The sequence below is a fragment of the Dryas octopetala genome, chromosome 7 (assembly GCF_963921425.1).
Source record: "Dryas octopetala chromosome 7, drDryOcto1.1, whole genome shotgun sequence".
NCBI classification, from domain to species: Eukaryota; Viridiplantae; Streptophyta; class Magnoliopsida; order Rosales; family Rosaceae; genus Dryas; species Dryas octopetala.
The window spans coordinates 14,040,564-14,112,652 of NC_141372.1; the positions used below are offsets into that span (position 1 = coordinate 14,040,564).

A 72,089-nucleotide genomic window follows, 5' to 3' on the forward strand; every position below is an offset into this window, starting at 1 on the left:
AGTGAAATAGACCCAATCACTGACCATCCCTTACAGGTAGTGTAAAATGAGCTACATTGGCATTAGGCCGAATTGTGATTCGTGCTGTTCCAGACACAACACGATTCTTAACCGTGCCCATACTGTGCATCGATTGGACTTGTTCTGTGCTTTGACATGAGCCCATGCGGAGGCTTTATATTTTTATTTTGTTAATTTTGTGCTTAGTTAAAATTACTAAAGTAGTGACTAGTAAGGTTAATGAAAATTGGGTTTTGTTTGAGGAATTGAGATTATTAACCATTGATATTTAGAAAAAATAATAACCACCCAATGGTTTTAACAAGCGTTGGCTTGAACAACAATCAATTGAACTTGACTGATTGTAGAGTTATTCTTTATTCAGAAATAATGCTAAATGGATCATGTTTGGCACAAACCATTTTGTTTCTTGTTCCATGCCTAATGGACAAGATATCTTGGCCCTATTCCAATCCTCTCTCACAAATGTCCTAAATTATTTAAAAATAAGAGAAATAGAAAAAAAAGGAAAAAGATCTGGTTATTACCTTGACCAGGAGAACTCAATAAACTATTTATCAAAATGGTATCATATCCAACAAATCTGTTAATGAGTAGTTGCTGCCACCTGGTAATTTTAAATAAATACACAAAACAATGAAACACATATTACTATACGACTCTCATATGAATATAAACAAAACCACGATGCTTCTCACAAATAATTCTTTTTATAAAGAAAAGATAATGAAAAGAAAAAGTTGCCTCTTTTTTTTTTATATATAGGAAATAAGACTTTATTAAACAAAAAGAAAATGTACAATACAGAGGACAAGGTGTCCTTTAAAAGAGAAGCAAATCAACTACAAACACATCCAAGACAAAAAAAGAAAAAGTTGCACCTCAAATTTGTCCATAACAAAGTATTAGCACATATCAGCCATATATTTATCGATATCCTAAATTATTGAGCTTTATTTGATCTCAACCAGGCTCAAATAAAATTTGGACAGGAAATGAGAAACTTGAATTAAAAGAAAAACAGAATACAATCAAAAGTGGACAAGCAGTCCAGAAGAGAGAAAACCCTCAACCAACATAATCAAGGACAATGAAACTAACAACCAAGGAGAAAGACCTTACAGCCACAAGAAAACAGAAACAGGACTACCAAGACTTAACAAGATCACAAAAGATAATTCAATACACCACTCCACTCCATTCAAGTAGGAGAACACTAACTGTGGGCATCAGTAGTTGCAGAATTTAGGTAAATAAGTAGCGGCGGAATTTAGGCATAATAAGTAGTGGCAGAATTTAGAGATATCCCATCTTTTATTCTTCATGCAGCATGGGGAGCTGCAGTATGTTGATATTTCTGCTGGCTTGTTGTTCTTTAGAGAGTATTTTTTTACTTTGTTTAGATGGTGGACTTCTTGTCCACTTCTGAAGGGACATTATTTTTGTACTCCCTTGACTTGTTTAAATAAAGTCACTGCTGTTTCTTATAATAAGAAAAAAGAAAGTATCATATTCTCCAAGTGCTCATTGTCTTTCAATGTATCCCAACCCTTAAAAACACAGTGAACAATGGAAAAACCATGTTTTCAATTGTTTTTTCTTTCATTTTCCCTTTCTAGGGAATGAATGACATGATGTAGTTTTGGTGGAATTTCAAACTATTTTTGGTGAAATCATTACGTCCTTAATATTTCAAATTGTACGACAAATATATTTGGAATACATCAAATATTAAATCCATTAAGATATTTTAATCTCATGGGTTATGACAAGAAAAATGTATGTAAAAATACAAATTGTAGAAGTTAATAAAATTGGAAAGAAAAACGGATAAACATACAAATGCTTTGAATCCTTACTAAAATTAGTTCAAAAACTTAGGGTCACATGATAATATAAGTAAGAAGCATTTCTTACAAAATTTCAAGTAAATTGTGTTTTTATTAATATCATAGGTTATAGCGTGACAAAGAAGAGGTGTACGAGTTTAGTGTTTAATTGATTAGAAATATTCACAAAATGACTGATCACAAAAGAAAAATAATAATAATAATACTCCTACATATAACAGGTAGCAGGTGAGATGCTTAATTCTCAAGGATACAGCAGAACATTTTATTTCTTTTCTGAAAAGAAAGAAACTTTTACAATCATAAAGTCAAACTGGTTGGAATTATGGTTGGAAAGAAACAAAATGAAATCAGATCAGTCTTAAAACTAGGATACAGCAAAACATGCAACAAAGTGATTGTAAAAAATTGAAACTGCTATGAAGCTTCAGTTTTCATGCTACAATCACTTGGGTAAATCAAGTTTGAATTGTGAACACTGGGTTGCATTTGAATTCTGAACTAATGCAATATCAACAAAACAACTTAGAACATAAATGACAAAACTTTTCTGAATGTATGGGTTTTAGACAAAATTGGGACCACCCAAACCGTGATATATAGCTATTTTCAGGAGAAATTACCTGTTCCCAAAACAGGAATGTCGGGCTGATATGCTAATGTTTACAGTACGAATATTATGCTGAGACCTGGCACCTTCTGGTAGTAAGAAATAACCCTGCAGAACAAATTTTTGTTAAAGAAACCACCAAAATAATACAAAACAAACTCCAAAACCATGACATTATCATTAGGCATAAGCTCTGGTTACCAAAATCTAAGCAGTCTGACTCAGATAAAGTTCAGAAGATAAAAGTGGAAGTAAACAAACAAGGGGACAACTTACCTTCTCCATAGTGTATAAAAAAGTTGGTTCAAAAGTTTTGCTTCTGTTCTCAAGCCACTGCACTGAGATATTCAAAACAAATTATCAAAAATAATGACATTCAGTTCTCATAGGTTCATGAAGAGCTGTTCAAAAACCTGATTATACTGAACAAACAAACCCAGTACAATCCTTACTGCTGAATTTGATAATTTTTTTCACAGTAACTTGGCTAAAATGTTTATATAGTTACAATAACTGAAAACCTTGGTTCAGCTATCAATTTTAATGGAAAACAATAACCTTATAGAAAAAAAAATACATATATATTATGTGTTCCTTTAATCATTACACAACAAGACACATAGGGCATTGAAAGTATGAGTCTACAAAATGATGATAGGAAATGAATAATGAAATAGATAGTAACCTGCATAATGGTTAAGCCTGTCCAGATGAAGTATACGCAACCACTTGGGAATATCAAGATCTAAATGTATACCTGCAATGTTCTGCACTTCAAGATAAAAATTCAGCAAAGAGAACTTTAAACTAAAGCACATAAAATGATATAATGTTTGCACTGAACACGTTCATATAATCCATTTAAAAGTGCAAAATCTGTAAATACTGAGAGAGAGAGAAACTGTATGCAGCAACTATGTCAATATTAAAGGAGTCAGCAGGTTGGACGAAATTACATAGCAAAATCAGCAGGGGGGAAAAGGCTTATTCAAATTCCTTCAAACATCAAGTAATACTTGTAGGAAGGAGGGAAATATAGCCATATAGGACAAGCAGATGCCAATTTCAGTAATCACTAATGATAATTTTCCAATTAAACCAAAGTGCCACAAGTGCAGTGTCCATATATCAATTAGACCTAGGAATTAAATGTGAGAAAATTTGAACAAATCCTTTCTTCAAGGCTAGGGATAAAGAATACTCTTTTCTTGTCGAGAAAAATAACGAGACGGGTGGAGATATATTTATGTCCTACTATGTCATATAAAATCACATCTACATGTATTGACATGCACATAGAAGCACCCTAGCACTAGAGGTGAGCAAATTTATAACAGTAAATTGAGATAAAGATAGCTACGAAGTAAAGAATCCACAATTCAAACATGCTCACTGGCCAATTCCAATGGTTTTGGTAATCAGAAAATGGGGTCAAGATTTTTAATATGTGATGGGAATGTCCATAATCCAGCTATTAAATTTCATTTGCCTCAATTACTCACCCACAAACCTCCAATGATACGTGTTGCATGCTTCCAAAGGAATGACAGACGCCTGTGCCACTTTTTGTTAAAGTGAATAAGTGCTGCTTTAAATGTCTCTTTCGCTGATAAAGGAAAACTACTACGTGGCTCCTCTATTTCATTTTTGATAACTGCATCATCAACTGTTGGCATAAATTGTGGACTATTAGTAGAGCTATCTTCAGGATTATCCAGCATTTCAGTATCAGTCTTCAATGCCAGTTTACCCCTCCTAGCACCAGAACCAATCCAATTCAACCAAAATTTTGCAGCGAAAGATGTCAATCCATCTCCATTGACGTTAGAAAATTCTAATTTGTCCATTACAATTTTCGTGTCAGGGACATCATCTACCACATTGGTGAATTCTGACTCATTCCGTGACCACAAGCCTGCACTAGTTATCTAAATGATAATGACAAAAGTCAGTGTTTTAGACATGACAGCTAGCCAAGATAAGAAACTAACTTAATTTGCCTGTAACGTGCAACTCAATCCAGCAAAGAAAGGCAGATCAATAGAGTTTAAAAGAAATTAAAAATAGGTACACCTGAATTTTTTTTTTTTTTTTTAAGAATTTGATCATAAATGCATGACTGAAATTATAATATTCATCTTTTGGACCTATATTCATAAAACAAATTACTAAATTAAAACAAGATAAATCAAGGGACTTCAGAAAATACAGCAGCTTTCTAACAAATTTCTGAAAGCTTTTCTTTTGTTGTTAGAAAATGGAAGCAAAGGCATCATAATGATTTATAAGCAGCTCTGTGAACGAGACACAAAAGTGCAAGTATAAAAATGTTTCAGAAAGATGACAAGATATACCTTAATTTGAATAATTTGTGCTTCTGTTGTTTCAACTCCAGAAAGCTCAGTTGAACAGCCAGGCTTCCAGTGGAAGGGAATCAGTGTTAATTCAAGGGCTCAAAAGATATTAAGGAAAAAAAGAAGTGAAATAAACAAAGACAGATTATGTAACCCAGCATGCATACAACATGTGTGGTGCACACCTGAACGAATTATTTAACAACATTTCCTTGAAAAAGTAATCATGTGAACTTGCAACAGGGGGAGCAAAGACATCCAATGATGACAATTATATCTTCAACAAGTAAAAGCATCAGAATTTCTATATGGAGGGAGATAGTTTAAATGGAATTGTGATTAGCAGAGATACAAGTTTTTTCCACACTCAGATCACTCTGCACCATGATATCAAATTTCTACACTACAGATTTCCTATTTCAATTTGGTATGAAACCTTACTACTCCATAACATCATGACTATCTAAAAAAAAACTCAGCCACACAACTGATCATCTAGTAGTTTTAACTTTCAAAGACACTTGCAATCTCAAGAAGAACCAAACAGTACGAACTCAGAGGTGCTACTATGACATATGAACTTACAAAGTAAAAGCATATTTGCAAAAGTAAGAGACTAAACAGTGAAGGAATTGTGAATTCCGTTCACATCCCAACTCTAGTCAGAGCAGCATATACATGACGTAGCAATAGTCACAATATTAAACCATAGCATTCAGTAACTTATCATCTCTTATGAATGCCAAACCAAACCAAACTCAATCACAAACACCGGCATCATAAAAATTCAAAAATTCATACAATTGTTCAAGAGTACCGAGCTCCAATTGATCAAAACCCTAACACTAAAAAACTACTGATGCAAATTCAACCAAAAATTGCGATTCTATAGCTGAATTGAAATTGCAAAACCCTAAAACAAGCATAAAGTTACTACACTATAAAGTTGAACAGAGCGTGTACGTAGGAAGTAGGGAAAAACCTGTTGAACGTAATTGGCGTGCATAACAACGAGAATGCAGAACAAGGTGATGGCTATGAAAAGGTATACATACTCCAAAGTAGCTCTCACTTTCGGCGTCAGGATCTGCGAGAAGCGCTCTTGAACTCGTATGAACGTTTGCTCCGGATCCATGTCTTAGCTATCTAATTCGTTTTCCCTCTCTGTAGATTCTACATATGCGCGTATTAGATAGACAGGATTAAGAAAATAAGGAATTTCCCGAGAAAGTGATGGAAATCGAAAATGATTACGTCATCGTTGAATGGGGTTTGGCTTCTGACCGGTTGTTTTATTACGTTCTCAGTCCAATAAAAGAAAAAAACACCTCCAAGAGAGTTCACACCAAGGCTCTAAAAGTTGAATGGTGTAAGACCATTAAAAGGCTGAGTTGACCACTCTATAATTTTTTTTTTTTTTTCCTATTTTGTTCATAAATTTAAAAAAAAAAACTCAATTTTTCAGATTTGGCCGGCCACCCATCCCACCGCCTGCACCACGCCACCCCTCTTCATCACCGGTCGACCCCACCCTTCCCCATTGCCGGTGCAACCCCACCTACCCTCCCTCCCTCTCTCGATCTCCCTTATCTCTCTCTTCCTTTATCTCTATCGGGGGTTGCGTCGGCCACCCATGGTGATCCGGTGAAGGAGGGAGGCAGAGATAAGAAAGAGAAAGAGAGAGAAAAGAGATCGGGGGTGGGGCAATGGGGGGGTGGGGTCGCGCCGGCAGTGGGGATGTGTGGCCGGCCAAATTGGAAAAATGAGTTTTTTTTAATGTAGGGGCAAGATAGAAAAAAAAAAAAAAAAAAAAAAAATGAGAGGGTGGTCAACTCAGTCCTTTTGGGTGGTCTGAATAGTCCCCCCCAAGTTGAAAATCACGCGAAGGGAATGCGTCTAGCCGTTTTGCTACGTCCAGCATTCGGTCGAAGGTCTGTGACTCGTCCATTATTCGGCCTGATTCTATACCCGGCCCAGTTCCACAACTTGACCCAGCACGCTCTCATTTAATCGTTGATTAGAGCATGTGCAATTGTGATTTGTGAGTGTCAATTGGCAATTCAATACTGGTTTATTGACTCTTATTTTCTAATTTTGTCAAATGTTCAATGGTGGGTGTTAATTAGGGATGGCAACAGAGCGGGTCGAGGTTGGGGGTGCCACTCACATCCCCTGCCCCTGAAATTTGTTTATTCCCTGAATCCACCCCAATTCCCTAGGTACTTAAACGAGGATTCCTTGCAGAAGAGTGGCTCCCTGAACCTGCCCTGAATCCCTGACCTTGCCTTCTATTTTTTTCAACAAACCTTACAAAACCCCAATTTGAATCAACCGAAGCCATTTTCCAAAACAAATTGAACCAATTTGGAAAAAAAAAATCCCAAAGAAGGAAGAAAGCCTCAATTGTGGTACTAATATAAGAACTCAGTCAATCCTCTCATTTTCATTCGTTTCTCACCTCAATTCAAATTTGGAGCATTGGGCTTTGGGGTTTTCTTCAAGCTGCAATTCTCAAGCGAAATGTGATAAAATAAAAAATATAAGCATAGAGAATGAGGGTTGTCATTGTCCTTGTTGAATTGTCATTGTTGTCAGCGAAGATGAGAGGAAGGGGTGGAGTTTGGCGAAGTCTATAAGACTGGAGGAAGTAGTTTGGGAAGAGACGAAGTTAGGGTTTCACTAGAAGTCTAAGTGTCGGGGAAAGGAGTTTTCTTTGTAGGTAAAAACTGAAAAATGCTTCAAAAATTTCAATTAAAATAATATATATTATAATATTAAAATAAAAAATAATATATATATAATCGCAACGGGTTCGAGGTCAAGGGAACCAATACCATACCCGCCCCGCCTTGTTTAACTTCCTCATTTATGCTTTAATCGGACCGAGACCCAGATCCGCAGAGGATTTTGTCATCCCTAGTGTCAATTGACCATTCAATACAAGTTTATTGACTCCCATTTTCCAACTTTGTTAATTATTGACTGTTATGTTCATATTTATGCATGTTTTACATGATTTTGACCTCTCATTTCTTGGTTAGTTCTTAACATTTTCTTAGTTTTTTACTTTATTTTTGTGTTTTGTATGTCAAAGGCAAGTAAGGAGTGGAAAAGTAGCATAATGGGACAAATTGGAGCTAAATATGAAAAAAAAGAATTTTGAGAGAATCTTCTAGAAGAATCTGAAATCTTGAACTGAATCTTTGGAAAAATCTTTTTTGTGAAAGTCAATAGTCAACCATGCCACCTCATCAAGTCACATGGACCTCACATGAGAGCCAAACACCATAGGCCATGCTCAAGTTACCCTAGTCTTAGAAGGAAGAGGAATCCCGAAGCATTAAGGAACCTTGGAGTTTTCTATATATGCTGCAAATCTACTTTCCTTATGAACTAAAGAGAGTGTCTCCAAGTCATCCAAGGAATCCCCAATGTGCAAGGAAGATCTTATAAGATTCAGTTCAAGTTGATTAAGGAAAGATTTTATCTTAGTTTAGAAGGAAGAGGAAATTCCAAAGCAACAAGGAAACCCTGGGAAAATGAAGCAGCAACTTCGACTTCAAGTCTGTACTTCTCCAGAACGTTCTAGTTGCTGAGACTTATATCATTGGAAAGATAAATTTAGTACCTTCGCATGAAATTTTACGGATCTCGATTCTGATATGCCCAACTCTAGATATGGTCGTTTTAGTGAAGGTAGTGCAACAGTTCCGTGCCGAGAAATTCTTGTCGCAAGTTTCTAGAGTTTTCCTATTCTATTTGTGCAAGGACTTATCCACCTTCTCAAGTCTCTATATAAGGAGTCTATGCCTCAAGCATTCAGCACCCCTTTGCTCCTTCACGCATAAGCACAAGACCGTACTATCTTATTCCTCGTTCTCTTCTATTTTCAATTTTTCTTAGTTTAGATTTGGATTTTTTTTATATTTTCTTTAATTATGTGCAACTAAACTTCTTAATTAGGGCTTAGGATGAAGCCCTAGCTATGACATCTTTACATTCATGGATGTTTTAAGTTTATAATTTAAGGAATAAAGTTAATATATGAATTCTTAATCTCTGTTTTAATTCAAACATCTAGTTGTTTGCTATTTTTATTAGCTACTTTAGGTTGCTTGCATCTAGTTTATGTTGTGAAATTGTGTAGGCGATAATCAAGTCCATAATTTTTGTTTGCAACAAGTGAATAAATCTTTTCTAAGAGAAGTTCATGAGGTTAGGTTTCATAGAAGTCATGAGTTACAATAATCACATTCTTAGGCTCTATGTGTTTGTCATATTCTCATTGATCTTAATGAGCCTTTGTATGTTAGTTTAATAGAATAATCAAGTTTAGGTTGCATATTTACGTAACTGATTATTGAGTGATAATCAAACCTTTAGTTTCATGCCTTAGGAGAATCATTGTCATAAGTGACCGATAATCAAGGCCTTATGTATAGACAAACTTCGTTAACTTGTTTTGAAAATTATATGTTTTATCCATGAATGTTTAGATTGCTAAGTTAGTGGTGGATTCTGAACCCTAGTTTCTTAAAATCATTGTTTTATCTCTTTAAAATTAAATTTTACATCACCTCTTGTTTAATTCGTGCTTTTACTTTTCTTCCATAATAGTTATTAGTTGAAATTAATCAAAAAGCCCTATGTTGATGCTCAAAAATGATAGAACACTCAACGTCGAGTCAGACCATGCAGACCCGTTAACCTCTTACTGAGAAGCTGACACGTCGACGTGGGGTAGGACCTAGTGGATCGATCTGACAAGTTAATGAAGGTTGGACACGTGATGTCTGGAGTACCCTGTGCAAACACACAAAAGTGAGCGGGAGAGGAACCGATGTGGTACCGCCCAAACCACCTCCGATGCTCAAATCAATGTCAAAAGAATATTTGAGCATAGTGGGAGTGAATATTAAAATAACGATTCATTCTCCTTCACTGACAAAGAAAGTACTCATTTTATTATATTTTGGAAAGGACGTCGCCCAAACTAGTGGTTACACGTGTTCCTTGTGACAATTTGTATTGTGGGAGTGCCATGTGTCGCCCATATTGGGGACATCGTACACGTGGCCTGGTTGGTTACTAGTGGTCAGAATTTAGGAGACTGGAGCCTTATAAGGGCTTAGGCCTTAGGCCTTATAGAACCTTGCTTAGGCCTTAGGCCTTGTAGAATCTTGTTTAGGCCCAAACGGCAGGACGCTAAGTCTATGCGACTTGTCGTTATGTTCAGAGGAGAGTTCGTACGGACAGAAGTCCCCCAAGTTTTCGAGCAAAAGGTACTTCTTGGTTAGGAACTTTGTACAAAAATAAGTATAAGCAGAATGACAAGTGACCGCATACTTGTTCCCGCTTAGGGTACTGTCCAAGAGTCTCTCAAGTTCCCTAGCAAAAAAAGTTGGGCCATAGGAAAGCTTGGGGGGTGAAGCATAAACGATCAGAAATTTTTTTTTTTTAATTTGGACCACTCCGTACTCCAAGCCAAGGACACTTGGCGAAATCTAAGTAAGTCCTGCCCATTTTAACGGTGGGATGTTGCCTTTGTAATTCAAAATGTGATTTTAAGTGGAAAGCCCCAAGAGAGATTTATAAAGGGCCTAACCTACCATTAGTTGTGTTTTGAACTAGAAAGAGAGAGAGAGAGATATAGACTTAATTGATTGAGCGATAGAGCATTTGTGAGATTGAAAGAGTTGGTGGGTAGAAGCTAGTTTGAAGGGAGGCGAGGCTGGGCACGGAATGGTCAGGTCAGAAGTTGCTTAGAGGGTCGAAAGCTCATATGTGCTGCTCGGTGGATCGGAACCAAAGTCGAAGGGAGGCTGGGCTAGGCTCGGGAAGCTTCGTCTGGGCTCAGGTGAGTCGAAAGCTTTGCTGATGGTTCGGAAAACCTGGGCTCGGTGGATCGAATCAGAAGGTCTAGGCTTCGGTGGCTCAGGTAAGTCAGAACCGTGTCTTGGAGCTAGGATGGGTGGATCGAAATTCAAACCCGAAGCTTGGAAACTTCGCCGGTGGTTCGGAAGACCTGGGCTCGGTGGATCAGGTTGAAAGATCTGGGCTCGGGTGGGTCGGAACCGTGTCTTGGTGCTAGGCTCGGTAGATCATAATTTAAACCTGAAGCTTGGAAGCTTCGTTGGTGGTTTGGAAGACTTGGGCTCGGTAGATTGGGTCGGAAGGTCTGGGCTTGGGTGGCTCGAAACCTTGCCTTAGAGTTAGGTTTGGTGGATCATAATTCAAACCTGAAGCTTAGAAGCTTCATAAGGTGATCATATGGGTCTTCCTCCCTAGCTAGTATATAGGGATAGCTCAGAGGGTGGGACATCTCCAACTGAAGGAATATATAGGATTTGAATGGTGAAAGGTCCAAATAGCTCTCTCGTCTTCAAAGATGGGAGTCTACCACGGCCTCCACCTTTTGTTGTTGGCGGTGATGATTTGGAAATCTTGCAACCGTCGGTGACCAATACCGAACTGACACCTCTTTTTTTTCTCCTCTTTTTCTTCTTTTATGGTTTATGGTTGCAGTTCAACTAGTTCTTCTTCTTCTTTTCTTCGATCTGATTTCTGGGTCTTTGTCTTGTGTTTTTTTTTTTGTAGCCAACTCAAGCCCAAAGTCTGGCACCAACAATTAACTAATACCCAGCCAACCTTCCATTTCATTTCAATCCCAGCAATCAATTCATTCCCACCATCTTATCTCTCTCTCTTTGTAATCCCAACCACCACCATCATCTCTGACGCCCTTTACAATCCTGACCGCCACCATCTAGACTCTCACCACTACCACGAACTTCACCATTAAACCATCATCACCTCCGTCTTTTTGTCTCATTGATTTGGTGAACTTAGTTGAAGAAGGAGGGTGATGCTCGAGGTTGGGTGGGTTGTTGGGTTCCTTTAAATCTTTGTGGGATTTTGATCTGGTTGTTCTCATTTTGAGGTTTTGATTTTGGTTGTTCTGATTTTGGGTTTTTGGTTGTTCTGATTTTTTGGTTTTTTTGTTGTTGTTGTTCTGATTTTGGTGTGTTTTCCAAAACTGACTTCCACCGACCGAAACAGTTCAAAACTGACAACCGGCGATACAGTGGTAGTGATGTTTTGTGCGATTCTGCTGGGGGCGGTTCAGTGGTCGAGTTAGACCACTCTTATCAAATACATTCAGATCGTTGTTAGTCTTAGGCATACCAAAAAACACATGCTATATATCCAAAGGTCATACGAAGCCACGACCTCTAAAATTATGGTAGCTAGGTTTATGCCAATGTCCCTTAAAGCGCCCATGCATACCAGTCAGACAATTCCTCCAAATCTAATACATGCAATCGATACTCCCGATCATGCCTAGAAAGTCACGCTTTTGCCCTTTTCTTAGTAGTCTTTCAAGCTCAGTAGCAGTTGGTAACGTCCTCCAAAGATGACCATGACAACTTTGCAGAATTTCCTCAAGCACATTAATTTCATGGATGCGCCCATTTAGAATTTATCATCCAGATAATTTCTGAATGCGACCCCATAAGTGGGTTAATTCACGGCTTCACTAGTCTTTTGCTTCCTAGATAATCTGTCGTGTCCAGCAGCATCGGCCTTTGAATGAAGAAATTTTTGTACGAACTGACTCTGTATTAGATTCGATTAAACAATTTCGGGTATATTCTATAATGCCTTCGAAACATGTATCGTGTGTAGGTTGGATTAAGGCTAAAGTAATCCAACCTAAAGTCTAGAGTATCTTGTGGACCTCGATTGTAAATGTACTGCCGACCTAAAATCGAAACCGCGATGGGGTTGGGCATTCGTTTTGCTTTGTATCTCCTAGTTGACATATACTGCAACAAAATTCATGATGAGTGAATAATCTTCATCCTAATCTTGAACAGTATTAGAATTTATTCTCCAGGCGGTGCAGGCAAAGATATAGTGGTGTTGAAGGGATAGTGGTGATGAGTGGGCAGTGTGATGGAGGGTTTGGATATATAATGACTAAATAAGATTTGGTTAGCCTTGTTTCCATTGGATAAAGCAAACTAGTCTTATATTCATTGGACTAAGCAAGGTTAGTCTTGTTTTTATTGGATAAAGCAAGCTAGTCTTATATCCATTGGACTAAGCAAACATGCATTACAAACTTGTGGGAATCTATGTTGTACACACGTGCTAATTTTTTCATGATAAGTTGCATGGAGTTATATATTGCATGAATAAAGCAAGCTAGCATTGTTTCCATTCGACAAAGCAAACATGCATTATAAACCTGTAAGAATCTAGGTTGTACACTTGTGCGAATCTTTTCATGATAAGTTTCATGGATTGATTGCATAAAATCTTTGCTACCCAAATATTAATATTATGAAAACAATGAACAAGCTAGCCAATTCATTCACGCATAATATTGCATTGCTTTCATGCATATAATGTTGCATAATATTGCATGGTTTTCATGTAAATAATAATTTTCTTACGTTACATGACTAATATTCCTCAAAATGTTATTTCTTATTGCAAGAGGAAAAAACATGTACTGATTCTCTATATGACTCCAACAGTACTTGCTGCAGGTATGAATATATAATGGTGTTAGCTTATCCTTTGTGTGATTTCACGTCCATTTGTATGGAAAATGAAGTGTATTATATCATATATTTGTAATTATCCAATAATTAGTCTAATCTTGATAAGTGTATGCCTAATGCCTGAGTCTGTTCTGCTTGCTTTCCCACAATCACAAAGCAAGATTTTATCATGCATAAGTAACTCTCAAACAAAAAAATTAATCTATATATAAAACAAAATTGATTGTAATTTTAAAAAGGTAAAACAAATACATACTTAGTTCAGATATTTAGATGACGATGATGAACTCATTTTGATCTGCAAAATAAAACACAAAAATTATAACAAGAAAAAGGAAACTCAACCGAAAAAAAATAAAGAAAAAAAATTATTTCAACAAAAAGCTAGGAAAACCAACGAAAAAAAAAAACTTGAATTTTGAAGTAGTTTAAATGCCAATGACTGGGTTTGGGCTCACTCAAAAGAGTTAGAGCATTAAATATTTTAATTGGTGAAGATTCTGAAATAAAATCCATACTAATAAAGTAGAAACAGACACCGAAAGAAAACTCAATCGATAAAAAGGAAAAGTCAAATACCGACAACAACAAAGACGACAACACACTGGCGAATAACGACAGCAGAATAAAATATAAATTTTTAGATAAAATCTCGAAAACCAAGAACAATAGAAACTCAACATAGTAGACATAATAATTTTTATTACGGACGTAATAATTTTTTATTCCACCTGTAATAACTGTGAAGAAGCAGCAACAGAAAACACAAGAATCCACCATTTGATTGTAATAGGTCGTGAACTAATTACAGTTGTTGAGTTGGATTTCTTGTTATAAATTGTGAACAAAAATCAATATAATCCCAATGCATAAATGAATGACAATGAAAGCAAGATCCAAGAGCCAGTTCAATAAAAAGGCAATGATGAAATAGAAATATGATAATAAACTGAAACATAATAAGTTCATGAAGACTGACATAAAAAAACATAATAAGTTTGGTTGGATAATAAGTTTATGAAGACTCAAGTTTGGCTGGGCAAATAATCTTAAAATATAATAATAAGACCCATTTAATTTCATGCCAAAAAATATTCTTCTCCATCACGTAAAGTGATGAATGCTTAACCGGGATCTACGTCAAAGACATACACCCCGGTCAGCAAACTAAGAAATACATCTTACTCTATGTTCAATTTCAGCTCTCTCTATACGTACGTTATTTGTCAGCTGTGCATCATAAATTAGTCTGTTTCCAGGTAAAAGATTGGGAAAAGGTGTGAGGTGGGATACACTACCACTTGTCCATCTATTTAGCAAACTCCTTGTTTCTCTCTGTAGATCATCAAATGATCCACAGAGGTGTGGTATAATACGTTCTAATATGTTAGGTGTTTCATCATTTTCTCGTCTTCTCTCAATTCTTAACAATCATCCTAGATCTTCTTCACGTACATATTACCAGTGATCCATTTCCCACATTTTAACACAAACAATTCCTCTTAGAGCTACTCTTAAATCTGCCATGTGAGTGCTAGCATATGCTAGTCTTATCGAAATGTTAATGCTCAGTTAACATCTTTTTTATTGAAATAACCTTTTAGTCACAACAACCACTCCCCATTGGTTTTAGGGTATACTTCAAACACTTAATCTTAATAACAATAGCTTAAAATACTTGTGTTCGTCATAGTTGGGTATCATTGGAGAATCATTTTACATCGTATCCTCAAGATCGAATTTTTCAACTACATGGTGATTTGTTATGAACTTATAGAGGTGATTCGTCTGTCATAGAATTTCTTGATCGTATTAATACTTAAACATATAACTCTGTGCTCGCTATAATTGAGTATCATGGGATAATCATTTTCCCTTTCTCAATTGCAGGGTGGTCGAGGCTTCATTGAAGGTCGTGGTTCTCAAAATGGTAGTTCTATTTTTTTTTTACAGTAAGCATTAAATTTTGTTGCGGCAGATCTGGCTTTTTTGGTAGTTTCAAGCTAAATACTTCTAGTATTCTTGGGCCATTACCGTCTTCTCACAGCAACATTAGCTACTTTTTATGTATTACTGGCTGAATTGTGTATTAAATGTTTCTACTTTAAGCATTATCTGCATGATTATTATAATTATATGAATGAGGTTTATAAGTTCGTATTCTTAAAGTAATGAATGTTTGACTGAGATCTACGTCAAAGATGTACACCCCGGTCAACAGACTAAGGAATATGTCCCACTCCATGTTCAATTTTAGCTCTCTTTCTACGTTGTTTGTCAGCCAAGTGTATTACTTTGTATCCAAGTAGTATATCAAGAAAGAATATTAGGCGGAATACACTACTGTTTGAGCAAACTCCTCATTTCCCTCTATAGATCATCAAATGATCCACATAGCTTTGTTATAATCTATCTAAATATTTTTGGTGTTTCATCATCAAACAAGTTAGATACTTCATCATTCTCCTACATTCTCTCAATTCTTAACAATATTCCTCGATCTTCTTCACCTACATATTACTAGTGATCTTTTTCCAACATTTTAACACAGTCGATTCCCCTTATAGTTACTATTAAGTCTTCCATTCCCTCATCAATGTGGTAAAAAAGATGTTTGTGATCCTAATTAAAGTGTTTCCATGTATGGCATATGATGTCCTAGCAATGTATGTGGTGCTCTTCTCTTCTTACTTCTTCTTTCAAATCCGATCACAAAAATAGTATTACATGTTCACGAATGTTATCAAGTGTATGTAACACTCTATGTTTGATCTCTGAGTGGTCAAGTTCAGTGAATATATGTTCCAGCACGCACTCACAGTGAATATATCTTCATAGTGTTAATTGATAAGAAAAAAACAATTAATATGAGATATAAGTAGAACTGAAAATTGGAACCAACACTTGCAGTAGCAATAATATATATCAGAAACAAACAAAAGCTAATATATATTAAAATATATTACATAAGTAGTCAACACGTTATTATCAAATCTTAACACTAATAATAAAGTATAATGATTCAACTACCAACTATAATATAAGAATCGTAAAAGCAACTACAATATATATATATATATATAATGTAATCACACACAGGCTGCAACCTTTACAATATTATAGTATATCTATCTATATCAATGATGTAATCAAGCATAAGCAACAAGATAAGCAATATATATCTATATCAATGATGTAATCAAGCAATAGGAGTGTGATTGGAAATCACTAACTTGTTTAGGATTGATAGAGGCTTGCAAATGCAATCTCCTAAGACAGAAAATTCACCCTCTACACCTTGTGCAATAGATTCTTGGATGTCTATCTTGCAAGATACAACTATCAATTCGAGTCTTTGCACAGACTCAAATTCTAACAAACTTTACTTTATGTTTCTCTAAGAAAGAAAGGAGGGAAGAGAGTTGGAGAAAAAAAAAATTTAATTTTCATTTCTTGGTTTGGTTATGTTGTCGTGTTTATAAAGAGATGATCTGAACAGTTGTGTCTGATCATTTTAACAAACCGTTATAACTAGTGTCTGATCATTTGAACAAACAGTTGAAACTAATTGTTTGAATTTAAACTATCAGTCTCATCTCTTCATTGTAACTAACTTGTCTTATCCTATCCGATAATACCACAAAACCAAAAGATGCAATTTTGTTTTGCTTCTTTTGTAAGTCATCAGACCAAGACTCACCTACTAATTACAAAGGTGACTAAAATATATTTTCGATGTAGGAATTAATCCCACAAGTTCCAACAATTAGAAGTCATACACTTGTGTGGCTTTGAGAACCAACCAACGGGTGGACAAGACTTGGATCTACACGTTGATTGGATTCAACGCATGCCAAAGGTATATGTTAATTGTTAGAATTAATCGTGTATCATGTATCAAGCTGATAAAAGACCTTATAAATTTTAATTTCCGCTGCATTTAATATGATCAAAGTCTAACAATATATATGTGTATTTTCAATTATACATGTATCACTATTGTATTAAACACATATTTTTTATATATATAAAGTCTAAAAGTCTTATGTTTAAACTTTCAAAAACTAAATGTGTCCTTGGATAGCTAAAATTCATAAAGAAACAAGTTTAATTAGGGTGAAGAATAAAATAGAAAAATCATAATATGTTAAATCAAAAAAATTAAAAATAAAAACAATCATAATAAGTAGTTAGTGGGGAAGAGGGGAGACCAGTTTTAACTCAATTTCTATTTGCCTTTTTATATTTTTTTTAATGTCTGCTATATTGTTTCATTAAATTATTTAATTTTAATAAAGGTAATAGGCTAATTCTCATATATATTATCACATATTATTTTGTATTATTCAGATTTTTCTAATGAAATTTTAAATTTAGAAAACAAAAGTATATTATAGCCAAAATTTTCACTGTACTTTTAAAGAAAAAAATTAAGTTTTCTTAGTTTATCGAGTCTTTCTCTTAATCATGGGCTAGTTATTAGTTTGTCGAGTAACTCTCTTGATCGAGGGTTAATTTAGATTGGTTTTGTCGTGTCCCCTTTCTTATTTTTAGAGTGGGCTTGTCTAGGGTTTTTCTTTGACTTTTTGTCAATAGAGATGAACTGTGGTAAGTTTATTGTTAGTTTTTTTTCACTTGATTTTTAGGTTTGATGGTGCTTTCGATCTTATTTTGGGGGTGGGTGGTGCAGGTACGATTGCTCGTGATCACACAGAGAGGTTGTGGTAGTTATGGATCAACCTTTTGATCGTATTGCTTCCTTCCAACAAGTAGAGATATGAACGCTTTTGCACGGGATCCGGTTTGTCTTGGGTGCTAGGTAATCTTCTATTATTTTGGAGTCTAATGCTCAAACTATCATCTCTTGATTTCTGAAGATGGATAAGGATGTAGCCCGTAATGGGCAGCTTTTGGAAGAAGCTAAGAACGTTTGGATTCAATCTTCCAAGGCTAGCTATAGTTGTGTCCAAAATTGTAATGGGACAGCTCATTCTCTTGCCCATTTTGCTTTTCATTGTGAGGATCTTACTAGTTGGGTGCAGAAAATTCCTGTATAAATTCAACAACACCTTTTATCTGATTGTAACTCTTTTTAGTTTTCTTCAATAAATATCTTTCACTTAAAAAAAAAAATCCTAAAATACATTTGCATATTTGTATCCTATATATAACAAACTACAATGATAGTCAACAAGTCCGAAGTATCTTTATATTACTATATATACGTACCTCGACCTTTTATATCACCATAAGGCTTAAGTCTTGTTAATGAAGCAAATTATATTGATTTAAGGCTAAGATTGCCCATCTATATTTACTCATACAGTTCCGAGAGGACCGAGACCTACTATTTCAAGGGATGAGATGGATCAATCATGAAATGGACTATTTATTTCTAAGTTCATAATTGGTTACTCTCATTCCCTTCATATCTATTTTGTGTCCACATCAAGAACTAAATAGTGTAGTTTGGCTGTTGCTTCCATTGATTGTTCATCAACAACGGCCCTAATCATAACCCATCGGTCCACCCACCCTAACCGCTTGGGCTGCTCTTGGAATTTGTTTCCATGGAAAACATAAAGGCCAATGCTATTCAGACCACCCTAAATTGCTAAGTTGACCACCCTATTTCAAATTTCCAACTTTACCCTTAAAACAAAAAAATTTCAATTTTGTTCGTTGGGTCATTCGACAGTTATCTACCGAAATATTTATAGTTATTCGACAGTTATCTGCTGAATATTGGTGGATTATTCGGTGGATAACTACCGAATGGAAATGAAAAAGGCATTCGACAGTTATCTACCGAAATATTTGCATTTATTCGACACTTATCTGCCGAACATTGGTGGATATTTCGGTAGATGACCACCGAATGGATCTGGGTGATTTTATCATGTTTTTGCAATAAAGGGTAAAATAGGAAAAAAGTTGAAAAAAATTTATTAGGGTGGTCAACTCAGCACAAAAGGATGGTTTGCATAGCCTCCCTCAAACATAAATTATCTAACTAAATTTCCTATTCACATGTCCAACTGAAAAAGTAAAACTGCAATGGGACCTCTAAGAAAATTTAATAAAATGAAACTACAAGAAACCTTGTTAGGTTCAACTTCGTGTCAACATACAAAAAGCACCTAGTACTATTGAAGTTTTGAAATAGCAAGCAATAACTTGATGATAAAAGCTCTTGTACATGACAATAACAGAATACATCACCACTAATGTACGAAAGCCCACAGCAGCGCAACCTTAATACTCTTTTTAAACAAAAAATTGAAGAATGCGCATGATTGCTGCATTAAATAAAAAAACACATAAAAAATATAAAAGAATGCACATGATCGCCGAAAGCAGATACATCGAACAGAGGGAACAGAAAGTTTGGGGAATAAATGAATAGCATAAGATAAAAGGAATAGAAGGAAAAATAGTATCTCCAGCCTTGAAAAATGGAGGTGGTACTGGTAAGGAGGATCAAGACCTGTAAGAATGAGCAAGAATATGTGAAGTAAGGTTAATCCAATTCAGACAACTAAGGATGCACGAAAATAGCATTGATAAATGGGAGCAGTACCAAAAAGGCATATCTAAAATAGGCCTAAAAGCATTCCACAAATCTAATATGAATTGAGTTTCTTCCAAGTAAATGAAACAACTAATGAATGACATGTATAAGAACTCAGAGATCCTAAAACCAATTTAAAAATTATCCCAATCATGCAATGTAACTTCAATATTTCTTGCTTTGCATTTTTTACCCATTGCACTGTTCAATATTAAATCAAGAAACTTTGATTACTGTTCAGTTTTAGTGACCACATCATATTAAGTATATTATGCTCTATGTTTCTTTATGGCGCACCTATTTGGTAGTTTTCTCACAATAGGTCAATTGTCACATGCATACCTTACAGGACGAGGTTCTCCGTTCAAGATTCAGCCATCCCAGCTTAAAACATGGGAATAACATACCACGGTGTTTGGAAAAGAATCTCAGCAACAAAAACAAGTCAAAAATTGGGGGAAGACCCACAATTCACGTCCTCAATCAGACAGTTTCTTGGAGCAAACACAACGAGAAGGCAAGTCACTGGCTCAAGCTGAATCAGCCCTTTGGGGCAAATGTAGCTAGGGCATTTGCATGTGCAGGTGAGAGGTTGCTCAAAAGGGGTTGCATTTGATGGCCATAGAGTGAAATCAGGTGAGAAAAAGCCCTGCCTACTTGTGCTTTAACCTCAGGAGTTTCAACTGGTGATGCCACAACTTGAGCAAATACATTAACCAGCTCAGGGACTAGAGAAAGGATCTGCTTTGAACATACAAGGTGTAGGTAAGAAACTTGATGGGACTTCCATAAGAAAGAGAGACTAAAAAAATATAAAACAAACCCAAAAAGACAAAAAAGGTTAACTTCTTTTTGGGGTTCCCCCCCAATAAATAAGGAGCTTCTAAAGAGGGATCCCTCTTTTTATGGAAATCAAAGGACCACATGTGCAGTCCACCCCAATGTGATTCAATGATCTGCAACCATTCATTATTTAGGCTCGCATTCAATTACCATCTTTACAAAAAATGGGCCAACCAAAAACCCTTGAGTCATATAATAGTGATCAAATAAATAGACAAACACTGTTTTCGATAAACAGTAAAATGATCATGACAATAATCAGTGACTGAAGAGTTTCTGCTTTGGCTAATTTTTCATAAGGAAAATCATTGAAGGTAAAAACTAAAAAATGGACAGTTCAGATCATTGGACTACACATTATGGGATGGACCCCAACAATGTGGTCCATTTCTTTTCTTCAAAAGAAGGATCCTAAACATAATACAGACATATACATAGGATAATGTTCTCTTTCCAGGTATAAGAGATTTTACGTTGTGAGACTGTGAATTAAGACCTCATATATTCATACATGATTCTATCTAATCAACGATTTTAATTTAGTCTGGCAACATAACTTGTCAGGTTTCTGGGCAAGAGAAAATTTATCCACAGGGGTAATGTTCTCTTACCTGACTGTGAATTTGGTACGCACATACATGCAAGAATCAATTTAATCAATAGTCCGTATTCACATTTTGATGACATAAAAATCTTATGTTGACATACTCTTTTGGAAGATAACATTTATACAGAGAGAGAGAGAGAGAGAGAGAGAGAGATTTTATCATTTTAGTCTAAACCAGTTTTAGATTAAAAGTCAGGAGCAATGAACTGACCTGGGCATTAGATGATAAAACAAGAGTAGAAATGCAACTATACACTGCCATCGACTCCTCATGATCTTCTTTTAAAGGAAGAACTTTCAAGAAAACAGGAAGTACCTGAAAAAAAGAAACCACGATATATACACTTAAGCTTCACAATAATAAGCCAAGGAAATCATATTCACTAACATACTTTCTTTCAAAAAGAAAAAGATGGAAGGATAACATAATATAAAGTCAGAAAATTCCAACAGGAAATATACCTGATTCAATGGGATAGATTCCGGGTGCACCATTATCATTCGTGCCACTGCACCAGCTGCATTATCCCTGACAGCATTATCTGGCTCAGAGTCCCCAAATAGTGGGTAAAGTCCACGCAATATATCACCATAGTATCTGAAATTCGATAAAAGGAAACAATAGTGGAAGGCAAAGGTTTAAGAGTATAGGTTTTATGCCAAATTAACTGCTATGATTTTTAAAGATGATTCATCACATGCACTGCATACCTGAAGCCCAACATCCACAACACAAATGAGAAAGAAATGAAAATTCCAAATACAAAATAAGGAACAAGGGAAACAGAAAAATAAAGAGTCTTGACATAAACAAGGATACTTCAACGTCCCCTCACCCCCATTTCTGCACAACTCTCCAACACAAAATGCAGCATTCCTCCTATTGGTTGCATCTGATGATGCAAGTTCTTTGAGTACCAAGGGCATCACCCTCTGAAACCAGACAAAAATTTTCAGAATTAGCTTATTGTATTCTCGAACCCGTTTCACACCCCTAATTTTCTTGTAAAACGATAATTTATATAAAATTCTGATAAAATTACATCGATATATCCTGCAATTGGAGCACCCATGTCCTGTGCAACTTCAGCAAGGCAGGCAACAACCATGGTCCGATCTTGCAGTGGGCGCGAAGCTCTCTGCAGACATCAATAGTCAAATAAGTAAGCTACCACTATTAAAAAATGCTAGCAAAGTATTGCAGCTAAAAATGTTATAAAGTCTGTTGCAACCCACCGCAAATTTCATCAAAGGGTCAAATAGATTTGCAAAAATAGGTGCAAAATGAGGACCCATTGACTTTGCAAAAGCAGGAAGAAGGTCAGAAACCGCGTCCATAAGTTCTTCATCATGTTCAACATCATCATCATCAATTTCATCATCGGATGCTGTCTGTTGACAAGCTGATTCCTCCCGAAGCAGTACCAAAGTAGCATCAACAAGCCGAGGAACATCTGATACCAGATGACATTATTTTATTAGCATTTAAAAGTTATTTCAACCAATAAAATAATGCCCAAATATAAATCATACTTACAATGCTCAACAGCCATATATCCATAATCCTTGATGATGTCAGCAAGGCTCATACAAGCTTGAGCAACAACTTCCTTGTCATCATCTTCAGTCATTGTCTTGATATAAATATTCATCACAGTATCTGCAGATTGTGAAAAGTTTGATCGTATTACGACAGAAAAACCAGGACACCCAGAGGTATAAGTATTTGCCATTTCCAAATAATAATCTTACCTAGAACTTCTTTGGCCTTTACTTGTCCTTCCTGCAAAACAAGCAGTTCCAAAAATATTAGCAGCATATTTTGCAACCTAATAACTTCAGATATAATCCAACTAAGGTGGTTAACCAACGAGGAGGTAATGTAGGACAACACAAGGTGCGTCTTGCCCATAATTATGGTGGGCTTTAGATAGAAATTTTGGTAACTAGAAAGGGTTTATCGAAAAGAAAGTACTATGGTTGCTGTAACTTTAGAGAAATTAGTAAAATATAGAATAATTGGGAGGAGAAATGATTAGATAGTAAAGGAGGAGACATCAAGGCACCAAGCCTTCAACAACACTTAATTTTGTCTGATTATAACACTTAAATAAAGAGGGAGGTGATAGCCACTAACATTATGATTCTGGTAAACTGCCTGTGCTGTGGTTAAAATATCTGCATTTGAAATCAATCAAACATGGGCTGTTAATGGAGTAGTGATATTAAATATCATATATTACACAGATGAACAAGACAAACTACACAATACAGACATTAACCCTTGTAGTGCTAAGTTCATCCAAATTACAAATGTTAGGTAGTCCGATTAAAGTATATCACTAAATCATACAAGAGTTCACCTACACATGCAAGTATAAGATAATTCTTTTTTCAGTACAATAAAAAAAAAAAAAAAAGCAAAGCCACTCTAGATTGATGTATACAAATGTAAAATATACATATATATATATATATATAAACTTCTCCTGCAAACAATCCAATTACAATACAAGTATATGTATGTATAAATTTTTGCTTAATATGATATCTTTCACGGTATGCTTCATCAACACACACACATGCCCACACTCATACAAGGTTCTACCTGTTAATCATAGAAATGATGCTATTCTCTGAGTATGTAGAGATCACTATATTTCTTTTTCTGTTTTTTCGATGCAACACAGAGGCACCAACCTTCAAAACCACGACCTAAAGGTTTCATGCAAGCATTTAACCACAAGGCTGGAGAGAAGGTCGGTAGATCACTATATTTTCTTGATTCAGAAATTAGCTGATTTCATTCTCAAGAACGCATCCTCATATGAATCAACTAGAAGATTTTAAATATTCAGTACTAGACTTCACCATGCATGAAAGCCATGACTTTAAAATGAGCATATAAACTAAAGCTAAATGCACAGTAGATAAAATTCATGCCATAATTAGATAATTGCTACTCTCCAAGCATGTGCAGACACATAAAAATAATGCTGCTACTCACGTTTCAGAGAAATGATTGCCTGAAGCCGAACATCTTCATGAAAATACCCTGAGTGTTTGACTAGAATCTTTAATGACTCCTCCAAATAGCTTAAAAGAGGTCAAAGAACCCAGAAATATTTTATGTATTAACATTGTATTTTTTATAAAATAAGAAAATTAATCCAAAAGTAAAATAAATTAGAAGTTAACAGGATACGGTCCATACGAAGTCTTCGTATGCAATGCAAATAAGCCAAGAGCTTGAGTTGCAGCTGCCTTTTCATCCAAAACTCCTGTTCTTATACTGATATTTCGTACTCTTGGCTCATCATGAGCTTCATCATCAGATGAAACTCCACCAAATCCATTGATATTTTCGTCATCAGACTCGTCGATGTCCACAGCAGAGCCATCATCTAGATTGCAGGAAGAAAATGCCAGAGGTACAACATGAGGAAGATACTGTCTTCCAAAAAAAAGAAAAAATTACATGAATATGGGCAGCAAGTGAATAATTGCACAAAGCTTAACCCAACCAAAGCCTTCCAAACCTGTATAAAACCATCATCCAAAATTTCTGCCACATTGCTGAAGAATCCATGTGTATACTCCCGAAGCTCACTGAACTCCAATCCAAAACCCTGTGGAAGTACTACACATATATCAATTACATCATAGAGACAACATAATCATAGTCAAAGGGAAGAGAAAATGTAATTACAGAAATTGCAGCTTCTATATAAGGAGGCAAAATTGGTTCCATCCTAGTTCTCCCCACAGACATTGCAACTATTCCAACTAATTCCGTAGCTCTTGCTCGTGAACGGAGATCCACATCATTAGTAAGCACAAAGAAAGTTTTCATCACCTCCAAAACCCTTTCGGCATATGGAATGAATGCCTGTTCTGCAGCAGATGCAACTGAACCAATTGCAGACTGCAATGTGACCCCAAAATAAAAAATCTTTCATTAAATATCCAAAACAGACAAGGTTTAAGAAAATCATTTGAAATCTTTAGAGAAAAGACCTCCATACCATGCATGTCTCCTGTAAATTACGGGGTTTATTATGGAGGGCCCCCAGTAGTTTTGTCATCAAGGGATCAAGGAAAGGAAGGATTTCCTCACCCATGTTTTCAGAAAATGCTGCCAAAGCATAATATGACTTTTCCTGCACATATAGATTGTGTTTTAATCATACAGCATATATGAATGATCTATAACAATCTTTTATTCCTTCCTTCTACAAAACAGACCTTCACTTCGTCAGATGCATCCTCAAGGGCATTTAAAATGCAGGGAAGTACACTTTCATAGTGAGAGACAATTTCAGGCTGCAAATGCTCAGCAAACTGACCCAATGCAAATGAAGCGGCCCCCCTGACCATTTCCTCAGGATCTCTCAAAGCGCCTAAAACAATATGAAGAACTGGATCCAACTTATCCTTCATCAATTCCAAACAACCCTCTGAAATGACACCTAAAGCAGTAACAGAAGCTTCTCGATACTTTGGATTTGCATTCTGACTGCTTAAAGAAGCAAATTCAAGAACAGGATGGAAGACATGCTTTGGTATATTCAAAGCCATAGTGTCAATAACTTCTGCAGCAGCTCGATCTGGAGCAAGATCATCATCTTCTCCATCGGTTGATTCTGCAAGCAACAGGCACATAACTTGCAGAATAGGGATGACCAGCTTATGCTTTTTGAGGGAACTGGATTTATACTTCGCTAGCCATGAAACTATCTGAATTGCCTGGAAGAAAACGAAGCAACAACACAAACAAAAATGAACGTTGAGAGAGAGAGAGAATTAAAAACATTATTTATTTATTTCTAAGCAGATACGTTAAACTTATCAGCCCAATAAATTTGCATCCCAACCAAGGATTGAGAGCATAGAGAAAATGCAAGAAAACTGTTGACCCTTTTTACTAACCTGATGACGTGTGTTAGATTCCAAACTTTGACTTGAGCAAACTTCAAGAGAGAACTGCACAATGGATTTAACAGATTCGCCGAGAAGAGGTGCGGGAGATTCAATCAACTCATCAAAAATTTCAAAAGCAATTATAGCAACATCCTCCTCACCAGCGGCAAGGCATTGTCTTGATACATTTAAGATGCTGGGAATGAATTCTCGAAACTTGACCTGCATTGGTATGAACAAGATCAGTGACAACAAAACAAAGAACTGATAAGTTGCACTGGTAAAAACTCAGCTGACATGCAATGCAATAAATTAAGGGAAAAATGCAAAGAACACTTGAAAAAATGTATAGTGCTTGAATGGTAGGCTTGACATGAAATGTGGAAATAATCAGATTACTTGGAATAAAATGCCAAAGGAGTAAAACTATCATGTTTGGTTAAACTTGAGATCGTGTGTTGGAACTTGGAATACCTGAGGAATCTGATTATATTGCGCTTATTGGTTGGTTCAAATTAATACTTGGAAATTTAATTTTAACTTCAGTCGCAAAATTACTCTTGAATGTTACCCAAGATTTTGACGGGAAGAGCGTAACTTTCTCTTATGCGTTTTTTTTTTTTCTTCTCAAGGATTCCCAGAGGAATCTGAATCACTTTTTGAGGTGTTCAATCAAATTACGGTCTCTCTAAGAATCTCATTATATATTATTTTACTTTCATCGGCTATAAACCGAATAACAAACCACGATCAGATTCAATGGATTTAAACTTTTCTTTCCCTGGCCAACATACCAAATGAGCACTTAAAGCATTAGCTGAACTAAGAGATATAACAGCAAAGGAATAAAAGATCACGTCCACTAGAAATATATCAATGTTATAAATTCCCATCAGACGACCAGACCTATATTGAAAATCAATAAAACTCTATCAAATACAAAAACATTACAGTGGAATATGTAAGACAAATAAATTTATGAACTTATCAATATTACCCCCCGCCCCCCCCCCCCCCTCTCAAAAAAAAAAAAAAAGCAGAACATTACATCATACCAACAGAAGATTGATTTCATTTTTCTTTTTCTTTTTTGGAAGATAAAAATTAATTTTATTTTTTCAAAAAAATTAGAAATAACAGCTCCACTGTTGTTTATGTGATGGATAACGATATAACAGTGACATTAGTTTATATTTCAAAAGCCTTATCTACTGAGTGCTTTCAAAGTTTCAGTTTCACTCCAGAAGTTCTTTTATTGCATTCTTTAAAGTGAACTCACAATGCTATAAACATGCTGATTAGTGAAAATTCACTAAAAGTTAACATCTCCAACATCATTTTAAGTTATCCAACTTACCCAAGTATAAAGATAAAAAAGAAGCAGATGACCAATATTGAAGAACTTGGTGTTAAAAAAGATATGGACAAAAAAAACATTTATTTATGAATATGAATGATAGCATGAATACAAACTCACCACTTCAGCCCCATCATGAGTGAATTCTAGGAAAGAACCCACTGCCCTGGCATAATAATTAAAAGATTCTAATAAGAAAATGCAGGCTAATCACTTGTCAGCAAAAGTAGCAACAAAACATCAATATTATGATAAATAAATACTAGGATAAACATTACTTGAGTGCAGCAATTCTGACACGGTTGCTCGTCTCATCCTGCAGGCATTTCAGAAGAAGAGCTTGCAAATCTGTGAAATGTGGTTGAAACGTGTTTCCAATTGTTTCAGTCAAAGAACTGAAAAGGATCAATGCCACCTTATATCACCGAAAGCAAGACAATCAAGTCAGTGTACTGAATCTGGTAACTGAGAACCAGTATAAATAAGAGCTTATATTAACTATTGAATGAGAGAGAATGGTAAGATTTTTAGGAGAGAGCAAAAAAGATAAAAACAAAAGAATAAACTGAAATATTGGCATTTGTAAGGTTATGACTTAGGAGAGTTGGATAGTTTATAATGATGTGAAAATGATTCACACAAAAGAAACTCGCCTATCCACCTATCCTCCCATGCCCCATTCTCCACCACTGCACGGTAAGGATAGAAAGAATGGATACCCTGTGGAATGCCTTTTGAAGGACCCCAACTTGAGCCCTAACCACAATATTAGAGTCCCACCAATTTGCATGTGGCTAATAGGAGAGAATTAGATTTTTAGCATCTATATGGGCATCAATGTCAAACCATTTTAAGGAAATTCCAACAAGTTTAATTCTCTTTTCTTGTATTTCACCTTTCTTCTCAATGAAAGTTCTTGTTGCCTATGTGAAAAACAAATATGATATATTAAGGGAGCAAAAGAAACAAACACAAGCATTAAACTAAACCAGTCCAGATATTGAACTCCAAATTAGGAATCATCAAAGGGGTATTGAGGTCCTGTGAGGATAGGGCTGTTTGTTTTTGCACTTTCAAGTAGCACTAGCTCTTTGGCTAAGGCTGTTTAAGGGAGGAGCTGGACCACTTGTGGAAATGGGTTCGTTTTTGGGAATCATTATGGGCTTCAGTTTCTTCAGCATTTAGTAAACATCTCTTTTCCTGCATTACTTTAGATTTGAATGCATCTGTTTATTAGTTTTATTGTATTTTGTTTAACTGTGGAATATGATATGTATCTAGTACAGTTATGTGCTGTTACGAGGGCTTCAGATTTGTAAACTCAGTGGATACCTTATCCACTGTATTGTGCAATTCTTTTCATCTTATTTCCATATAAAATAAAATTGTATTCTTAATTGTTGATTCAAAATCCTAATTCCTCCTGGCTCATCACCTTCACTGCTGCCATCGCCACCACATTCGAGCCAAGCCATTAATAGGACATAACATCTCCCCTAAAATCTTAACATATTTGGAGGCATCTTCCAAGTATGGATTGGCTTGCATCAATAATTTTTAACCCATTCATGCATGATATATGTATAAATATATATACACACACACACACACACACACACACACACACACACACACACACATATATATATATGTAACCATTGTGCATTATGACTTCTATTTTTCACAGTGCAGTTAAATTTTTATTTTTTCTGTGGGTGGAGGCTGGGGGCATAGTGTGGTTATGGTTACATTCATGAATGATTAGGCGGAAAAAAGAAAAAAAAAAAAAGGTACAGAGAGTGAAATAACAAAGGGTTTCTTACTAAAATTAATGGAAATCACCTCTCCTTAAAAATAAAAATAAAAAAAGGATATTACCTCTCTGTGTTCTTCCTGTGCACTCTGACTACATTGAAAGAGAAAGGACAACAAATCCGGCCATTCACCAGCTGGGACCGCATATTTTGCAACAATACTAACTACATTGGCACTGGCTCGCCTCACGGGTGGACTGCAGAAACACCATGAAAAACAATTTTTTCTTCTCATACTCCCCAACAAAGAATGCAATCAAATGCATAGCAAACTTCACCATAACCATATAATAGTAAATTATACACAAGCATAAGCATCACACAAATCAAAACCATCAAAATTTCAATATCAGAATACTCTTTTCTTTTTCTCAACTTTTCCAAGCAATCAAAAAGAGTCCAAAACAAAACTTAAAAGCCAATTATCTAGTCAAATAGAGATGAATCGAGTGACTTGGATGAAAAATTCACACACCCACAAAAGAAAAAGTAAACTTGGATTACCAAAATGCAATTGAAATAAATTTAGAGGTAAGAATGTTGAAAAAGATTGAGACCTGTGCTCCATGGTGATGCTCTCAATGAGGGACTGCTTAACGAGGAGCTTAATCTGAGGAGAGAGCTTGGCCCAGTGGCCGGTGATCTTCTTCCTGAGAAGAACGGCGGCGAGTTGGCGAACATTGGGAGTCTTGGCGGTGCGGAGGTGCTGCACGAGGGCAGGCACCACCTGAGGGTCCTTCGCCAACCGCTTTATCTGGTCCTCCGCTTGCCGGCGGGCGTCGTTGTCCGGCATCAGGAACTGTATCAGCAAGAGCTCCAGTGACTGCGACATGTCGTCTGGCCTCTCTAGGGTTTTTGGGGTTGGCAGCTTCCAGCGAAAGAAATGGAGGCTGTGCTTTTGTAGTGTGAGGGCTTTGAGGTTTTATGGGGAGTCTGTTTTGCTTTCAATTTAAGGGTTTTTATACGTTGTGGGGACACTAGACAGACAGGTGGTTCCTAATTTCGTAATTCGCAAATTTGCCGCGACTTGCTACTGGACTCTTGCCTTTCTTTTTTTCCTTTATATTTTTTAGGAATGCTATCCGGCCACTTTCTCCGGTCTACTTTCTTCGTCGACTTCTCATTTATTATTCTCATTCCGTGATATAAATTTATAATCAAAATCGTTCATTTTTTAGATTTATCTATAAAGATCATCTTTATAAAAAATCAACTAAATCAGAAATCGTTTGGTTATGTAATTGTAATCAAATAAACAAACGGTTTTTGTGACAATTTGATTCACCGTTTGTTTATTTGATAACAATTACATAACCAAACAATTTCTGATTTGGTTAATTTTTTGTAGAGATAATCTTCGTAATTAAATATAAAAAATGAACAATTCCGATCATGAATTTATATTATAAAATAAGAATAATAAATGAGAAGGTTGGTAGAAAGGATAGATTGGAGAAGGTGGATATCATTCCCCTATTTTTTTTATAGTGATTTACAGTTTAGTCTGTTTTAGGTCATCTTTACACTAAAACATTAAAGGTCCATTTGGTTCGCGGAATTGAATTCTAGAGAAATCAATTCCTATGCATTTTCCAAGAGGATGGAAATGTAAGTTCTATTTCTGTGTTTGGTAATGCGGGGAAAGTAAACCAAGAAATACATTTTTATTTTCATTCCCATGTTTGATTTTTGCACAAATAGAAAATATAATAGGTAAACTATTCTTAAAATTTGGTCTGGTTGTCACATTGGCGTTTTCTATTCCAAAACTACCCATAATATCATCTTAAAATTAATGAGATTTTAATTGTGGGATTTATCCAAAAATATTAGGACAATATTATCCTAATATTAACCTAAAATATTGTCTAGTTGCCACGTTGGCATTTTCTATTTTAAAATTAATGAGAATTAAATTGTGAGAGTTAAATCTCACAATTATTAATTTAACGAAGTTAAATCCCAAAATTTATGGGTTGATATATTTCAATTGTATCAATTCGTGGGTTTGACACCTTGAAAATTTTTCAGGATTTAATTTGCGGTTATTTAAATTTTTGGGTGATACATGTAATTTTCTATGATTTTTGGAAATTTTAGGTGATTTAGAAATTATTCTCTTGTGTTTTTGAGGTCATATGGTCAAAGTGAGACCATAGTTAGAAAGTACTCGTCGATACGAATTCAAAAAAATTTGCATTCTGTCGAAGTTTGGGAGAAGATATTATAACTTTTTCAAGTTGGATAAACATTATTTCGATTTTCAGAGAATGATAAATTTGAGAAGTTGAGAATTTTTAGAAATATTTTGCATGTCAAAATATTAGTTTGAGGTCATAGATAAATTTTACTCAATGAGACGAGTCCGTAGGATTTTTAAGACTCTTGCATTACTTTTGGTGAATTTTATTTAAGTTTGTAGGAAATTATAAAATAGGAAAAAGAGAAATGCCGACGTGGACGCTGACAATGCCCATGTAGCGTGCCGCGGTTTGCCAACCACACTGACAGAGCGCCTACACTGCACTGACACAAGCCAAGGCTGGCACATCAAAACGAGCCGTCTGATCCACCCTCGGGACGCATTGGCTCGACTCAAACGCAAGCGCATGAAAGTCGCATATGCCGCATCACACCCAATCCCCTACATTTTAATCCTGGTTGTCCGCGTTCATTGAATAGCTTCTAATTTGGGCCATCCATCCAGAGATGCGGAAGAAAAAAGAAAAGAAAAAGGGAAGCCGCGCGAGCCACAACTACGTCGTTTTGGCTCCAGTAGCTTTGACCCGCCTTTGACTCGTCATTGATCTTGTGTTTTAGATGCAATCTGAGCCGTCCAAAATCCAATTAACCCAAAAAATTATTAAAGAGTTTAGATAAAATTGGTTTTCCCTAACCTATATATGCATTAAAGCTAACCAAAAAACAATTTACTATATCATGTGTTTCTTCCATATGTCCAAATTTATATTTAAACAAACTATTTCTTTATCATACAAATATCTTGACAAAATATAAAACCAACACTAATTTCATTTGAGTTACGACAACTAATGACTCATTAGCTTCTCCAACCACTGCCATTTGCTCTCGTTCAATAGTCTTTAGTTGAAGCCATGTCATTCCTCTCACATAATAGCATTTTGCCATGACTGGACAAAAACCTTTCTGATTAAACCTTTCTTCATACGAAACAGGAGGCGTGGATGGGCATCTAACTATTGTTGGTTGTCAAACCAAGTATAATGAACCATTTTCAAGGGCTGGGAGCAATATTGTGTCATGTATGTATGCTAACTCTGCTCAAATGCCTTAAAGAAGGTTTCATTAATGAAACTGCTGCTTGTTGCATCTGAAGGAACAAGGGTGAGGAGATTCCACAATGAATAACCTGAAATATCAATATCAATATCATTGTCAAATGCAGCCATTTTAGTTCCTAGAGAATCTGTCAAACTAGGTGGATTTTTATAAAATATAGAAAATGAGTACACTTCAAAGACTGCAATGATGGAACCACCATCATCATACACATCCAAGAAATTGTATTATCTGATATGCAGCAAGACGATCTCTATAGGTATTGAACTTCGCATAGTCTATGAGCAAACTAGATGACCTATATTAAGATATAGAATTGAAAATAACCACTCCTTTTCCATTTTTTAATAAATTATCAATGTTCTAATCCATTTTCACTGCATAAGAAAACAATCTACACTTTCTGAATCATGAAAGAACATGAGGACAAAGCATCACTATAAGTGTCATTGATCAGGCCATTTGAGGCCAAAACATAGGTCATATGGGTGCTTCACCTTGCAAACCAGTTCAACAGAACAGCCCCACATTCTTTGAATTGGAGCTATTTGTAAATTGCAAATGTGAAATATCAATCCTCATAGAGTCAATTCCTGATCATACTCATGGAATAATACTGGGGCAATTGACTGAATGAGATAGCAGGCAGTGCACTTAGCCAAACATTGACCGTAGTAGACATTACAATTAGGGCAGGGCCAATCACAGTTGATCCTTTAAAGGTTAAAATTGATATTTAAGATCCTTCTACTAACAGAACAATACCACCATCCTTCATTAGTTAGATAATTTACTTAAGCACCTAAGAAACTTATTAGGAACCTGAAAGTTCAATAAATTTTTATGGGTAAAATGATTAAAACAGAGCACCATGAGACAAGCTTCATGCATACTTTAAAAGAAAGGAAGCAACAAATGTACCAAAGAACATAGAAATTGTAGGAACCCTATTGACGGCCAAAAAAGCCATCTCAACAATTAACCCCTTTAATTCCATCATTGAATGTTCTAAACCACAAGCACAGATAAAAGTTATGCAAAAACCCAGAAAAAAATTAATAGAACATGGCAAAACCCAGAGAAAAACCCAAATCAAACTTTAGAGAGATTTAGATAGAAGATAGCTTGGCTTTAACTTTAAGGCAGAGAGATAAAGTGATTTTACAGGTTTGTATATATAGTAGAAAAAATTGAATGGTTTATACCTCTTTCAGTTGAGAAACTGCGGAAATGGGGGAAATAGAACTGTAGGACAAAGAGTTGGTGCAGAAGAATAGTCTAAAGTCAGCTTCAAAATCACTACCAGAGGCACCCCAAGGCATTGCAAGAAAAACATTTTGGACTCCACAAGTCCATTTTGTGCTTATCTCAACTTTCTGTTTGCTTCCTGGGATTAGATGTTCAAATTAAACACAATCATGATGTTTGAGGAATTCTGAGACATGAACACCATCTCAGCTGGAAACATGCATTAACGGATTTCCAAACTGTCAATCAAATCATGGTTTTGGTCAGCTTCTAAAAGGTTCATGAATGTATTATTGTATTCCATTTCTGAAGCAAGAATTTTCAACTTATGATTCAAATCCAATATAGCACCTACGGGTACATAAGCAATGCATTTGGTTCGAAATAAATTAGATTGATTTTTTGATCAAACGTACCATGTGAAATCTTCTATCACGGTCATTTAAAAATTTTCATTTCTTTAGAAATTAGAACCTGTTCTGTTTCATAGCTTTGACAACATGGTTGAAGAGGGAAGTTTGCGTGAGAACTTGAAATACTCATCTGAATATGGTTGATGAAAACAGTGCCCTTACATTATCTCACACATTTGATGAATGTAAAACTAAGCTCCCTTTTATCACCAATAATCTCCGCAGGAACAGTACCCATCTTTAAAATGATGGAATCGATTCAAGTCTCTTACAATTATCTCTCGTCCGTAGATTCTAGATATGAACTTGGCAACTGTGTGGCAATCTCCGCAGATTCGAAGGTTCTTCGTCACATGAAGAACTACTCCTGGACTAGTATTAAGAAGTCCAAAAGCAATGGCCAGTTTTTCACTGTGGGTGGTAAGGTTATATTCTTTCTCCTCTTCACTAATATCATGCAAAACAAAGCTAGTGTCAGGTACATAACCAGCTGCTTTAATCTTCTCTGGTAACGCCTCCAATAACACATAAATTTCCTTTGCTTGAGGGTGAGATGTATCTCCACCAAGAAACAGATGGACTTTCCCATTGATCTCTATCCAACTGCATCCAGGACTCTTCTTCATGCCATGAGATTTTAAAAGAACTCTCAAGTTGTCCACTTCCTTCCACATGCCAACTTCAGCATATATATTTGATAGCAGGACATAGTTGCCAGTGTTGTCTGGTTCTAAGATGAATAGCTTTCTAGCTGCAATTTCGGCAATTTCCAAATTGTGGTGGCTTCGACAAGCCGATAACAATGCACCCCAAATGCTTGGCCCTGCTTGCATGGGCATTTTATTTATAAGATCTTTTGCTTCCACCAGTCGCCCTGCACGACCCAATAGATCAACAACACAAGCATAATGTTCAACTCTTGGTTCGACAGAGTATACAGTCTTCATGCAATTAAAGTATTTTAAGCCAACATCAACAAACCCCGAATGGCTGCATCCAGATAGCAATCCCGTGAATGTGATGTTATCAGGTTGAATCCCAGCTCTGATCATGTTCTCAAAAGTGGACAAAGTTTCTGATCCACGTCCATGGGAGGCATAAGCTGTTATCATAGAGTTCCAAGCAACCAAATTCTTCTCATTTTGACCTATTCTATCGAAACACTGACGAGCATCAGAAAGGCTCCCACATTTAGCATACATTGCCAGGAGCGCTGTCTGTATGGAAGCATTAGAATCCAAACCAATCCTAGTAGCAAAATTATGAATTTGTCTCCCACGCTTAAGGGCAGCTGAATGTGCACATGCTGGAAGAACACTCATTATCGTCACCCAGTTGGGCTTAATCGCTGAGTCTTCTTTCAACATCTCATCAAATAAACTCAACGCTTGCTCAGCAAGCCCATTTTGAGTGTATCCTGATATCATAGCAGTCCAAGAAACAATATTTTTGCACGACATTTTTCCAAACAAATCCTCAGCAAAAAAAATCACACCGTCTTTCATGTACCCCGCAATCAATGCATTCCAAGATGAAACATCTCTCACAGTCATTTTATCAAACAACTTACGGGCATCACTTATCTCTCCACATTTGACATACACATCAATCAAAGAAGTTGCGACATACATATCAAATTCCAACCCAGTTCTCGAACTCAACCCATGAATACATTTTCCTATCCAAATGCTGGACAAGTCCGCACAGGACTTAAGAACAAAAGGGTACGTAAAATGATCACCCTTAAGGCCTAAACAATGCATTTGGCCATAAATTTGCGTAGTTTTCTCTGAGCAGCCATGAAGAGTATATGCCCGAATAATTGAATTATACAAAAGCAAAGATGGGTTGTTTACTCTATGAAAGATAGTAACGGCCGAGTGAAGATCACCGGAACTGGCATACATTGCAACCATCTTGGCACCAAGGAAGGCATCGGGTTCGAGCCCACGTAGGGCCATGTGAGCGTGGACTTGTTGGCCTAGTTTCAACAGGTTCTGGCCAGTCAAGAACTGAAAAATTGGTGCGTAGTAAGAGATGCGAGGTGGGTCTTGGGATAGTAGTGGTTTTAAGAGGGAACGCATAATTGTTGCGCACGGTCAGAGGACTCAGAGCAATGGAGCAGTGCATTTGGGCGGTGAGAATTCTGATCTTTTGTCCAATGTAATATTGGAAAGCTTTACTTCAAGCATGAAACTCTCTCTGGTCTTGGTAAATCTGCCTGGCTTTTATATACCTCTTTTTGTGCATAATTTATATAACTTTTATCTTCCTGGTTTGGTTTCTTGATTAATCTGTTTTTTTTTTTTTTCCCTGGAGTTGTCATTTAACTGATTTATTTGTTTTTTTTTTTTTTTACTCTTTATAATTGCTATTGAAGTCTTTCTAGTTTATTCTTGTGTAGTTTTGTCTGTATCTGAAAATTGTCAATCCATCACTATTAAATGGCTTGTTTGGGAGTATTTTTGTAGGAAGCACTTTCGTTAAAAAGGCATAATTTTTTTTTGAAAAAAATCTAAGTACTTATTGCATTTGTTTCTTGACTGTTCTCTTTCAACACTGTTTATGAAAAAAAAAATATTAATATTTGGTGTTTATTCTTTACACCAGTAAAAAATAGAGTTCAAATTCTGATTGTGGTATAGATGATAATTTTTTTGATTATTTTCTTTGGCCAATTATCATTCTTGAAGGTAAGGGTCCCCTGTTTGACATTATACAGTTTGGGCTCATCTTTCATAGATGTTTTTTGCGATGGTTTTTATCTCTCATATTTAAATTACAATTGAATCTTGGTGGACTATTTCATTGCTTATTTCTCATACTCTTTTGGCCTGCTTCATCGTTTACTTCATATTTCACTGTTGAACTTTGAGGTTAATTTAGAAGTCATATGGGATGAAATTCTGGTGATCAACAATTCAAGATATTGTTCAGTTGTCCATTGTGTTAGCAGAGTGACAGAGCATTGGCTTAGATACTTTTGAGTAGGGGAAGGTCAAAGGTGGGCTTCCATAAGAGAAAGAAAAATGATAAGACAATTTAGAAAAAAAAAAATGAAATTGAACAAATTTAGATGTTTTTATTTTATTAAAGAGGTATTCTAAAGCTTCAGCTTATTCTTTTAGTTGTTAACGAAGAAGATAAAATATCTCATGAAAATGTGAGAAGTCTTGTGTTCTTGTGTTGTTCCCTTCTTGTTTAGTAAATCTGACATCTAATGCCATGGTGTAAACCCAGCATGTAGTATAATGGGTTTTGATATTTATCTTATGCATTTGCTGATCAGTGCCTGACTTTTTGGAAACCCGGGCGAAAATATGAAATGGGCCGTTTATACACGTACAATCTTAGTTTTACCAAAAAAAAAAAATATTATAAATTTTTATAGAGATGTTTTTCATTTGTTTTTTCTTGAAAATTGATAATTTAATCATAAAAAATAAAATAGTGTCATAATTTGTACAACCTTTGAACAATAAATAATTAAAGTTACAGGGCCTTGATCATGAATAACTTACATCAATAATTGTCAAATAGTCACCATTTGGGTTTATAATGGTTTAACATTTAGTAGAATTTTTTGGGGTTTATAATTGTTTGTAACTATTTGAGGGTGCCTAAAATTTTTGGGGTTTATAGTCACCATTTGAGTTTGGTGATTTTTACGACTTAGCTTGAAGTTGACCATCAAGAAAATTTTGAGTTGAATTTGGTCTATTTATGTAAAGTTCATGATCACAAGCGTTTTGACTCAAACTGCACACAAATCAAAATAAATAGAATTTCCAAAAAAATTAAAAATAATTGTAATTTTATTTGAAGTATATATAAGTATTATTCACTACAATAATTTACATGAATTAGTGCAAATGGCTTGCATGTGGAATTTAAAACTTGTATATAGGATATTCAATTCCACCAATGTCACTTTCAAATTAAAATATAAAGGAAAATATTTTGATCTTTTTCGTCAAAGGAAAATATGATGATCGATTGACCATTATATAATTTAAAAAAAAATATTTTGATTTAAATTTAAAAGACATTTATTTCCTTTTTAGGTTTAAGTTGGAGTCATTGTTATTGGTACGTAGATAATTGTTCAAATGAGAACGTTCATGCACAATATAGTCTAACTCTTAAAAAATTAGACAGCTGGTTCACTTTAATTTTGAAAATTGCATTTTGTCGCACAATAACATGCGTAATTAATTACTTTAATATGATAATTATACACATAAAATTTTATTATATGTTAATATGCATTTTATAAAAAAAAATAACGAAATAGATAAAACACCAAGACATATAAGAAAGAAATGCATATATTGCCCGCATCTCCAAGACAAATTTGGTGCTTTTATATGAAAACAATTACTTCTTTGGTGTTTCATCCAATCTACTAATTTTTTTTTTTGGGTACAAACATGGCCTAAAGGTATGGGGAGTGGAGTCAAGAATCAAACATGGGCCTCAATACGGGGATAAATGCACTTTAACGTTGGAGCTACGTACGTAGAAGCCCCCATAAATGGCCCACAATAATCGACTTGGCTTGGTTGGTGAAACATATATATTTTTAAATATTGATGTGATTGACTTAATTTTTCAATTTGAATATGATGAAATCATATCTACCTAATTATATAAAATTTATAATTGCAATATGAAATATCTCAATAGTAGATACGATTATTAATTGTATTTTCATAATTTTACTGGAACTTAATTTTTTAATATGATGAAATCATATCCACCTAATTATATCAAATCTATCAATGAGATATGGAATATTTCAATAGTGGATACGATTATTATCACATTACCATAATAATTCTGAAACTCTATTTTGAATTCACTATAAATTAATTAGGATGGTATGCTTGGTCAGGCATTAGAAAATAGTCAATTCATAACAAGGAGCCAATTGAAACAAGAGAGGTTTGAGGTCCCCATTAAATTTATTTGGGTGTTAGTGAAGTTTTGACAATCCTTGGCATGCATGTTTCCGTTCCAAAGTATGTTTTATTTATTTCATTTGCTCACTCAATCTTAATTCTATTTTTTCTCTCTAGGCTTCCCTTAAGTTTTTTTATATACAATGTTTTATATGTGTTCTCAAATACTTACACAACATAGCTTTTATATATGATTATCTATACTAGCACAATTTTACGGTAGATATATGTTATAGTAGTTATCAACAGTCCCCAATTGATGCAAGAATTATATTAAAAATTTAGATTACAAATTAATTTGCAAGATGTCAAAAGTGAGGTTCATTTGATCTACTCATTTTTTCCTTTTTTTTTTTTTGCTTGCTAACATATCTACTTATTTTCTCAATGCAGCAATCTTGCTTGGAAGACTTTTTGAAAATGATCATGAGAAAAGTCTCATTTAAAATTATGAATATACATATAGAGAATGCATGTGGACATTCAAATTCAATCGATCGGATCAATGATTTACCAGATTATCGGACTATATATAAACCAATATATATGGTATGTTTAATGTATATATCTCTTAATTATCTTGGGAAACAACGTCCTCTTTTGCATTTATTTTTTTCTTCCAAACCTTTTGTAGTTATTATAATTATATATTTACTTTAACTAGCTCTTGTGCAATTAAGCAGGCAAATAACCATCCTCCACATAATCACCCAAGAGCTGCACCAACCAGTGGTACAACAAAATGACTTGGTGCTTGTGATGGAGCAACAAAATAAGGAAGGTCTTGATCAAATCCAAATTGCATAGCTACTCTATGCGGAAGGTACTGCTCAATTGTACCACCAAGTCCAGCTAGCTAACTCACTCACCTTCAAGCATCTGGCAAATGACAGTGATTCATCATCCAAAACAGAATCAATCAATACCCACATTTCCTCTTCAGGGTAGTATTTAGGAAAATCTATAATTCTTTTGAATTGGCAAGGAATAAGGATTTGATCTTAATCATTCATGTGATATATAAACAGTGTATATATTTATTCGTGAAATAGTACATATTGGCGAGATTACCTGAGGGGTATGATCCCTTTGTCACCTCCATTGAAGTAAGAATAGAATTGGTTTATATTGATGAATTCTTTGTAACTAGCAATCCACTTTTTATAATACTGTGGAAGAATTCCACCTGCAAAACTCTCAGCAGTTGCCACTCCATCAACACTATCAAAAGATACAAAGTCATATATGAATATCCATAAATACAAAAGTCATAAGTGTCAATTTTTAGCCAATAATTCATTATTAGCTTGGGTAAGGGCTAGCAAATTAAGCAAAGACCAGAAACCCGATCTTCACCAACTTATATAGTACGTCATCAATAATTGGGTGGTACCCGAAACAACACCATATACCTTTGTATTATGCCAGGGTATCCTTGAGATTCTGGAGTTCGAGCCACAAACCATAAAAATTAAGTCATTGTCCCTCTTCATATACAGTCACATGATTTTTTACTTCTTCGATAGATACTCACATTATTTGAACCTATAATATATAAAGGTAAAAAATTTAGGGGCTCTATATATTTGGAGGCTCGAGGAGATCGCCTACCTCACCCATAGTCAAGGACGGCCTGACCAGTCCTAAGAACTAGGAGGCCTTGTTAAAAATCCAAGTTGAGACCCTTTTTCAATAAAAGAAAACAATAATAAAAAATATTTGGACAAGACATATTACCCAGACAAATCAAAAGCAATCTTTCTCCACAAAGAGGCCAATACTGTCTTACAAAATTGTTTGTAAACAAAAATTACTTCAACAAAAAAAGCAACAAAATACATATATGTATATCCAAAACAAGAGAAACATAGAGAAAAGTAGAATGTAAACTGTAAACATGGTTTTTATTAAGGATTTTTTACAAGTTACCCACCTGAATTATGACTCCGTTTGCACTTCACCACCTAACATTTCTTTTTTACTCAATGTGGCACCTTAATTTTAAAAAATTTGCAATGTCACACCTCCGTCCAATTTTGTCAAAAGATATTCATGTGTGCCGCATGTGACCTCTTTTTAAAGGTCATTTTGAATCTCATGACATTTATTTAGGAATTCTTCTATTCATACTCTAAAATATTCTCTCCACACCCGTAAATTTATAATAGGGATTAATGCCATTTTGCTCCCCAGACTATGACACTTGTATCAGTTTGCTCCCCAGACTATTAATTTAGAAAAATAAGGACCTTGACTTTGTCAATTTAGCCAATTTAGGATATTCCGTCAATTTATCAAGCAAAATTTAGCAACAAATAAAAGAGGAAAAAATATGCATGAGAAAAAAATGATAAGATCTAATTGGAAGGGACCATTTTGCCCTCAAAGATTTGGATAAAAAATGTGTAAAGTGACAAAAAAACCTCAATTGGCAAAATTGAAAAAGTCAGAGTCCTTAATTTTCCAAATTAGAAGTCTGGGGAGCAAACTGATACAAGTGTTATAGTCGGGGGAGCAAAATGGCATTAATCCCTTTATAATATTACCCACAAATCAGAATTTTTCAAAAAAAGAAAAAAAAAACACAGCAGCAAACTCATCGCCTCAGCATCCTCCCTTCGCTCATCGATGAATGCTGATGCTTAAATATACCAATAAAATCTTCAGATATTGATACTCAACAAAACATCAATTTGATGTCTAACAATGTTTGGTTGCAGGAGTTCTGGTGGAGTCAAGGTACCATAATTTTTCTTTAAAATTTTATGATACATATTTTTTTTTTTACTCATTGAAGGTTAGCAAAAAATGTACATATGCAAGTGAAAGTGTTTTATTCTTTATACCAAACAAATAAGTAAAGCGTACTCTCAGTATCATGTTTATTTTAGTCAATATACACAACTACTACACTTTTAACATTAAATTTTACCAAACACTTAGACACTGATTTGAATTCTCACAGCACTTCTAAAATACAGTTTACCAAATGCTTAGCTGTTTTATTTTACAGCTGATTATTTTCACAGCACAGCTGAAAGTGATTATTGTTAAAGTCACAACAATACCAAACTAGGCCTTAGAACCCTTAAAAGCGCTTTTGGGTTATAAAAGCATTTAGAAGTGCTTCCTGGTAGGTGCTTATTTAGGAAGTGCGCGCTTCTAAGTACATTAATAAGAAACACTTGGATTTTTTTAAAAAAAATTTATGTATTTCTAAAAAAAAATGCTTCTAGTGAAAGCACTATTGAGTAAAAGCGCTTCGTGCAAAAGCACTCCCAAATAGCCCAATTTGTTTTGAAAAAAATCCAAGTGCGTGAATGTACTTGGAAGGAAGTGCTTCACCAGAAAGCACTTTTAAGTGCTTTTATAACCCAAAAATGCTTTTATTTTTTTCTGCCAAACACAAGCAAAAACGCTTTTGACTATTTAATGGTTGCCTTTTCTCATGCTAAGCATCCCAAAGTGCTTAGAAGCCGGTAGCTATGTTTATGCATCTATGAGTAACATAGAGTATAATAAAGTAGATGACAACATGTATGCCTATTCATGCCGAGCTTTTCTATGCATAATGAATCAATCACATATACCATGTGTTGGAATTGACACTTAAAATTCAATGTTAACCTTCTTACTAAGGAAAAATTAATTAATAATGACAATCTTTGGTCAATTAAGAAATTTACAATAGAAGAGAAAATTCTTCCTTTTGCCACATTTTGCTCAAAGGGTTGAAGGGAAATATAGTGGATCAAGCTTTTTGCAAGGGACAACTTGATCCTATTCAACTTTATTAAAAATAGAAGGAAAAAATTAGAGTTTAGTCCTTCTAATATTTCTTATTTAGAAAAAAACCTTATGAATTTTTTTTTCTAAATAAAGCCCTTATTTTTTTTTTAAATAAAGTCATTTAGCCATTGCCTTGTCAAAGAAATATGTCATTATTTTTTTTAGGGTTAAATACATCTTTGGTCCACGAACTTTGAACGGTTTTTCAATTTGGTCCACCAATTTTAAAACGTGACAAAAATAACCCCGAATTATTCAATTTGTGTCAATCCAGGATCTTCCGTCCAAATATTTAACGGAGGCTGACGTGGCCGTCAAACGCTGATGTGGCGTACTGGATGTGCACCACGTGTCACTTCTTTTATTTTATTTTTGGATTTTTTCTATTTTCCTATTTTTGTAAACTTTAAAACTTAATTAAAAATAGCTTCGGACTCATAAAAATACACGAAAAATTTCTACGACCTCCTCTTGACTAGTACTAATTTATTATGGGGCCAAATTATCAATTTGTGCTCTGAGAGTTTCCAAAAAATTTGGGAAGTCCAAATTCATTTCTAAAAAATTAAAATAAAAAATTTATTTTCCTCTCAGACCGAGAGGTCTTTTGGGTAGCAAGTGTTCACGAGAAAGGTAGTGTTAGTTTTTAGAAGACCAACAGTACAAACTTCGTATTTTTTGGAGTTCGGGAGATTATTCTATGAATTTCCAAAGAATCTAAAGTATTTTAATTTTCTAGAAATAAATTTGGACTTCCCAAATTTTCTGGAAACACTTAGAGGGAAAATTGGTAGTTTGACCCAATATTAAATTAGTACTAGTCAAGAGGAGTTCGTATGAATTTTCCGTGTATTTTTATGAGTCAGGAGCTATTTTTAATTAGTTTTTAAAGTTTATAAAAATAGGAAAATAGAAAAAATCCAAAAATAAAATAAAAGAGGTGACACATGGTGTACATCCAGCGCGCCACGTCAACGTTTAACGGCCACGTCAGCCTCCGTTAGATATTTGTACGGAAGATCTTGGATTGACACAAATTAGATAATTTGGGGTTATTTTTGTCACGTTTTAAAATTGGTGGACCAAATTGAGGAACTGCCTAAAGTTCATGGATAAAAAATGTATTTAACCCTTTTTTAAAATTTTTTGAAAGTATAGGGTACGAGTTCACCTCATACCTTTCTAGGGTATAAAATGAGGTTTGTGGAGGCTGCATGTTAGGTTTTAATTATAGGATTTTGGGCTCAAAATTAAAATCTAATATAAAGCCGACAAACCAGGACTTGAGGAAGAAGTAAAAATGGACTGCCAAACACTCGAAAATGGTAGTCGAGCGCTCGATGCCTGCTATGTGTGAAAAAAATTGAAACTAATGAACCAATATTATGTAATATGGAATGGTTACAATATTGTTGGACTTTAGTTACAATATTATTAGACTTTACTTAGAATTTTAAAAACCATAAGGTTTTAGTCAATAAATTATAAAATTAAAGTACCTGGATGAAATTCCACTTTTCAACAGGCCCTCATTACTTGTAATTTCATTGTTGGCAATGTAAGCTTACAGGTAGGATATGGTCATATATACTTCCTCTTTTCATCTTAAATTGTGTTTATACAGTTTAGGTAGTGATATATCTTACTTTCCCCTCTGATTCTTTGACTTCACAAATTTGCAAATAGAACCAGAATCACAAACAAGGCTTTTGGATGCTACTATGAATATGGAAGGAGTTTTGTTGGCTGGAGTTCCTCGAGCTAGTGGATTTGATGCGGTATTTGTTGTTAGAGCTCATTCAATGTATTGGCCTTGTTAGTTAGAGAAGATCCTCATGGTGTTAGTTTAGAGAGTGCTGATCCACGAATCAAGGAAATTACTTCATCCATTTCCTCAGTTCATATTTAATAAGCTCGTATTCTTCACTTTTATGTGATAATTTATGACAGTTTATAGACTTGTGAAAAATGCGATTTGTAAGAGGAATTGTATTAGAGTGTTGATATTATAGGTCAAGGAAAAGTACCTATCACCAACAAATTCAATTAGGCTTTTATCTGCCTTAATTTCCATGAACAATTGTACAGTAAAGAAAGTTGCTCATTACAAAAAGAATAAGAGCCATTTACTTAAACTATTCTGGAGATCCCTATGCCATCTTCTTGTTCTTTAATTTCAATTATCTGTAGGCTCCTTCAGAAAAAATTTGAGGAATATGTTACTGAGTTATTGATGTGCATTTTATTCATTAGGCATTGCGACTACAACAAAAACGTCGTGTATTGCTAAAATGACTGTATTAGCCATGTCTTTGCTCGACGACTTTAATAAGGGCCCACGCAGTAGAGGGTAGAGATCTCCTATTCCCAAATTCTCAGTCCTTCGTTGTCCCTTCTCACAAATTTTGAGGGTCTTTTCGTAATTTTGTTTTACTTAAAAAAAAAAAGATTTTTTTTTCTCAAAATATGTGAGAGGGGACAAGGATTTGGGGACAAGAGATCCCAACCCAGCCGCAGATGGCACACACCATAAGCCCATTCAACTTGAACAACTTCCTTGAAGCCCACCTTCAATGCCCCACATTGGGTCACAGGCCCGCGTTACTGAGCCCGGAAATCTAACTCCGGATGATTTGAATATATCAACAATGAGACCTACGCATATTTGTTCAATGTGAGATGAGATCAAGGGTTTAAATTTCGATTTGAGGGGGGGTCGAAATCAAAATGTATAATCGTCGATTTTTCGTGATAATTTCGCTGAAAGAAATGAGATTTGACTGTTATACTTTATAGTTGCATGTTCTAAAACACATACATTGGTCTGCCATGAAAAACGATATGAGATCAACTAGTGCAGCAACAAGGAAACTAGAATTCTGCACAACAATGAAATAAAGAAAACAGAGCTCTTCTCTCACAATCTGATCCCTTAGTCTCTGATTCTAGATGGGGTGAATATTACTTTTGAGAATGTATTGATCGTTTGGAGAGGGACCTCTATTTATATGCTTCACAGCAAGAGTCATTCCCATCAAGGAGTACTTGTGTGTCCTTATGCAATACTAATAGTTAATCAATCCTAAGTCCACAAGAAAATGGGAATCCTTATGATATTTGGTATTGCAGCTGAAAATTTATGGCATACAAAGACCAAAACTCTAGCTGGTTTAAGTTCCTAATCAAACACTGCATCCCTTTATTCCTAATGTGATTAGAAGACCAACACTTTATGGTTTAAGACAACAATAAGTCTTACATTCTCCCACTTGGTCAAATAATCACTGAGGCTTTGTGTTGATTACTTTAATGGCCGTGTTGATTACTTTAATGGCTATGTTGAAACTTAACCCAACTACATTTCTCTGTCAAGCCACTGTCAAGATTGAAGATTAGATATGGAACCATCAAGGCACATTGAGCATTATCATTCAAGGTCTTTATAATCACACATATCTATTTTCAAAAACACATGTGGCATCCGTTAAGACCAGGATCACAGAATCAAAACAAACATTCATAAGTCCTCTTGAGAGATTACTAAGATCTCCTTTAGATAGAAAATGAAAGTTGGCTCTTTTATGAATCCATATGTGCTACAGCTACCTTATTTTGCTAGCTATGCTGGATAGACACACCTTACTTTATTCATTTGCCAATTATATCAAATATGAAATCATATTGGTAAAAAAATTATAGTTTAGAAACATAATATCAATATTAAATGAAACATGTTACTAAACAATAACCAACTACTCTGTCAGCAAAACTTAGAACAAAAATAAACAAGATGTGAGACACAACTCCCACTAATCTAACACATCATCAAAACCACTCAACAACCCCATGCTCTTTACATGCTTGTGAAAAGCTGCATTAGGAAGCCCTTTATTAAGTGGATCAGCAATCATTGAACTTGTATCAATGTGTTCGAGTTTGGTATACCCTTGTTTAACCTTTTCTCTAACCAGCAGATATTTAAGGTCCAAATGCTTAGTCCCTGAAGATCTTTTGTTGTTCTTAGTAAAGAAGATTGCAGCGCTATTGTCATTCCACAACTGAATGAGCCTTTCAATCGAATCAACCGCTTTCAAGCTTGCAATGAAATTTTTCAACCACACTGCATGCACAGTGGCTTCATATATAGCATTCAATAAACTTTGCTTGCATTGTTGATGAAGCCACTAAATGTTTTTTGACACTCTTCCAAGACACTGCACCTCCTCCAAACATGAAAACGAAACTTGAGGTCGATTTGAGTGAATCCACACATCCTGCAAAATCAGCATTTGCAAATCCTATCAACTCTAAACTTTCACTTCTTTTGTATACCAGTTTGTAATACTTTGTTCTCTGTAAGTACCTCATGACTTTCTTGCCAGCCACCTAATGTGCTTGGCCTGGATTGGACTGAAATCTGCCCAATACACTAACAGGAAAAGCAATATCAGGTCTTGTGCAGACTTGAGCGTACATAATGCTCCTAACCAGTGAGGCATAAGGCTTGTCATTCATTTCCATTCTCTCTTGAGCTGTTTGAGGTGCCTGTTTCTTGTTTAACTTATCTCCTTTTGTAATGGGAACTTCACCTCCTGCACAAGTCTCCATGTTGAACATTTTAAGCACCTTTTCAATATAGCCCTTTTGTGATAGTCCGAGTAACCCTTTCTCTCTCTATCTCTGCTAATTTCAATGCTTAACACACAAGAGGCTTCACCCAAATCTGTCATTTCAAAATGCTTTGACAGAAACATCTTGGTATCGTGTAAAAAGGTCAAGTTGCTGCTAGCTAAAAGGATATCATCAACATATGGGATCAAAATAATGAAATTTCTCCCACAGACCTTAAGGTATATACACTCATCTGCTGGATTTTCTATAAAACCCTGTGATCTCACCACTTCATCAAATTTCAGATACCATTGCCTAGATGCTTGTTTCAAACCATAAATAGATTTATCTAGCTTGCAAACCAAATGATTCTCCCCTTCTTGAATGAAACCCTCTGGCTGCTGCATGTATATATCTTCATCAAGGTTTCCATTCAAGAATGCAGTTTTTACATCCATTTGATGAAGTGACAAGTCAAAATGTGCTACAAGTGCCATTATGACTCGAAATGAGTCTTTTGTGGAAACAGGAGAAAATGTATCATTGTAATCAACCCCTTCTTGCTGTGTGAAGCCCTTGGCAACTAACCTTGCCTTATATCTGTCAATTTTCCCTTTTGAATCCCTTTTGGTTTTAAAAACCCACTTGCAACCTATACGTTTACACCCTTGAGGTCTTTCCATCAATTTCCAGACACCATTCTTCTTCATTGATTCTAATTCAGATTTCATAGCTACTAGCCACTTATCATTTTGTTCACTAAGAAAAGCCTGCCTAAAAGTGGTTGGATCATCTATATTGTTAATGTCATGCTCAGATTCCTGCAAGTAGACCAGATAATCATCAGACAAGGCTGATTTCCTCTCTCTTTGTGATCTTCTTAATTCTATGTTGTCATTCTGAGTTGACAGATTTACTTGATTTGCTGGTGGTTGCTCAATAATTTGCTCAGATGGTTGAGGATTATTCTCAGCTTCTAAAGGCTTCTCATTGTTCAAGTCTTTATGAGGTAAAACTAAGACTGATGGATTCTCACTGCTATCTAGTAGCTCATCAAAGACAAAACCTTCCTCTTTTGTGTCAACTGTACCATCTTCTATAAACACAGCTTTTTGTGTTTCAACAAATTTGGTTATGTTATTTGGACAATAGAATCTATACCTCTTTGTTTATCTGGATATCCAACAAAATAGCAGCTAGTAGTTTTCAGGTCTAGTTTCTTTTCCATAGGATTGTATAACTTGGCTTCTGCCTTGTAGCCCTAAACTCTAAGATGATTTAGACTAGGTTTCCTATTGTTCCAAAGTTCAAAAGGTATCTTATTCACACTTTTGGTAGGTACTCTATTCAAAATGTAGTTTGCTGCCTTAAGAGCTTCTCTCCAAAGAAAAATGGGAAGGTCAGAACAACACATCATACTCCTAATCATGTCTTTCAAGGTTCTATTGCGCCTCTCTGCAACTCCATTTTGTTGTGGGGTTCTTGGATTTGTGTATTGGGCAACAATGCCTTCTTGTTGTAGAAACCTTGCAAAGGGACCTGGATTTTGAGTGTTCATTTTACGTTATTTTATGATACTAACTCCCTAACCTAGAGTGTTAGAACTCGATCCTTTTGTGTCTGTTGTCTTGTTTTTGTGTTTTTAGGTCGAATGAAGCATAAATAAGAAATAGGAGCAAATGAAGTCGTTTTGGGACATTTCCTGGTCAAACTAGGAAAATGGGTCAACTCTTGGTTGAACCAGGAAAAGAGCTGAAATCCTAGTCAAATGAGGATTCCTAGTCACACTAGGAAACATCAAGTTCATAACCATCATTGTTGAGCCAGAAATGAGAAATGAGAAATCCTAATTGGAACAGGAATTCCTGGTTGAAATAGGAAACCTAACCCTACTAGGGAAAGGAGTCCTAATGACACTAGGAGACTCCAGGGGCAATATGGTCATTACGAGAAGTCAAAATGGATAAGGAATCTTTCATTTACAAGAAATCCTAGTTGGACTAGGAAAGGTTGGTCAAAGTAAACTCAATCAAGTCAAGGTTTCAGAAGCTTCTAGAAGGTGGACATCCATGTAATCAAATGGAGGGAAGAAATGAATTCGAATCCAAGAGGGAGAGAGGGGTAAAATTGGAAGTCAAAATCAATGATCAACTGTGCCACATCATCACATGACATGGACTACACATGCAGCTCATGCACTATGGGCCATGAGCATAACCCTGGCCCAAAGGACCAAGGCCATGTGCCTATTGCAAGCCCAATTGGAGGAAGCCCAAGTTGTGTCATTGCAAGGTCTAAGAGCCCAAGTCATACAGCCATGCGCAAGCCATGCATACCTAAAGCCCATCACGCCACTTGCTTGTTGCAGCCAGCCCATGTTTTTTTAATTGAAACCCTAGCCCATCACGCCAAGAAAGAGAAAGCCCAAGGAATCCTAGCTGAAAAAGAAGTCAAAACCTTGGAAAATAGAGTACCAATTTCGACAGCAATTCTGTAATTCTCCAGAATGAATCGGGTAGCATGCCATATAAGGTTGGAAAGATACGGATGTTAGCTTCACAGGGAATTTTACGGATTTCGATTCCGAGTTTTCTAGCTCAAGATATGGTCATTTTAGTGGAGGTAGCGCAACAGTTCTGCGAGCTGAAAAGAGAGTTACGCCCAAAAAAAGCCCATATCAGCCCAAATATAAGGTTGGAAAGATACGGATGTAAGCTTCATAGGGAATTTTACGGATTTCGATTCCGAGTTTTCTAGCTCAAGATATGGTCATTTTAGTGGAGGTAGCGCAACAGTTCCGCGAGCTGAAAATGAAGTTACGCCCAAAAAAAGCCCAAATCAGCCCAAGGCCCATGCTTGGCCGAAAATTATAAGTCTTGGTGTGCAAGGAATGCACTTATCCCACATTGAAGAGAAAGAGAAATCTCAGCCCCACTCTCCTCTATAAATACATCTTTATAACTCAAATAGAGGGTTCTCCTCTCTGAAATTTCAGAAACCCTAGCTGTTCTCTCTCTCTCTCTTGTAGCCGCCAATACCCTAGCCTCCTTTCTCTCTCTTTCTTTTCTCACGTAGCCTAGGAACCCTAGCAGCCCCCATTATTTCTCTTTCCTTGCCGCAGCCACCATCATCTCTCTTTCTTTATTTTTCTGCTGAACCGAAGGAGGAGGAAGAAGTCAAGCCGCTGCCACCTTGTGCCGCCGCCGCTGCCACTCTCTAAGGATGTTCTCTTTGTTTTTCTTTTGGAATTCTAGTTTTTAATTGTTTTGTTTAATTAGTTTGCTTTCCAACATGGATTGAGAATTTATTTATATTATTCTGATTTTCTTTTCTATTTTAATTATGTAGGTGATAAGATGAATATTATACTACATGTATATACCTCTTTCACTTAGTTTTTGTGCCATTTTGTTAGAAGATTGTAAGTGTTTTTGATGCTTTCTCACATTCTCTGTCTCAGGAGCAGCATAAGGGCATTTGGTGAAAATACATGCAAACAGAGGAATTTTTGAGTAAAGTCGGTTGGAGATGAAAGAACACATCTTGAAGTTCATTGTGTGATTTTTGTAGATTTTTCCACCCAGCCAATTGATACAGTTTTTCAAGTGAAGTCAGCCAAACTCCAGACTGGACAGATTAGACCTCCGAAGCTTGCGGGTGAAGAAAGTCCATTCTAAAAGCATTATTCAAAGAAACTTCCTTCTTGACTTTGGAAGCTGACGTCCATACCTTTCTAACGCCATCTGATTCATCAAATTCTAAGATAATTTGGTCATCCAACGATCAAAGGCGGTGCACTGCTGTGATGTCCAACTAAGAATAGGAAAGTTAAAATTAGTAACTTATTATTTTAAGTTTCCCTCTCTGCCAAGGATTGCTTGGACGGTTCGGAAGTCCCTATGGAGTTAGGATTCTGTTTTCAAAAACCTATAAGAGGGATGCCCTAGTAAAAAGGAGAGGAGGAAGGATTTCTGGGAGCTGCGCGCAACAGGGGACATTCAGCCTCTGGATTTGCTGTCAAGGGTGTCTTTACTTTCTTATGTTTTTGTTTAATATGACTATGCAGAACTAATCCCTTTGCTAGGGTGAGGCCGTGAGCCTTAACATGAATACGTAGAGTTTTCTTTCGGTTGCTTAAGTGTGGTCCATGTTTGCTTTGATATTCTCAATTTCTGATTTTATACTATCTTTGTGTCTTGATGATTGATCATCATTAGGGCGTTTAGAAAAGTGATTTGATGCAATTTTGAATGAATGTCACATTAAAAATTGGCCATAGCTTCTTGTGATTGAGAATTGTAATTTCTCTTAAGGCGAATGTCACGCTCTTAGGGATTGCATGGGTTATCAAAAGGTTTTTACACAGAGTTTAATGAATCACTCATGTTAAAATTTGATCTAAATGTCATGGACGAATTGCATGTTGTGGTATATGTTTTAGCTTGAATGTCACAAGTAAAGCTTACATAAGGGAAACCTAACCTTCAAAGTGGCGTGTGTTCCATCACTTAAGTAATTGAGAGAGATACGTAGGATTGTTAATGGTGAAGGCTGAACCTTAGTGCTTTGTCAATTTGATTTTCTTAAGCTATTCTCGCTACCTCTTGCTGCTATTTTTGCGTGTTTTGTTAGGTCATTAGTCTATAAATCAATTCCCCATTTTAGATACTTTGTCTACATCACGTAGGTTAGGACTTTAGTATTGTTAATTTAGTCCAGTTTATAGAGTTAACTGAGTTAAATACCTCAAAACTCATCCACTGTTTATACCAGTCCCTGAGGAGATCGACCTTGCTTGAGCCGTTCTATACTACAACAACCTTGTTCTCTTGCAAGTATTTTGTATGGTTTTACCCTTGTTTTGCAGGTGGTAAAATCACTATCAAGAAATTGGCGTCGTTGCCGGGGACTGTGCCAACAGTTCCCGAGTTTTTTTGTGTTTATTTTGCTTAGTTAGCTAATTACTCGTTACATTCTAAAAATAAAAAAAAATAAAAAAAAAATTTTTTTTTGTTTAGTTGGTTCTTTTATTATTGTATTTTGTGTTCTTTATTTGTGACATATTATTTTGGTTGTATCTTCAGGTTATAGGTAGTATATGGTGATTGGAACAAGGTCCCAGAATCAAACTCTTGCTGCCTACGACCCTGAACCAGAGAGAACTGCAAGGAAGTTAGCTAGAGAAAGATATTTAGCACAAGATTCCAGCTTATGTGATACTTCTCTTGCCGATCTGTTTCGTGAATCTGAGAATAGTACATCTATTGTCAAACCATCTTCATTGCCATCGTCACAGAGACCACTTGTCTTAGCTATGGCTCTTGCTTTACCTGCGGCAGGACAACCTTTGAGGAATTCATTGGCAGCAAGAGCCAATGCACTGCCAAGATGCATCACCTATCCAGCTGTGGAGGACGGCACCACCTTTGAAATCAAGCCTCACATCCTCAACATCTTGCCCTCGTTCCATGGTTTGCCAAACAGCGATCCTAACATGCATCTGGCTGACTTCCTTGAAGCGTGTGACAATACCATAATCAGGGGTTTCTCGTCTGAAGCTATCAAGTTACGCCTTTTTCCGTTCTCCTTAAAGGACAAGGCCAAGACGTGGCTACATTCACTCCCTGCAAATAGTATTACAACGTGGGCACAACTGCAAGACAAGTTTCTCAACAAGTTTTTCCCTTCTTCCAAGACTCTTGCGCTCAAGAAAGAAATATTAGCCTTTGCTCAAAAACCAAATGAGTCGTTCCATGAAGCATGGGAAAGGTACAATGAACTCTACGTCAAATGCCCTCACGCTGGGTTTGATGCCGACCTTCAAATGAACATCTTTTACGACGGTCTCAATGCAATCACCAAGAGCCAAGTTAATGCATCCGCTGGAGGGTCTCTAATGTCTAAATCAGCAAGGGAAGCTTTTGAGTTGTATGATATGATGGCATCTGAATCCCAACAATGGACAGAAGAACAAACCCAAAAGAGAGGAGTTTTCGAAATGTCTCAAGGTTCTCCTCATGTTTCTGCCCAAATTGCTAAGTTAGAAAAGACGTTCAACGCAAAGATTGATGCGTTATTGCAGGCTTCTTCAATACCAAGTCCACAACAGTCATGTGCCATATGTAGTGAACCAACTCATGACGTTACACAGTGCCCCAACAAAGACAGTTTCCCAGAGCTTGTGCAAGAGCATGTCAACATGATGAATAATTATAATAGGCCTAGAAACGACCCCTTCTCCAATACATATAACCCTGGGTGGAAGAACCATCCCAATTTTGGTTGGGGTGGCAACCAACAAGGCCGGACATATCATCAACAACCATATCAACAAGCAGCCGTGCCTCCCAAGCCTTCCATTGAAGATCAATTGTCAAAATTCATGGAGGCTACTCAAAAATATATAGAGAGTAATGCACAAGATATGCAAAATGTGAAGGCATCTATTAAAAACCTGGAGCAGCAGGTTGGGCAGCTAGCCCACCAAAACAGTGAGAGAGAAAAGGGACGGTTTCCTAGCCAACCCGTGCCAAATCCGAGAGGCCAAGAGCACTGCAAAGTCGTCAGGACATTAAGAAATGGGAAGAGCTATGACAATTGACATAGGGACTTGAATAATGAAGATTCAGAAGAGGAGGAACTCTTGGAAGAAGTGCCAGTTAGCTTGCCAAAGGCCACTGCCATGCCAAATCAAGAACCTAGTGACAGCAGTGATATCCCAACCCGATCAGCAGCAGAGTATGCCAAAGCCCAGGCACGGCCAGGCCATATTCCGCAAGTTTCTAGCACCCTTTTTGCACCAAGTGACAGCCCAGTTTACGTGCCACCACTGCCATTTCCTCAAAGGCAGCAACAGCGTTCCAAGGACCAACAAGCCATAGAATTCATGAAGACTTTAGCTAAGGTCCAGATCAATTTACCCCTGCTGGATGCAATAAAACAAATTCCATCTTATGCCAAGTTCCTCAAGGAGTTGTGTGCCAACAAAAAGAAATTTTTAGAATATGAGAAGGTGATTTTGACGGAGCAATGCAGTGCAGTCCTTCTTCATAAGCTTCCACCTAAGAAGAAAGACCCAGGGAGTTTCACTATATCTTGCACGATTGGTAATCTTGAACTTCAAAAAGTTCTAATTGACCATGGCGCTAGCATTAACCTTATGCCTTACTCTGTATTTAAAAAGCTAGGGAAAGGGGAGCTGAAACCTACCTCAGTTAGTTTGCAATTGGCGGACAGATCTGTCACTTACCCAATGGGCATAATCGAAGATCTCATTATCAAGGTGGATAAATTTTATATCCCAGCTGACTTTATAGTGCTTGACATGGTAGAGGATGATGACATCCCTCTCATTCTGGGCCGACCCTTCATGGCCACTGCTCGGACACTTATTGATGTTGAAGCGGGCACTTTGACATTCAGAATACAGGACCAGTCAGTTGTATATAAATTGTACGAGGCTGCCAAACTCCCATCTGAGCCTGAAGAGTGTTTTCGTGTTGATGTCTTGGATGGGATAGTACATGCCCATTTTGTTTCAAGATCTTCTAAAGATGAGTTACAAAACTGCCTTACCAACCATGATGCTAGTTTTGACATGGAAGACGAAGTCGTGGATCTCATTGCTGCCCTAGACAAAGCACCACTTCAGTACCCAAAGTGGCGACATGTGTATGAGAGTCTTGGGACACCTAAGTCGACCCTCCCTCCTTCCATTGAGCAAGCTCCCAAACTGGAGTTCAAACCATTGCCGTGCCATCTCAAGTATGCTCACTTAGGGTTGAATGAGACTTTACCTGTCATTATTGCTGCTGATCTTAATGATGCCGAGGAAGAAAAATTGCTAAGGGTGCTGCGCAAGTATCAAGGTGCGATTGGGTGGACTATCGCTGACATCAAGGGCATTAGTCCGTCCATGTGTATGCATAGGATTTTGATGGAAGACGAAACCAAGCCCACTATTGAAGCTCAAAGACGTCTAAATCCTATTATGAAGGAAGTTGTCAGGGCTGAGGTGATGAAACTACTGGATGCAGGCATCATTTATCCTATATCTGACAGCAGGTGGGTGAGCCCTACCCAAGTAGTGCCGAAGAAATCTGGCATTACTGTGATTAAGAATGACAACAATGAGCTCGTGCCTACAAGAATGACCACCGGATGGCGAGTCTGTATTGATTATAGGAAGCTCAATGCTGCTACTAGGAAGGACCATTTTCCTTTGCCCTTTATTGATCAGATGCTCGAAAGGTTAGCTGGGCATTCACATTATTGTTTTCTAGATGGTTACTCAGGTTATAATCAAATTCCCATTGCCCCGGAGGACCAAGAAAAGACCACGTTCACGTGCCCTTTTGGCACCTTTGCTTATAGGCGTATGCCTTTTGGTTTGTGCAACGCCCCGGCCACTTTTCAACGGTGTATGATGAGCATTTTCTCCGACATGGTTGAGAGAATCATTGAGGTTTTTATGGATGACTTTTCAGTATTTGGCGATTCTTTTGATATGTGCTTGGATAATTTATCGTTGGTTTTGGCGAGATGTAGGGACACTAACCTTGTTCTGAACTGGGAGAAGTGCCATTTTATGGTTAAGCAGGGTATTGTGTTAGGGCATTTAGTCTCAAGTCAGGGAATTGAGGTGGACAAAGCAAAAGTTGATGTGATAGCCTAACTGCCGCCACCTGCCTCTGTGAAGGATGTGAGGTCCTTCCTTGGACATGCTGGGTTTTATAGGAGGTTTATTAAGGACTTCTCCAAGCTCAGCCGGCCTTTATGCAACCTCCTTGCAAAGGACGTCCCATTTGCATTTGACAAAGCATGCCTTGACGCCTTTAATGCATTGAAACAACTTCTTATTTTAGCCCCCATCATTACAGCCCCGAATTGGAGTTTGCCCTTTGAACTTATGTGCGATGCCTCCGACTATGCTGTAGGTGCTGTCCTTAGTCAGCGACGAGACAAGCTCCCCCATGTTATATATTATGCCAGCCGCACCTTAAATGATGCTCAACTGAATTATGCTACTACGGAGAAAGAATTACTTGCGGTGATTTTTGCTCTTGAGAAGTTTAGATCTTACCTAATTGGTGCTAAGGTCATCGTATATTCCGATCATTCTGCTCTCAAGTATCTATTGTCTAAAAAGGATGCCAAGCCAAGATTGATTAGATGGGTCTTACTTCTGCAAGAATTTGATTTGGAGATCCGAGATAAAAAGGGAAGTGAAAATGTGGTGGCAGATCACCTCTCTCGGATTGTCAATCCAAGCAATGAAGAGGAGGATTTACTTCCACTCCACGAAAGTTTTCCGGATGAGCAGCTTTTCAGTATCTCCCACCATGTGCCATGGTATGCAGACATTGTAAATTATTTGGCGTGTGGAGTTGTTCCTCAAGAATTCAGCTCTCAACAGAAAAAGAAGTTCCTTTCCACAGTCAGATTCTATTATTGGGATGAGCCCTATCTCTATAAGCATTGTGCAGATCAAATCATTAGAAGATGTGTACCCATGGAAGAGCAAGAGAGCATTTTGAAGTTTGCGCATCACTATGCATGTGGGGGGCATTTCGGCCCAAGAAGGACAGCAGCCAACATATTGCAGAGTGGCTTCTTTTGGCCGTCTCTTTTTAAGGATGCATATACTTGGTGTCGTGCATGTGATAAGTGTCAAAGAGTTGGCAATCTATCTCAAAGAAATGAGATGCCCCAGCAGAGTATTTTGGTGATTGAATTGTTCGATGTGTGGGGCATTGATTTCATGGGGCCTTTCCCCTCTTCACATGGCAATCTGTACATTTTAGTCGCTGTGGACTACGTTTCTAAGTGGGTGGAGGCAATAGCTTCTCCAACATGCAAAAGTTCTGTGGTGTTGGGTTTCCTACAGAACACCATTTTCCCACGGTTTGGAGTCCCTCGTGCTGTCATTAGTGATGAGGGAAAGCATTTCTTAAACCGCACCATAACTGCCCTTTTTGCCAAATATCATATCACTCATCGAGTCGCCACTGCTTACCATCCACAGACATCTGGACAAGCTGAGGTATCTAATAGAGAGCTTAAGCGAATTCTCGAGAAAACGGTGAGCTCATCTCGAAAAGACTGGAGTTTAAAGCTTAATGATGCTCTGTGGGCCTACAGGACAGCATATAAGACACCAATTGGGATGTCTCCTTTTCGTTTGGTGTATGGAAAAGCCTGCCATCTGCCTATGGAACTTGAGCACAAGGCATATTGGGCTATTAAGCAGCTAAATTTTGACTCCCAAGCAGCAGGAGAGAAAAGGAAGTTGCAGTTGAATGAACTTGAAGAAATAAGGAATGAGGCCTATGAGAATGCAAAGATTTACAAGGATAAGACCAAGAAGTTTCACGATGCTCACATTCTTCGTAAAGAGTTTCATCCTGGCCAGAAAGTTTTGCTTTTTAATTCAAGGCTGAAGCTTTTTCCAGGAAAGCTCAAATCACGTTGGAATGGTCCATACCTTGTCACTCAAATTTATCCTCATGGAGCTGTTGATATACAAAATATGCATACTGGTTTTGTGTTCAAGGTTAATGGACACCGCCTGAAGCTTTACAAGGAATCCCCATATGATCTTGCTAAGGAGTCCCTCTCTTTGACAGAACCTGCTGGCTGAGCCACATTGCCTTCAGCATTGTCTAGCTATAGACATTAAATCAAGCGCTTCTTGGGAGGCAACCCAAGCACTTATCTTTTCTTTTTATTTTTGGTAATTTTCTGTTTTTTTTTTACGTATTCTTTTGCATCTAAGTTCTAATTCTGGTATCTTGTTGTAGGTACAGTTGTTACGAGCTCTCCAGCAAATTCCTAAGTCTTATTGTGGACTGGCGAAGTGACTTTCATACTCACATGACCGAGAACAAATGTTAAGTACCAGCTGAGACACCAAAAGCCTACATTTTGGGGGTTGAGGCACCCAAATTTTGCATTAAGGCCTTTAGAGTAGCCTCCCCCCTGACCATGAGCTTCTATATGTCCAATATGAGGTGTAAGAGTGAATTTTGCAAGGAACATCATAGAGGAAGTCCATCTTGGGTAGCTGTTTTATTAGGAGTAGTTTTGAAGTTCCCATGTGCCCAAGTTCAATTTCTCAGTTATTTTTGGCTAAGGGATGGTTCCTCCAGGTCAGTTGTGACCCTACGAAGCTGTTTTGGGTGCTGTTTTGGGCTAGAGCATAGGGCATTACAATTTTGCCTTTTTGGCCTCATTTTGGTCATTTTCTAATTCTGAGCCTTATGCGAATTATGGTGTTTTTGGTGGGAATCTGGTGCTAGAGACATGTTTAATATGGGCATTATGATGTTTAGGAAAAAGTTTGGGGGTGCCTTCGGCCCTAAATTGTGAATTGGGGTGCTGAGAAGTTCATTTTTTGGCACAAACTGCTGCTGCTGTTTTTTCCAGGTGTTCTTCAGCTTCCGTCACTAAAAACCTTTTGCAGGGGCTGTTCATCAGATTTTTCGTTGCAAAAAGGATTATGCCACCCCTTTAGCAGCGGTTTTCTGGAAAAAACACCGTCGCTAAAAGCTATTATCAAAGAAAAAAAAAAGAAAACGCTGCTGCCTACATTCATCCTAGTCTCGGGTCTGGGCATCCTTTTGCTTCATCTCACCTCCACTTTTTGCAGCTCTTTGTCCCACACATATCCACCATCATTCTCCACTTTCTCATTCAATTCCTCCACACGCTGGAGCCAAAATGGGTGTGTCCTCTTCCTTTTGTTTTTCTTTTCTTGCCCTCTCTATACTTTGCATTATTTGTTTCTTTTTAGCATTGAGGACACTGCTTGGATTAAGTTTGGGGGTGGAAAATATTGGTTGTTACATGTGTTTTCAATTTTCTTTTACTTAAAAAAAAAAAAAGGAATAAATTTTATGAACCATATAACTAAAGCAAGAAATTGATGAGTTAAATAAGGCTGAATTGTTACATACATATTTGTGGAGACTTTTAATACCCTGTGAGTTTTTGCAACCATTCTTTATTTATGAGGGATTACAAATCAACTCTATTTTTTTCTTTCTGTGCTCTTTATTGATATATAGATGATCTCATTATCTTTCTTTTGATCAATTGCTATGAATATCATCAATATGAACCTTTGCATCTTAACAAGGCTTGTCATGAAATTATCATTTTGCTTTTAGGAAAGGATAGTAGGCCATTTTTGGAACGTTTGCTAGCCTTTCAAGCCAACCTTGATACAATTTTATCTTTAGTCACCCGGTTGAGCCTTAAAATAAAGCCTTTCCTTTGTTAAACCTTGTTATCTCTGCCAATCCTCAAGTTTGGGGGAATCGCCCTTTCATTATATTATCCTACCTTATCTAAGGAGTTATAGAGGCTCGCTTATGGTTAAAAGAAAAGAAAGAGAATTTGCGCAAGGCTTGAAAAGAAAAATGTGTTGTGAAAGATCAAGAAGTCAAAGAATACATCTATGCCGTACCTCTCCCTGTTAAAAAAAAAAAAAAAAAAAAAAAAAAGAAAAAAAAAGGGAAAAAGAAAGAAGAAGTAGGGGGTGTATGTGTGTGAAATTCATAAAGTTGAAAGTTCAAAAAGCTAGTCTTTGCCACAAAGTGCAAAAATGCCAAAGAACCATGAGTTTGTTTTCTATCACTTCCTTAGATCTTTGTGTTTCCTTTATCCTTCACCCTCAGCTGTTCATTACAACCTAAAAGAAAAAGTCCTAACTAGATCCTAAGAGCAATATGGTATGATTATGGGGAGTTAGTTGAGATCTGGTTCAAATTCATGGTAATTGGTATCCTTTCGTGAGATCATAATTTTAATTTCCACTTTAGTTCGTTTTTCATGATATATATGTGAGATTTAGTTTTTCTTATCTACATCAATCTACTCACATATGTTTGAGAGAGATCTTTAACCAACTTCTGAGTGCTTTTATTCTGAGAGAAACACCTGTGAGAATTCGAAGTTGAAGCTAAGAGTTATATGACATTTTGAGTCTTATTTGGCTTTGAAATGGATTGTGGAAGTTGTTGGTTTGTTCTTTATAAAACCTCTGAGTTGGGAATTGAAACAAGCTAATCTCTAATTGTTTTAAAGGTGACATAAGTTCCTGGGACTAATGAAGGAGTAAAATCCGTTTTCTAAAGCTTATGTTTCTGTTCTTTGTTTTTTTTTTTTTTATTTTGCTTGAGGACCAGCAAAAATCTAAGTTTGGGGGTGTTTGATAAGATGAATATTATACTACATGTATATACCTCTTTCACTTAGTTTTTGTGCCATTTTGTTAGAAGATTGTAAGTGTTTTTGATGCTTTCTCACATTCTCTGTCTCAGGAGCAGCATAAGGGCATTTGGTGAAAATACATGCAAACAGAGGAATTTTTGAGTAAAGTCGGTTGGAGATGAAAGAACACATCTTGAAGTTCATTGTGTGATTTTTGTAGATTTTTCCACCCAGCCAATTGATACAGTTTTTCAAGTGAAGTCAGCCAAACTCCAGACTGGACAGATTAGACCTCCGAAGCTTGCGGGTGAAGAAAGTCCATTCTAAAAGCATTATTCAAAGAAACTTCCTTCTTGACTTTGGAAGCTGACGTCCATACCTTTCTAACGCCATCTGATTCATCAAATTCTAAGATAATTTGGTCATCCAACGATCAAAGGCGGTGCACTGCTGTGATGTCCAACTAAGAATAGGAAAGTTAAAATTAGTAACTTATTATTTTAAGTTTCCCTCTCTGCCAAGGATTGCTTGGACGGTCCGGAAGTCCCTATGGAGTTAGGATTCTGTTTTCAAAAACCTATAAGAGGGATGCCCTAGTAAAAAGGAGAGGAGGAAGGATTTCTGGGAGCTGCGCGCAACAGGGGACATTCAGCCTCTGGATTTGCTGTCAAGGGTGTCTTTACTTTCTTATGTTTTTGTTTAATATGACTATGCAGAACTAATCCCTTTGCTAGGGTGAGGCCGTGAGCCTTAACATGAATACGTAGAGTTTTCTTTCGGTTGCTTAAGTGTGGTCCATGTTTGCTTTGATATTCTCAATTTCTGATTTTATACTATCTTTGTGTCTTGATGATTGATCATCATTAGGGCGTTTAGAAAAGTGATTTGATGCAATTTTGAATGAATGTCACATTAAAAATTGGCCATAGCTTCTTGTGATTGAGAATTGTAATTTCTCTTAAGGCGAATGTCACGCTCTTAGGGATTGCATGGGTTATCAAAAGGTTTTTACACAGAGTTTAATGAATCACTCATGTTAAAATTTGATCTAAATGTCATGGACGAATTGCATGTTGTGGTATATGTTTTAGCTTGAATGTCACAAGTAAAGCTTACATAAGGGAAACCTAACCTTCAAAGTGGCGTGTGTTCCACCACTTAAGTAATTGAGAGAGATACGTAGGATTGTTAATGGTGAAGGCTGAACCTTAGTGCTTTGTCAATTTGATTTTCTTAAGCTATTCTCGCTACCTCTTGCTGCTATTTTTGCGTGTTTTGTTAGGTCATTAGTCTATAAATCAATTCCCCATTTTAGATACTTTGTCTACATCACGTAGGTTAGGACTTTAGTATTGTTAATTTAGTCCAGTTTATAGAGTTAACTGAGTTAAATACCTCAAAACTCATCCACTGTTTATACCAGTCCCTGAGGAGATCGACCTTGCTTGAGCCGTTCTATACTACAACAACCTTGTTCTCTTGCAAGTATTTTGTATGGTTTGACCCTTGTTTTGCAGGTGGTAAAATCACTATCAGTAGGTTTATTTATTTTATCTTGCATGTTAGTTGTAGGTTGATTAATGGATTTGCATGCTTTAACAAATCGTTTATCCGTCTCTTGGACTGTTAGTTTGATGTTTGCATGTATTAAATTTCCATTATCTATTTGAACCCGTCACTAGTTGTTTGCATCCTTTGACTGGCCACCTTAGGGTAATTGCATCTAGTTTATTTGTTAGGTTTAGCTGTGAAATAGTCAAAGACACTAAATCACAAGTAACAAGGGAATAAGAGATTATTCTTGGTAATGGGGTTGGGCGACCTCTATAAGGAAATAGTCAAAGCTTATATGTTGTGCATGTTTGACGTTCTCACGGATCTTAATGACTCTTGCATGGGTAACAGCTGTCTTAGCTTAGCACTAGGGAACATGTAAGTTAACTGATTAAGGAAGGCCCAAGAAGCTCTTAGTTTATGCCTTAGGAGAACAATTGCGAGAAAATAACTAGCAAAACCTTTTTAGCAGTCAAACTTTAATACATTGTGTTTGAATTAATTGTCATTAGCCTTGGATGGTTATTGCATGCTTATCTGATTTGAAACTGAAAACTTAACATTGCAAGATAGAATAAAGGGTGTGTGCGTGTGGTGATGTGTGCGTGTGTTTTCATCTCTTTAAATCCCCCCCACTTAGTTATTCTAGTGATTATTTGAACTGATTTGTTGTTTATTAACCATTCCCTGTGGGATCGACCTCGTGCTTGTACGCTTTGCTACTGATGCGATTCGTGCACTTGCGAGTATACTTTGAATGAAATAGATGTTTATTTTGTTCTAAGAAAACAATCAACAATTTCTACCAGCCTCATCGAATCTTCCATAAAACTCCCCACCCCTATCAGACCTTACCACTTTGATCTTGAGATTTAACTGATTTTCAACTTCAACTTAATTTGAAGATTTTAAACATATCCAGTGCACTAGACTTTTCAGCTATTAAGTACACATAACCAAATCTGGAGAAATCATCTGTAAAAGTAATGAAGTATTTAAAACCATCATGTGTCTGGTAAGGGAAAGGTCCACAAATGTATATGTGTATTAGTTATAGCAGATTTTGGTTTCTAACAGCACCTTTCTTTCTGGCATTTGTGAATTTTCCTTTTACACATTCGATGCACACATCCTCCAAGTCATTGAAATCAAGTGGTGGCAACACTAATTCTTTGCATAAGGTGTTCATTCTTTCCTTTGATATATGTCCAAGTCTTTTAAGCCAAAGTTTGCATGAATTTAGTTTAATTGAATATAGGTTGCTGCTGATTGTGTTAATGGTTGAACCAGAATGCTTGCAATTCAAACGAAAAAGATTGTCAACTAAAATTCCATTGCCAACTAGAACTTTGTTATTGAAAATGCTGAAACCAAATTGATCAAACTCAAAAATGAAGTTTGATTTAACAAGCCTACTAATTGAAACTAAGTTCCTTCTAATGGAAGGTACATATACTGCATCAAGTAATTCCAAAATAAAGCCTGACTCTAATTCAATCCTAACTAAGCCAATGAAGTCCACTTGGATCTTCTCTCCATTGCCTACGAACACCTTCACCTCATCCTTGTTTGGTGGTCTCTTGGTTATGAACCCCTGCAAAGAATTAGTAACATGAATTATTGCACCACTATCAAGCCACTAAGAATCAGAAGGAACCTCTATAGTGTTAGATTCAAAACATACTGAAACATGATCAAAATTACCTTTAGTCTTTCTCTTTTCTAGCCAACGTTTGTACCTCCTACAATCCTTCTTCATATGCCCTGGTTTCTTACAAAAGAAACATTTATTTTGCCCCAGCTTAGGATTGTTTCTATTCCCAACTCTCCCTGCAAAATTGGCCCTGGCAGCAGGTTGAGCATTGTTGGCCCTAGCAGCAAATTGAGCATTATTGTTCTCTCTCGGGTTAGCTTGAATCAGGTTAACATGGTTCTTATCTTTCTCTTTTTTCTGTCTTTGTTCATCTTGTGCACAAATGCCTATCAGATTATCTAGAGTCCAAGTTTCCCTTTGAAAGATATAGTTACTTTTCAGCTGCTTGAATTCACTTGGCAGAGAGTTCAGCCTTACTCCCTCTTCTCGATTGTACCTGATATTAGTCAATTGGTTCAGCAAAATACCTTTTTCAGCCTTTTCAGATTTCTTGAATTTCAGTCCAATAGACTCAAGGAATGTCCTAGCAGTGTCAGAAGGTGGAATGCCACCCCTTACAGCTGGTGACATGGATCTCTGCATAATGAGAATGGCCATCCTATTGGCCTTCTCCCACTTGACATAGTGTGCCTTAACATCTGCTGCTGCATCAGCAGTAGGAATTTCTCGTGTATTTTCCCTTAGTGCTATATCAAAATCCAGCAATCCCAAAGATATCTCAAGGTCTTGCTTCCACTTCTTGTAGTTGGATCCAGTCAGTGTTTCAATAGTGTTATAATTCATTGAAGTGTTGACTGTAGCATTAAAGCAAGATTCACAATTAACACAATCCCCATGAAAACCTTAAAGTTTACTACATTATTAATGCACACCTGTGGGTTGAGAATTAAACATGTATATGATTCACTATAATATGAAAATGCATGAGTTTCTTGAATAAAAAGATTCCCACGTCTGTGGACTGAAGGAATTTCTTTATTAACTCATGTAGTTTATATCACATGCCTTTTCATCATAAGTGATTTCAAATTGAGTTACTCTCATCTGTGGACAGAAAGTTAATCAATTTGATTTCAGTTACGATGCAATATTTTGAGATCAATAACTTTGATTGCAAAATATTTGAATGGACCAAGTTGCTGTGGCTCACTTGATTGATTCAAAATTCTGCAGATTCGATCTATAGGCTGTCAAGTGTGATCTGGTTGATTCTTGATACCAAGATCTCACTTGTTAATCAATATTTTATATATTTAAGTAAACATGCAATCTTATCATTCTTAGTTTAACATAATATTTATGATACATCAATTGAATAAGTTCAATGACAAATATGCTTGTCTCGATTAAAACAGTACACAATTTGCAGTATGGCTTGCAACATAAAAGTACATGCAGACTTGATATATATATAATTATGCACTTGAATTTGAAAATATGCAAGCAATAAGGTAATATACATTTATATATGCTGGTTAGTATATATATAATCGCTTAATCAAAGTTTCTTGTAAAAATCAGGCAGCATACAAATCGATTTTTGCAAGCAGACATGGTTAAACGTACAGTACATAAATTATTTGTACTCTAACAATCAATCATACTTTCAGATGGAAATTGATTTTAAAGGTTAGCAATCAGATTTTAGAACATGCAACTTAGGCTCTGATACCACATGTTATACTTTATAGTTGCATGTTCTAAAACACATATCTTGGTCTGCCATGAAAAACGATATGAGATCAACTAGTGCAGCAACAAGGAAACTAGAATTCTGCAGAACAATGAAATAAAGAAAACAGAGCTCTTCTCTCACAATCCGATCCCTAAGTCTCTGATTCTAGATGGGGTGAATATTACTTTTGAGAATGCATTGATCGTTTGGAGAGGGACCTCTATTTATATGCTTCACAGCAAGAGTCATTCCCATCAAGGAAAACTTGCGTGTCCTTATGCAATACTAATAGTTAATTAATCCTAAGTCCACAAGAAAATGAGAATCCTTATGATATTTGGTATTGCAGCCGAAAATTTATGGCATACAAAGAACAAAACTCTAGCTGGTTTAAGTTCCTAATCAAACACTGCAGCCCTTTATTCCTAATGTGATTAGAAGACCAACACTTTATGGTTTAAGACAACAATAAGTCTTACATTGACCACAACAAACAGCGTTTTGCATATGTGATACACGTGTTATCTTTGAAGAAGTCGATATGGAACCGATGTCAAGAGGTTTATAAGAGGAGCTGCTATGCCTCTACAATAAAGAGTATAAATCTCTCCCTATTTACATACAAGAAATTACATAAACAATTAAGGAAATTATATACATAATTGGTGTAGGTCATAATAGATCTATTACTCATGCTCAATCAATATTTAGATCCACTGGTCTTGTCTTGCCCTTGATTTTGTAACAAGAAGAGTCCTTTGGTTTTCTGATTTTGGAATGTAATGAGAATCACATATCAAAACAAGCCAAATACAAAGAATGGTAAGCATAACATGTTTCAGCCACTTATAGAATGAACTGATTTGAATTAGCTATTAAAAGTGAATACAAGTAGCCTTATTTTCTTCCTTTCTTTTCTTTTCATTTTTTGTTCTTCTTTTTAACTGTTGTTCTCTAGGATGCTATGAATAATGAACCTGATTAAGCTGTGTGCATTCTATTCCACAAATATGATAAGTAGCTTCTATCCTTACATGGTATATAACTATATAGCCTTAGAATACATATATTGTTGATGGATATAATACAAAGATGGTAAATGATAGCTAATGCTTGAAGAGCATGAAAATATTTAAACAATTAAAAAAAGAAAAAAGAGAGAACATATCTTCTATAACAACAAAACCCAAAAGAAAAAAAGAGTAGTATCTATATGTGTAGGATGAGGATTATCTGTGACAAAATATGCCACCACAGTACATAGCTTTTATTTATGCTAAACCACGGCAGAGATGGAATAGGTCTTTTGGAATACGAATAAGTGAATCTGTAAGAAAAATAAGACTCGAAGAACCTGTTTTGGCCACAAAAATCTCGGTCCACGCATCGTCGTGATGAGAGGCAAGGCTTCCAACCTTTGATGTAGGCGTGCCACTATTCGGCTTGGTGTAGCCGAATAGAAAAAGTACGTGTTACATAAAAGAAATAAAAATAAATATGATGCGTTGGATGAAAAATTTAACTTCTACAAACGATTGAGTGATAGAAAATGAATGGGTAAGGAAATTACTTTGAGAATGAATATCCAAAAATAATAATAATGTTGAAATAAAATAAGCAAGTGCAAAGCAAGAAAATTACTTTAAATGATAAAAGTGTTGGAGTTTTGAAGAAAAGTAAAGTGTAAAAAATGTAAAGGGTGTTGGGAGTTTGAATAGAAAATTTAAAGATTATGAGGAAATTACATGGGCAAAAAATGAAGAAAAGTAAAAGAATACAAATATTGAAAAGTGCAGAGGTTGGAGAAAACACATAAATGAATCAACTACAAATAAAAGACCTTAAAAGGCTACAAAAATGGAAATATTTAAAAATCACATTGTATTGAGTTTTTGGGGTTGTGTGTGTTGAGGAAGGTTACTTCAATTGTTTGTAACTTCCTTTTTTATATTAAGTATTTTCTTTATCTCTAAATTTTGGTAGCCACGTGTGTGGTTTGAAACGAATTACTTTAAAAGTAAGTAGACAACTGTTGATAGCTTTTTAAGCAGTGAGACAACTGTCCAACAAGATAAGAATGATGAGATGAACTGAGTTACTTTTTGAGATAAAGCAAACACTGCCCCAGCCGGAAGATTTATGCATGTCATGTCAGTTAAGAGGAATTGAAACTTTGGGTGGATGGGTGAGCATAAAATCCAGAAAATCCCTCAATTGTTATAAAAAAAAACAATAAACAAAAAAGGTGGGGGTTAGTTGACCAAGGACGGGCCTAGGGGTGCACAGCTCTGCGGGATTGCCACAGCCCTCACTGCTCTGACAAGCCAGCCGGCGACTCTCTTTTGAGGGTTAGGTTTTTAGGTTCTAACTCTGAAAGGAGAGCAGCGCCAACGCCAGAGTACGCACTAGGTCCTTCACGCTTGCTGTTACACGGAATACTTCGATTGCACAACGACTTCAAATAAGGGCCCACACGCCGCAGATGCCACACACCACAGGCCCATTCAACTTGAATCAAGTTCCTCAAAGCCCACCTTTAATGCCCCCGCATTGGGTCATAGGCCCGCGTTACTGAGCCCAGCAATCTCACTGCTTTGACTTGACTATATCAACTGCAAGACCTACGCATATTTTTCCGATGTGGGTTGGAAACTTGGAATAGTAATTTCTGATATCTTGTTGAATTTCCCATATATGAAAAATTGAGCTTCTCCACCCACCAATCAGTCTAACATGGCGCCACTCTGCATTTTCAACAAGAGCCTCCGATCGGCATATCCAAAATTTTCTTGTGCATTTTGCAGAAATCTGTTCTCAGTGGAAGGATTTGCAGTAGCAGATCCACATTTTCCTCTGCAAAATCGAACACTTTGTAGACCCATCACCTCCAAAATCTCAGCAGAGCAAGATGATCCTACAGTTTCTTACCTCATAAACTCGTGTGGGTTGTCCCCTGAAGCAGCGATTGTAGCATCCCAGAAGGTAAAGCTTCGATCTTTAGAGACACCAGACTCAGTTTTAGCCCTTTTGAGAAGCTTTGAATTCTCCACCACCCAGATCTCAAAGCTTGTAAAGAGACAACCAGCGCTTCTGGTGGCCAATGCCAAGAAAACCATTCTGCCAAAGCTTGAATTTTTCTGCTCCATAGGGGTATCAAGGCTGGACCTTGCAAGAACTCTGTGCTCTGACCCATGCCTTTTGAGGGTAAGCTTAGAGAACCAGATTATTCCCTCTTATAACTTGTTCAAGAGCGTGGTACACTGTGATGAAAAGGTCATCGGTATTTTGAAGAACAGGTCTTGGAAGAATGTCATGCCCAATATTGGGTTGCTTAGAGAATTGGGTATGCCCCAGTCATGTATTGCTCGGTTGCTAGTTTCTCATCCTATTCTTTTGATGAAAAAGCCTGAAATGTTCAGTCAAATTGTTGATGAGGTGAAAGAAATGGGATTTGACCACAACAAACAGCGTTTTGTGTATGCGATACACGTGTTATGTTTGAAGAAGTCGATATGGAACCGATGTCAAGATGTTTATAAGAGGTGGGGCTGGTCTGAGAATGATATTCTTTCTGCCTTCAGGCGAAACCCAATGTGTATGACCCATTCTGAGAAGAAAATAATGAAAACAATGGATTTCTTAGTGAACAAGATAGGGTACCCCTCGACAACCATTACAAAATTCCCCACAGTTCTGGGTCTGAGTTTGGAGAAGAATACAATGAAAACAGTGGATTTCTTAGTGAACAAGATGGATTGGCCGTCGGAAACCATTACAAAATAGTAAAATACCCCTCAGTTCTGGGTCTGAGTTTGGAGAAGAGAATCATCCCAAGGTGTTCTGTTGTTAAAGTTTTGTTGTTGAAAGGACTGGTAAGTGAGAAGTTGAGTCTGGGTTGCGTGCTTTGTCCTGCTGAGAATCGCTTCTTGGAGAGGTTTGTGAGCAGATATCTTGACCAGGTACCTCAATTGTTGAATGTGTATCAAGGAAAAGTGGATATCCAGGATCTAACATATTGATAGTTGTAGGCTCTTAGTCCCTTGATGCTGCACTAGTCACTTGTATTCTTGTAGCAGCTAGCTTTTGGCACTCTATAGTAAATCTGGAAATTGATACCCAACATGTTATTTGAATTTGGATGGAGGTAAATTTATGTGTTCCCTCTTCTACTCCATTGCATAAGCTATAGTTGGCCTGCTCTCTGTCACAAGATATCAATGGTTGTCTCAGTCCATTACTCTGTTCTGAATCCGAACATGATTGATACAAAATCCATCAAACACTACCTGAAAATGAAAATGGCTCATCTACTAAGAAATGAACTGTGATATGCAATTGGTGAAAAGTGAAAAGTGAAAACCTAAAATCAGCTATATTAAAGCACTTACAATTCCATTCTTCCTCATCTTACTCCTTCAACAGCAATATCAATTCGTACTATTCAGTAGAACTAGGCTCTCTATATAATATTCGATACATGAATATCTTGGATCTGTATGAATTCCAAGAAAATCATTTCTGTCGTTCTTAGGATCATGAGAGACCAGCTCTCCTCTCTTTCCTCCATACATTTCTAATAGCAACTCACCATTCTTCCTAGACCCCATAACCTTCACTAGTCGCATATTAGGGATGACCTTTAGATCAATTGTAAACTGCTTTGTCCATGACTCCACCACCCCATAGTCTCCCATAACCCATATATAACAACAATGATTATCTCTATTTTGACCATAGTGCTTTACATAAATGGACTTTCCAACAACTGAAATGACCATGTGATCATCAGTTGGAACCACACAAGCTAAATCTTCTGGCAGCTCAATCTCTTGAAAAACTTCATTGCTCACATCAAATGCCAAAACCACATTGCAAAAACCATTTCCTTTCCTACAAAACGCAATCCAATGGATGGCCCCATTGACAAAAACCTGAGACCAAATGGTCTGAGCAATTTCATACTTGGGAGCAACTGAAGTAATGCTTTTCCATGACCCTGAACTGAGTGAGTAAAGCTCAACTTCAGGGCAAGCTCTCTTGTCGCCTTCATGATCTTGACTGAGATATACAAGTCTCACTACCTTGTAATCATTGTTCTTAGAATCAAAGCCAAACCCATAAACAGAATAATATGGAGAGAGTGAGACATGGGCTTGGCAAGTGTGATGATTGATGGACTTTCTAATTGATGGGTTCCATAGAATACATGTATTGGTGTCAGTAAGGTAATCATCTGTGAGGAGGACTAGCCCGTTGCACAACCCACAATCCGGAAACACTCATTGAAGCTTTGAACCTGAAGGTCCGGGTTTGAGAACTCTTGGGAAGTGTCATTGTCTAAATGTAGAGAATACTTCTCTCTATTGGGGTCCTTGGGGCAGTGCCTGAGAAGGAGCAAAGGTGTATTGCTGGTTTTTTTTAAATTGAGGTTGAGGTGGGTGTTGATGAAGTTTTTGTGCTTAATGAGGGAGTTCCAAGATTTGCAGACACAGGTACATTGAAGCATAGACTTGGTGGGTAGCCTCAGAAGAATTTGGGTTATAATTTCTTGAGGAAGGTAGTCTACTGGCAATTCCATATAGATTTTTGTTCTACTTCTTTAGGCTCTTCCTTGTGCTTCAGAATCTAAGATGGCTAAAATCACAGTTAATTTGGAACTGAAAAACGAGTAGTACTCTTAACTGTCCCTGAGTTTTAGAGAAAATTAATTGAAGACCCAAGGGATTGGTCAGGGCATCCATTTCTTGCCAGCCAAGACTGTGACCTGTGGTTTGTGGACCAAAATGGTAGGCATTTCAAAGTTGGCAGTTGGCAAGGCAGTCTACTCTGAAGTTGGAAATTTCCTTTGTCCAAAATGGTAGGCAATCCAATTGCAAGCATGGTGTTGAAATTTTAGTGGTTTGTAATGGCAACTTGACTTTTGATGGATCTGTTATAATTAGGGGACAATTTCAACTACACCTCAGGTTTGATGAATTTACACTTAACCTCCTCAGATTTTATAGAAAATATAATTTGACTAGGTTTGACAAAGAAAATGCCAAATTTGCTCTTCACATGCCATTAAAAATTAAATTATTTTAAATATTAATTTTCCTGATCAAAATTAAATTCTAAAAACTTTAAAACACCAG

The 72,089-nt window shown here is 36.5% G+C and overlaps 3 protein-coding genes, 1 non-coding gene and 3 pseudogenes across 7 annotated transcripts in view; 2 read left to right on the plus strand and 5 right to left on the minus strand.

Annotated features, from left to right (window-relative positions):
- LOC147279908 (S3 self-incompatibility locus-linked pollen protein) overlaps positions 1–6,137 on the minus strand; it is a 14,231-nt gene extending 8,094 nt beyond the window's left edge. The window contains exons 1-7 of one of the 2 annotated variants that reach the window (XM_086250545.1): positions 5,818–6,137; positions 4,836–4,898; positions 3,984–4,409; positions 3,167–3,248; positions 2,758–2,819; positions 2,495–2,589; positions 549–628 (exon numbers count right to left, since the gene is read on the minus strand). In XM_086250545.1, the coding sequence (XP_086106671.1) occupies positions 549–628; positions 2,495–2,589; positions 2,758–2,819; positions 3,167–3,248; positions 3,984–4,409; positions 4,836–4,898; positions 5,818–5,970 (961 nt within the window). In that variant the 5' untranslated portion in view covers positions 5,971–6,137. The remainder of the gene's footprint in view (positions 1–548; positions 629–2,494; positions 2,590–2,757; positions 2,820–3,166; positions 3,249–3,983; positions 4,410–4,835; positions 4,899–5,817) is intronic. The other variant, XM_086250544.1, reaches the window with a different exon arrangement.
- Positions 6,138–19,560: 13,423 nt separating this feature from the next.
- LOC147279909 (ARM repeat superfamily protein) lies at positions 19,561–30,452 on the minus strand. The gene is made up of 21 exons (XM_086250502.1): positions 30,075–30,452; positions 29,582–29,714; positions 27,982–28,118; positions 27,824–27,869; positions 26,356–26,568; positions 25,672–26,172; positions 25,452–25,586; positions 25,136–25,351; positions 24,966–25,055; positions 24,632–24,876; positions 24,434–24,522; positions 23,564–23,604; positions 23,179–23,209; positions 22,964–23,086; positions 22,663–22,880; positions 22,470–22,565; positions 22,247–22,359; positions 21,889–22,024; positions 21,638–21,742; positions 20,319–20,717; positions 19,561–19,892 (listed from the first exon to the last, which is right to left on the minus strand). Exons 1-20 carry the CDS (start codon positions 30,347–30,349, stop codon positions 20,517–20,519), a joined length of 3,144 nt encoding a protein of 1,047 aa, XP_086106628.1. The 5' UTR covers positions 30,350–30,452; the 3' UTR covers positions 19,561–19,892; positions 20,319–20,516.
- Positions 30,453–32,609: 2,157 nt separating this feature from the next.
- Positions 32,610–36,641, minus strand: LOC147279910 (pentatricopeptide repeat-containing protein At2g29760, chloroplastic pseudogene; annotated as a pseudogene). The gene is made up of 3 exons (XR_015123533.1): positions 34,561–36,641; positions 34,044–34,325; positions 32,610–32,908 (listed from the first exon to the last, which is right to left on the minus strand). The product of XR_015123533.1 is annotated as a pentatricopeptide repeat-containing protein At2g29760, chloroplastic pseudogene (transcript).
- Positions 36,642–52,958: 16,317 nt separating this feature from the next.
- LOC147279911 (uncharacterized) lies at positions 52,959–58,499 on the plus strand (annotated as a pseudogene).
- Positions 53,562–53,668, minus strand: LOC147279912 (small nucleolar RNA R71). The gene has a single exon (XR_015123717.1). It is a non-coding gene; the product is annotated as a small nucleolar RNA R71 (small nucleolar RNA).
- Positions 58,500–68,093: 9,594 nt separating the features above from the next.
- Positions 68,094–70,127, plus strand: LOC147279913 (transcription termination factor MTERF15, mitochondrial-like). Its single transcript, XM_086251851.1, has 2 exons — positions 68,094–69,616; positions 69,724–70,127. The coding sequence occupies exons 1-2, from the start codon at positions 68,689–68,691 to the stop codon at positions 69,972–69,974; spliced, it is 1,179 nt and encodes a 392-aa protein (XP_086107977.1). The 5' UTR covers positions 68,094–68,688; the 3' UTR covers positions 69,975–70,127.
- On the minus strand, positions 70,112–71,758 carry LOC147279914 (F-box protein CPR1-like; annotated as a pseudogene). Its single transcript, XR_015123482.1, has 2 exons — positions 70,344–71,758; positions 70,112–70,241 (listed from the first exon to the last, which is right to left on the minus strand). The product of XR_015123482.1 is annotated as an F-box protein CPR1-like (transcript).
- Between the last annotated feature and the right edge of the window lie 331 nt (positions 71,759–72,089).

Excerpts from the sequence above, each read along its gene's own strand:
- LOC147279913 (XM_086251851.1), top strand. The coding sequence starts at position 68,689 with ATGGCGCCACTCTGCATTTTCAACAAGAGCCTCCGATCGGCATATCCA. Across the intron at positions 69,617-69,723 it reads AGTGAACAAGATAGGGTACC|ACCATTACAAAATAGTAAAA; the intron begins CCTCGACAACCA and ends TGGCCGTCGGAA.
- LOC147279909 (XM_086250502.1), bottom strand. The coding sequence starts at position 30,349 with ATGTCGCAGTCACTGGAGCTCTTGCTGATACAGTTCCTGATGCCGGAC. Across the intron at positions 24,877-24,965 it reads TGGATGATGGTTTTATACAG|TATCTTCCTCATGTTGTACC; the intron begins GTTTGGAAGGCT and ends TTTGGAAGACAG. Across the intron at positions 23,210-23,563 it reads CAGTTTACCAGAATCATAAT|GAAGGACAAGTAAAGGCCAA; the intron begins GTTAGTGGCTAT and ends CTTGTTTTGCAG.